The 60,948-nt window shown below is 40.8% G+C and overlaps 1 protein-coding gene across 3 annotated transcripts; it reads right to left on the bottom strand.

Moving 5' to 3' along the window:
• Positions 1-455: 455 nt before the first annotated feature.
• On the bottom strand, positions 456-24,782 carry HBP5 (SOUL heme-binding family protein). 3 transcript variants are annotated; one of them, XM_089148985.1, is made up of 8 exons: positions 24,258-24,782; positions 3,761-3,898; positions 3,505-3,573; positions 3,345-3,416; positions 2,459-2,541; positions 1,907-2,038; positions 1,344-1,557; positions 460-1,055 (listed from the first exon to the last, which is right to left on the bottom strand). In XM_089148985.1, exons 1-8 carry the CDS (start codon positions 24,681-24,683, stop codon positions 1,011-1,013), a joined length of 1,179 nt encoding a protein of 392 aa, XP_089005111.1. In that variant the 5' UTR covers positions 24,684-24,782; the 3' UTR covers positions 460-1,010. The 3 variants fall into 3 exon arrangements, with proteins under 3 accessions (XP_089005112.1, XP_089005111.1, XP_089005114.1); XM_089148988.1 differs by lacking the exon at positions 24,258-24,782 and adding an exon at positions 21,622-23,896; XM_089148986.1 differs by lacking the exon at positions 1,907-2,038 and having other exon boundaries at positions 456-1,055.
• Between the last annotated feature and the right edge of the window lie 36,166 nt (positions 24,783-60,948).

Here is a 60,948-nt window from a genome sequence, read left to right as displayed (position 1 = left end):
AGAGATAGACCTGTCTTTCCCCTCCATTTGTGCAAAGGCAACATACTTAATATCACTAAATGTGGAACAAGATTCCTGGTCTTCTTTGCTGGCTTCAAATAGGTCCTTTTTCTACAAAATTAGCTTACAAACATTCAATCGGCAGAAAGTTTGAAACTTTTCCATGTCAGAATGTAGATTGGTGGAAGGTTTTTTTTTGGAAGATCAATATACATCCCAAATCTAAACTATTTTTCTGGCGCCTGTTGTTACATGCAAGAATCCCAGTTAAAGAGCCCATTTCTGGATGGACAGTTGTTCCTGTTTGTAGAAACTCAGTGCCTTTGGGATTGAGAGTGGAGAACCTACATCAGAATAATCTAATGACTCTAGCTCTTTTTTCTATTCTTTGATAGTAATTTGGATAAAGCTATGTTAAGATGGCTAATTAAAATTACAATGTTAACATGTTATGCTATCGGGTTATTGAGAAATGCAGCTGTGATTTCGAATAAAGATCCTGACCCAAATACAGCGATGAATTATATCAATTGCTGGATCAAAAACCTCAATATCCAATCACCATGAGGTGGCTGGACCCTACAAACCATACCAACTTAGTAGGCCTAACCAAAGTTGCATTTGCAGGTCGGAACTTCAAAGAAGTGCAGGAGTCGATCACACAACAAAGAAAAGAGCAGGATGAATGTGGGAACTACACATACAGAATTCGCTTAAGTGTGTTGCTTTTGGAGATGCTGATGGAGGTGACTCAATAAATTAAAGCAACAATATTGGGAGTTCTAGAAGGCTTGCAGTTTGCAACACGAAATGCAAGTGCCATAATAAATATATGGTGCAATCAACCACAACTCCTAGATCTCATGACTGCACCCAATAATGGAACATGGCCGATGGGGCTGGCACCATATCTCATTCAACTGTTCTTCTCATCATGAACCATCAGAACATCTACGTAAGAGCTGGTCTGTATGAGGCAATCTTCAATGATGGCTATGCCAACATGTGCACTACTTCAATTGGTACTCTTCGAGCCATATCACCACTTCATTCCTCTTCAAGGAAAAGCGTCCATAAAACAGCAAGAAAAGAAAATTTTCAGAGAAAACTAAAAGAGAAGCAGATCAAGGGTTTCATTTTGTTCGCCATTACCTATATAACTGTGAGTGTTTCAAAACCGAAAAGTAGCAGTAAAAAAAACACCAAAATGAAGGAAAAGCACCAAAATGTGGTCCTTCAAATGATGAGATTATCATTTGAAGGACCACATAGAACTTACTCAGAGCTCCACCAAAATGAAGGAAAAAGTTATAAGAAATTGTAAGGGAAAGATTGTTGTGTACCATTATAAAGCTCCATGTGCGCCCTGGATCATTGTAACGAGCAAGTAAACACCCCATCTTAGGTTTGAGACCATCCCTAAGCAGTGCAGCACGCAGCGCATTTACTTTCTCTTGAACAAAGTCCTCAGTTGCTCTTCCATTAAACTTTGATACAGCAGCAATGCCTCCATCAACCTTTCTCAAGCTAACATCATCTTGAGTAGTGGTCGGCAAGCTGATAAATACATCATTCTCAGTAAAGAAAAAGTAACAGATATAACTTGAAAAAGCTGTCTTAAATCTATTTTTCTCATTGTGCTACCTATATACAATCTCCAACGTATGTCATTTAAAAAAAAACATAATAAAAAGTTAAAAACTATAACAGATATAACTTGAAAAAGCAGTCTTAAAATCTATTTCTCTCATTGTACTACCTGTATACAACCTCCAACACCTTTTTTTTTTTCTATTTACTGTCAATGGTTATGTGTTGATCAAGAATCACTTCTTGCTATCATTTCTTCTCTACATTCTTAGTAAATATTTTTGGTCTTGCACCACAGCAAATATTAGAACCATACCTGTTCAAATCTCTCTCCAATGGTAGAACCACTTGGATGGATATATTTGATAGCTCAGAATCATATGCCTGAGTGAAAACAGGAGTTGTCATTGGGATCTTCTCCGTAGAGGAATTCTTGCCAAACATATACCTAAAGAAATGCCAATTTAACTGTAAAGTCATTTCTGAGAAAAGAAAAACAAGATGGCATTTTGCCAGTTACATGGCAAGGAAATTAAGGATAACTGAGAAATTTTTTATATGGCAGCTTTGTAGGATGGCCTAGAGGATTCCAAATGTAGGCATAATTTCCACAAAATATCATACACCACATTGAGAAACAAATTATGCCTAGATCATCTTTATAGATGGCTAAATTCATGGAGGGTAAGCCATACAATGTAGTCCATGCCATCAAGGTAAACAAACTTCAGATGTGGCCTGTCGAGGGGATGGACCATATGTATAATGCTAATGCTTATGTTTCCTTCATTTTTCTTTTTCTTCTTTTTTTTTTTTTTTTTTTTTTTTAATAATGGTTGTGTGGTGGGGGGGATTAAAAGGGGCTCACCCAGTAACATTGCTAAAGCCAGCAGACCCAGAGAGCTTGTCTCCTTTTGTCTCTACAATGACAAATGGAGAGTATTTGCGTATCTGTAGTTGCATCGAAAAACTAGTCAGTTAAACATAACTCCACTATTAAAAATAGAGTAAATGTCATAACCAGAAGCATTATTTCTAAGAGAAACACCCCCCCCCCCCCCCCCCAAAAAAAAAAAAAAAAGGCTAATATGATGTTAAATTGGAATTCTTTTTCCAAGAGAGCAAGAATTTTATTTCATGGGGAAGAAAATAATGGATGGAGAGATGCCCATGTTGAAGAAACATGAAGCAACCAAAATGACAGAAAGCAAAACATAAGAAGCAAGCAGCCAGATCCCATTAGTATCAAAATATTTCAAGCCTTCATGATGTTGGAAACAAGAATTATGATAAAGGAATGGCAATAAGAAAAGGCTGAAGACTCAGTACTGGGAACCAATTTGGAAGGAAGGAAGCCAAAATCCTGATTTCCTTTTATTATTATTTTTTATTTTTTATGCAGACAACTCATATAAAACTGGGATTAATGGGACCTGATTTGACAAGATCAGGTTGATCAGATATTGTTGGCTAATTTTAGTGAGAAATAGAATGCCCCACCGGAATGCTGTGAAGCAATTAGCTGACCTGTCTGGGATATCTTTGAAAGCATCAGGATTGCAGATACTCAGAAGTCTATGTGAATTAGAGGTCTTAATCTCAGTATTATCTCTAATCAAAATTCCAGTGATCGAGGTCCAAATTTTAAGAATTAACTTCATGTAAAACTTTTTTAATGCAGATTGATAGAATACAAATTGATAAATACTTGCCACTTCTCTCCAGAATAAAAAAGAAAAAATTTACCAACCTACCTCATAATTTGCAGTTCTCTTGAGAATTTGATACTTTGGTGTTTCCAAATCTGGAGTCTTGTAAATACGTAGCTGCAAAGAAGTACAAACTAAAGATAAGAAGCATGGGCATGTGGCCACTGAAATCAATTTACCATGGTTTTCACGAATAGAAAATTACCTGTTGTATAACATCCCACAAGCCTTCTAAAGAAAAGTAATCATTATTATCTATGGAGTCCCAGATATCCTACAGATAAAATACATAATTTCTGACAATCAGTACTTAGTAAAATCTTGAGGTAATTCACCAAAAAGAAAAAAGAACTCTCCAAGTAAGAAAAGACAGAACACCCCCCCCCGGGTGGTGATTGTCTTGTATTTCTTTCTCTTTGCCCTTTCTTGCAACTTAATTGTGTCAATAAGAGTATGCTTACCACATGGCTGCAAAACTTTTGGGTCTCTGGGTTGATGCCCATGATGGAAGTTCCTGTGAAAACCAACTCTGGTTTCCAAGGTAAAAGCATGAACTTCATTACCATTGTCCATCTTGTTGTTACTTCATAAGGTCCTGTCTGTAACAACTCAGTCAATCAAAGATGAGAAACAATATATATATAAACAAACAGATGTAAAATGACCAGATTTGATGCCCGCTGATAGAAGAAATGTGTTATTCTAAAAGGGAAAAAATGAATAAGGCCACCAATCATGGCTCAGCACTGTTTGACTTCATCTCTCCTACATAGATTGATGTAGGCAGCTCACCATATGGCAGCACAGAAATTTTCCACCACCAAATAAATTGATGGTTTTATAGGATTTATGGACATTGGTAAAAAAAAAAAAAAGCATCTTTGAGGAAATGCAAAAATAATTGACCAAACAAAAGTGTGAAGAACTGCTAACAAGAACTAAGAAACTTGTTGACCCCCCCCCCCCCCCCCAAAAAAAAAAAAAAAAAAAAAAAAGAGAAGGTTCTCAGAACCCCCATGTCGCATTATTTGGTTTAGGAGATAGGAGATAACAGATTGCATCTAATTGTTCTCACCGGCAAGAAAGTAAAACAATGGGAAAAAAATAGAAGAAATGAATGCCAAAGCATAAGCGTAAACTAACTTTAAAGTCCGAACTCAGAAAAGGAAATGCTACATCAACCACGAACGGCAAGGAAACTTTTCTGAAATCCCATCCCCGTTTCATATTGTAGATCTTGACATAAAGGATGAACAAAGAAATTTATAAAATAAAAACTAAGGCTGGATGAAACAGGAGTACAGAACATGATATCCCTTGAAATCAATAGTAGAGACATGTCAGCATTGCTCTTACCAAGTACAAACTATTCCATCTGATTAAGATTCATGTATGAGAGGTCTCCAAGGAAGAGTATGAAGGCTAGTTGACATTTGTAGAGGAATCTAATGCAAAACTCAGTGGATATCTTTACGAATAAATGAATTGGCCAAAGTAACTGCCTAAGAGAAAGCTGTTAGTATATTTTCCCAAAGGTAAAAGAAGTTTATTCTAACATGACGGTGGTGGATGGTGGCTACAGAGTATAGACATCTGAAATTTAACAATTCAATAAAAATGCATGAGAGAACTGAGTCCAGATTCCGTTGACCTTATCTGATTGAATGTATTACATTCAAAGAAAAAATAATGTAACATAATTTTTGCCTACAAATAAATATAAAAAGGGAAGATTTATGTGAAAGAGATGGAATGTTAAACCAAAAAAAAATGAGAGGTTTTAGAGTCAATGTGTACACTAAATACTAGATCATTCTCATTATCAGGAAAACACTTTGTTTCTAGATTGCACAAGCAATAAGAGTCATTTAAAGTTGGAAGCTTTAGTACTACTGGAAAACAAAGTGGTAAGAAATTTAGTGAAATCTTGATATGATGGAGCAGATAAAGAGCAACCGAATGTTCCAGAACAAAGATACCAGCAAGAACAAGGAAAAGCAACTTCCTGGTTCTATTCCGGAACAAAATTCTAACAGTCTAATGTTGGCCTGATTCTTGATTATCCACAGACACAGAGAGAGACAAAAAGCAACTTCCTGAATCTATACCAGACACAATTTCTTATATTGTCTATTTCTGCATTCCTGATTATCCATGGGGAACAAACAGACCAAAAAAAAAAATACAGACAGATGGATAGATAAATAGATGCTCCACAGCAAAGATATCAATAAGAACGAGGAAAACAGCAACTTCCTGAATAGAGAAAATTCTGATATTGTCAAATGTTGCATCCCTAACTATGCACAAACACAGTGAAGCTCAAATCAAGCCTAACTTTGATGGATCCTTGCCCTTCAATAAACTTTATTTGAGGTCATATTTTGTACAAAGCATAAACCAAGCATGCATTACCTAACCACCTCTCCTAAGCTAATCCTAGGTCTGCACCTACCTCTTTTAGTCTGTCAACTCAATCAAATTGCACCCAATCCTGAGAAATCCAAAGGCCTCTATTGAACATAATCATGTTTTTTTATTTTTGAATACCATGAATTTATTGAATAGAGAATCCTCTAGGGAAAGAGACACCAGAAACATCTACCAGCAGAGCTGAACAAATAAAATTGGTGGTGGCATTGACTAATCCATAAAAAAGAAGTTTCTAGTTTTGCTACATGAGATGCTAGTCCATTAGCCATCATATTGTAATCCCGTAAGACATGCTTGAGTGCGACACAAGTGTAATTTTGAGAAGATTCTGCAGTCCTGAATAAGCATCTCTATTCTCCATGGAACTGAATTGTTCAGACCCATCAGAGTAGATATTACAGCCAAATGATCACTCTCAACAGAGATGTTTTTGTATCCTAGTTTTGAGGTGATTGAAAGGGCATATCTGATGGCTAATGCTTCAGCTACCAAGGCATATTGGAGACCACATAGTACAGCAGAACTGAAGATATGTTTCCCAGTATAATCCCTTGCTATTCCACTGAAACCCGCTATATCGGTTACCTAGAATAGAGCCATCGACATTTGAGTTTAATCACCTCACAGGAACTTCCCATCTAATAAGCCTGTGAGAGATTGTGTTCCTTCTAATAATTGTGGGAGAGTAGTAGTCCGAATGTATGCGTTGAGCAAGATGAATAACTTGATTAGATTGTTGAACTTGTCGCCCATGAATGCATCCCACATAATTAATCCAAATTTGTCAAAGGAGAGAGCACAGGAAGGATGCTTTTTCAAGATTTATAGATGACCTTGTACACTCCATGATGATGTAGAAGAGCTGCCATTGCACTGATGCTGTCATTTATAGTGGCCATATATTATGAAGCTGCTGAATGCTTTGGATTCAGTCTCACAGTAAGAAAATATGATCAGGAATTACTACATCTGAACCACGCAGGGTACAGTGAAAGGGAACCTGAATACCTCTCTGTTGAATTAGATCAGCAGATGGAAGTTTGTTATGAATGAATTTTCAGGGCTATAAGAAGTTGTCTTAGCTGTAGCCAAGTTGTACTAAGGCTGCTGCTTTCATTTTCTATTGCTAACCAATTGGCAGAGGCTATAGAAAACTCGCGATTAGCCTGCGTAACCAGATGAGCTTATCCTTTTGATGCTGGACTGGAAGACGAATACTACAAATTATCCTTACCAAATGTGGAGGCCACCACTGATTCAGCAAGTCAATTTTTGAAGCATGGTTCTGTTCATCAATAACATCTTTAACCTGAAAAGGTGCATCCTGAGAGAGGAATCATGTCAGCACTTGGAGGATGATTAAGGATCCAAAATTTCATCCATGGATTAGTAGAGGCTTCATCTCCACTTTGTACAAATAATCCTCTTTTTAACAGGGATCTTGAAGCAAGTATTTCCAACCCCAAGAAGCACTTGATGTAGATGCAGCTTTAAGAAAACCTGTATGTTTAGAATACTTATTCTTCATTATCCTACCTAAGAGTGAGCTAGAAGGATCCAGCCATTCCATGCAGTTCGGGCTAATGGAGCTAAATTCATACTTTCAGCTCACTTAATGTTCAACCCTTCACACCGCTTTGGTTGACATATGGTTTTCCACCTGGTGGTGTGCAGTACAAAATTTTCACCCTGGCTCCAGAAGAATTTGCAGCTGGCCGAGTCAAGTGATTGCAATACAGTCCTAGCCTCCTAGGAAGTCTGAAGCAGGACATATAATACATTAGTAACGTACTCAGGGTGGAATTTATCAGTGTAAGTTTCCCATCTGAACTTAACAGCTTCACTGTCCAAGATTCTAGCTTTTGATTCAACCTAAGTATCAGAGTGGAACAGTGGTTCTTTCTTAGCTTATCGCTGATATGAGGGATGCCTAAATAAATATCCAGCTCTGATGTTAGAACTTGGGTAATGTGGAAACGAGAGGAGACTTCCCTCTCAATTGCGTCAGGAGTACTTGGACTGTAATGGGCCCGGGTCTTTTGATAATTGATACAATTTCCCGAAAGTTAAGAATAATGATGAACACTATTATGAAAGACTCGTGCTTCAGTGGCATTAGCTTGGCCAAAAAGAATAAGATCATCAGCAAATGCCAAATGTGTAGTACTCTCCCCTTGTCTTGAGATTTTATTCCCTTTCGCTGTCATTTTTGCTTAGCCAGTCCTATGTGGGACAGTGGGAGGATAGAACTTCAGATATAGGACAAACAAATATGATGACAAGGATCACCTTGCCATAAACCTCTTGATGGAGAGAATGCTTCAATTCAGGACCCATTGAGTAACATTCATAATTGGTAGTTCGAACATAAAACTTAACTAGAGATATCCACTTGGTGGAAAAACTATATTCCTGTAAAGCCATCTCAAGAAAATCCCATTCTAATCCATCATATGCCTTGCTCATATCAAGTTTAACAAACATGAGACCTACATTCCTTTTCTTATGGCCTTTCAATTTATGAAGATTTTCATGACTATTAAGCATGGTATAAGTTTTACTCAGAACCACCAAAATCTGTCGGTTTTTGAAGAACACGAGAGGAAACCTGTGTGAAGTCAAAAAATTACCAGGTTGCAAACCTACAAAAGAACCTGTGAGATTTCACAAGTTTTGGCAGCTTTCATAAGGTTTCACCCTTTGAATTTTGACTGCCAAACCATTTTGTGGCTGGATTTTGTGATTTTAACCTCTATTTCACCCTAAATCAATAACTCATTTGTCAAAATTTGGGGGAAAATAATGAAAATTTGTTGAATACTGGGGGAAAAGTTCACGCGATGGGATATCTACATTATGTGGATGATTTCACCTATAGAAACACAGTGTCTCAGTTCATGGATAACTTCAGAGGCAAAATTTCATGGCCAGCTTTCAGTACTCAAAATACAATACAGATAAGGGATAACTTAAGTCTGGGACATTCTAGCTGCTAGTTGGTCATTGTATTTTGTTGACTTTTTGTATATGTAATCATTTGATGAGGATATCAGTTGACAATTTTGAGTCTACCAACGATGCCAGCATAGGGATCATCCCATGATAGCATCTATGTGGATCGATGGCGAGTTCGGAGGCTATCAAATTGCTAGAGTCCTATGATTTGACAAGAAGCATTGGCCATATGCACTTTTTCCTGAGTCCTAGTGGGTTGGGTATGGTTTGCTATTAATTTTTATTCAATTTGATATGTTTTGACTCCTTGTGGGTTCGGCATGGATTATTGTTGGTCCAATTATGGGTTATTTTGGGTTTGGGTTGATCCATGGGTATATCTAGCCCATGTGTTAAATTTTTTGTAATTATATTTTGGGCTTTCCAACTTTGCCCCTAAATATTAGATTTGGGTAGAGTCATTTAGGTTTTTCTTGGGAGTTCGGTTGTAGGGTTGGAATGAATTAAATTATTATTTTTTAATTAAAAGCATGTATTGGGAATCATTGGAGGAATGAGATGAATGAATCATTGAATGGAAAAGCTTCCCATGTTTCTATCTCTCTCACGGCGTCTTTCTCTTTTCTTTTCTTCTCACAATAAGTCTCTTCTTCTCTCCTTCTCTATTCCTTGTGTGAAACAAGTCCCCCACCCCTTTCTTTTTCTGTCAGGCAGTCTTCTTGTTGCCATTCTCTCCTTTCTTTGTCACTTTTCTTTTAAAAAAAAAAAGAAAAAGAAAAAGATAGAAAGGACTTCCCATTTATTTTCCTTCAACAATTTTAATAGTTCCTTGGTTTCCCCATCCATAGTTCTTTTCCCTTTTCCAGCTTCTTTGGTTCTCTTGTTACCTCTTGTTCTTTTCTGTTCTCCAGTTCCTTTGTTCCCTTCTTACCCATAATTTTTTTTCTTCCATTTTCCAGTTCCTTTGCTCCCTTCTTACCCCTTGTTCTGCGTAGAAAATCCCATCACTATGAATACCACGTATGCAATTCCAAGCAACCGCTTCATGGTCAATACGTGGAAATAGCAAGTGTTTAAATCACCTTGTTATATCCAATTAGCTCTAGATTTCTGTCTCCAATCTCCATAGAGCATCTCTTTGAGAAATCACCAACTTAAGATTAGCATTAAGTAGATTTTCTTGAGCATACCATGTATCCTCCCTATTACCAACAGGGACTTCATATTTTATGCCATTTTACTTCGAATAGTGTTTTCTTTAACAGTGAGTTTTCCAATTTCGTCACGGTTCCACAATTTGAGACTGATTTCAAGGCTCTGAGTTTACAAAAAAATGCGAAGGGGATCCTCGTATATGATGCTTCCACTTAGATTCAATAAGCTGTTGGAATGATGGCTCAAGAGTCCAAAAGGCCTCAAAACGAAAAGGTTTATGAAGTTATGAAGTTGTAACCATAAACCTTCAGTGTTGAGAATGAGAACCATAAGATCTGAGGCAGTCATTGTATAATGATGAACAAACGTAGCATAAAACATCTTCCTCCAACTCACATTGTAAAAGGAATCTATCCAGCCAAGCCTCAATTCAACTTGGATCTCTTTGTTAAATAGACCACGTGAAAGGGGGTTCCATATGTTCGTGTAGAGATCAGATCAGCAAGTTCAAGAAATCCTGTGAAAGAGCTAAACTGTCTAGGTTGAAGAGGAAGCCTCCTTTCTTACCTTCTATTCAATATGAATTCCAGTCTCCCCCCCCCCCCCCCCAAAAAAAAAAAAAAAAAAAAGAAACAGAAACAGCCAGAGTAAATCCACAAAAGAAGCAAGCTGAAAAAGGGTACACCATTGAGTTCTTCTTACAGTTAGGAAGTTAGGATAGGCACTCATGTTATCATGTAAACAGAAGACGCATTCTATTCAACTTGCTGAAATTGAACTAATATATGCATACACCGAGATGAACTACACAAAACATCAACCAAAATTGCAGCATTCTGAAACAAAAGAAGACCTCCAATGCCCAGAAGACACTCCAAAATCAAAACCAAAGACTTACAGCTTAACACTGACAATTGAAGACTTTACTCCAGATAGAAATAAAAGCTGCGACCGAACTAGATTGATTAAGACAGGAATCTCCATTTTTATCGATGGCCCAGCCTAACCCTCGACAATTGAGAGTTATGATTTTCATGTTTCCTCTAGTGGCTGAACCCAGCTAACACCTCTGCCTTAGATATAATGATTTCAGGAGAAGATAGATGAGGTTTCTTCCATGGGCTGCTGCCCATGTGGTCTTCCCCAAGATCATGAATCATCAGTTTCCTTGTGTAAATCACAAGGGGATGGGTTTGTGACTGCTCTCCCATCACTGACTTCCCTTTCGAAAGGCTTGCTCCAGATTGATGCGCGATAATATGAACTGGTGTTGAAGAAGAGAGACAATGGACTGCCAGTGTACCTTGGAGAGAAGTTGGGTTGAAGACAAAGTAAGTAGGCTTAGTAAGTAGGCTTAGAAGCAGTGGATCAAAACATCGATTTAAATTCAGAGCTGTGGATAGAGATACAGTTGCTGTGTGTAGCTTGTCATTCACTGGAGATATTGTATCACTGTTCAATGCACCAAGTGTTGAGGATACTGGTTGAACAGTGCGCTCTATATGCTGTAGCTGGGGAAGATGCAACTCAGCAGTACATGCTGGTTCTTGTCTTCTAGGGATAGGACAAAACAATGTACATTTCAGCAGTTGTAGGTGTATCTACTTCTTGTCGGGGAAGATCCAGATTATAGACAAGAGCCAACAAGTGGAAACCTTGTTCAACTTCCATTGGAAGCCTTTTAGAGTAGAGATCAGACACTGAAAGATCAGGCTTGTCAGAGGGAGGAGGAACCTCAATACAAGCAATGCCCAAGAATGCTTCATCATAAACCTTACAGACCTCCAGTAGTAAATTCTGTCTATGTGGGGAGATAACCATTTTGTGAAGGAGGGAAACTTCCAACATTCTCACCAGCATGAGAGGTAGCAGCCAGGAATCTTGGTTGAGACTAATGTGTCTGATGTGTACACAGTTGGAACATGTTCTCTCAGGCCAATGTTCATATGCCAGATTCACAACCGTGGCATGATGAGAGCCCACTTCTAAACTGACTGAGGACAGAGTTCATGATTGAGAGGGATGAGTAGCCTCACTGCTGAAGTGCTATTAGAGGCCACAGTCCCAAAAGGACATTCAATATCTAGACAGAAACCAGCTTCGGAGAATATCTCCAGCAAGATTTCAGGAATCATTGAACATCCAATGTAGATTAAGGACTAGTGACCATATCGCAATGTAGGAAAAGTGAACCTTATCTGCAGGCTGAGAAGGATCCCAAGGTTGCATTATCACCAAGTGTCCTCCGTAGATGCAAGGTTAGTGAGAACAGAACTACTTGCATGTCTCTGGCTTTTGAGAATCAACGATCTGCAGTGCCTTTAACTAGATGAATCTATTCAACCTTTACCCACCATTGAAGGCATGCATTGGAAACATATTTTGTATCTCATACAGATCAACAGGGATCTGGTCTGGAATCCGAAAAGCAGGTTATTTTTCACTGCACTCAACTTACTTTCAGAAATAGTTGCTGGGCTTACATGGGTTGCTGGTAAATCTAGCTTAGCAGCAAAATCTGGAGCAGGATCTGAGGCTTGAGGAGCAGAAATGGGAGAGCATGGAGCAGCAGAGGGAGTGAACATTGTTTCCATGGTAACTCTGAGTGTCTCTATCACAATGTACAGAACACAGAAGGAGAAATCCTCATTGGAATTGAAGAACCCTAACAGGCCGCTTACCAGGGTTGTGATTGATCACCATGCAAACTATTGATATATAAAGCCTTCCATTTCTCCAAAAAAATCTACCGACAAGCATCATTGCAAGAATCAATCGAGAAATGCCCACTGAACTGGATGACCAATGCCCAAAATGCAATAAGACAGTCCTCTGCAGCCGCCAGTAGTGCACAATTTACAGATCTCCCAGCAGAAGATGTAAGTAGTAGGGATAGAGGTAAGAATAACCCAAGATTTCCAATCCATCATATAAGCAAAAAATAAACAGACTTCCAACTCATAGCAGCTAAGAGAGAACAGATTAGGCCCTAGGACTCATCAAAATAACCAACCATAGCAGACAAATGACATCAAGCGAGAAGAGGAAGAATCCTACTTCAGTCCCGCGATGTACCTCCCGAGATGAGATTCAGATGAAGGAGAAAAATTCTGTAAACATAATAAACTCTGAGAGGGTCTAGCTCAAGGAAATCAGAAGCTCAGTAACTGTCAAGAATTTCTATACCGTACGCAGAAATCTTCAGCTGGATTGTGCTAATTAACATATCGTGTTACTTCAAACCATCTAGTGGCTTATTATGTACCCAAGCTACTCCAAAATTAGTTCTAAAATGATCATTCCTTACTTGACCTTCCTAGTTTCATTACTCATCTATCTCAACATCCGCTTCTCAATCACAATTAGTTTATTTATATGATGTTCTCAACTGCCCAACATGTTGCACCATGCATTATAGTCAATCATACGACTATCCTATCAAATTCTCTTTGAAATTTAAAGGAGTACATGGAACACACATACTTCAGGCACAATTTTCACTTCCTCTTTCCTATTTTAACTCTTTGTAAAATATAATCTTCTGTAGTAGCTTCTTTGCTTATGATCAGGCCTAGATACCAAAAAATAATTGTTTTGCCTAATCTCTTTGTCAATTGTTCCACCACTTTATTATACATCCTAGTCCAACCAAAGTTAGACGCCATATATCCTCTTCATTCTACTTATCTTAGAACATTTGATTCAAAGGCTGATATCCATAACTCCATCTTGGTGTTAATTTATGCCTTCCTCTCATTCACAAAAAATAATATCACAAGCAAAAAGCATCTACTAAGGAGCCTCATCTGGAAGTCTCTATGTAAATGAACATGGTTGTAACTCAATCATAATTCAGAATTCAACACCTAACGAGGAAAAATTTAAACAAAAATCCAATACACACACATGCACCAAAAAAATAAAAATTATTACACTTGGCACATGTCACTACTGACACATCAACAAGCCTATATAATATTCTATAGTAAATCTTGTTCGTTCAAAAGGAAAATAAAAAAATAAAACAAAATAATAAAGGAAAGAAAAACCCTCTACTTCTCACATTGTTGGATAGCATAAGTGTGAAATCCAGCCCAAACCTAACCTAGACACCCTATCTGTTTTGGGTGAAGAAGGGCTTGTTTGATGTTTGACCTTGAAGTTGGACCTTAAGTACAGTGTTGTTATCCTTGGGAAGGTCCTAGGAACTCAAGTCAGACCTCTCCCTTAGTGTAGATCCGAAGACCTGAAGTGAAGGAAGAAGTCTTTGTGGGCCATCTCAGTAGAAGACGTAGTGTTTGACCCGAAACCCATGGATATTGATGATGGTGTTCCCTTATGGAAACCTTACATGATTTGGAGTTGAACTGCTCATTGATGAAGGAGAGCCTGGTTGTTGAACCTAAAGCCTAGTTGGACATGGTTTGAAGGCATTCCTCCATGCTAGGTAAGTTGTTTGAGGAGTTGTGAGAAGCCCATCCAAAGATATTGAAGTTAGGCCCATCAAATCCCATTTCTGGAGTTGCTAACATGGTTGGTCGACTGATTGGTCGACTGGCCAGTCGACCAACAAGGGCAGTTTGGTCAGTTTGGTGAAATCCTTGTATTTTTAGGAGTTTTTATGCTATTTAAAGGGGGGAACTCCATGTTTTTCACTCACAATCAATTCTAAACCTCTGGAGAACATGGGAAGAACCCTATAACCTCTCCTCCAAAGCCAAGGAAGATCCTCAAGCATCCGTCTGAGTTTCTTCGTCTATTCTTCTTCAAAAAGGTTAGTAATCGATTCGTTTCTTCTTTGATTTATTCTCTCTTCTACTCTTTTGATCTTCTGATTATGAGAAAGGTATTACACTACTATAATGGCCTCTTCTCTGATTCTATTAGCCCTAGAGTGAATCCCCCAATTCACTCTATGATTTTGAAGCCATATGGCGATGATTCTTAAAATTGACTTTACCGAAGGTCTTAATTACTTCCTCTTTGTTTTCTACTGATCTTGGTGATTGTGGGAAAGGTCTCACATCAGTGCTACAACCTTTCCTTCTATCCCCATGATTCTTACGTTGATCCCCTCTTTCTCCTATCCTCTGTGAACCATATTGGGTTATTTTGAGAGTTGTTTATGGGAAACCAAAAGTAGGGTATTTTGGAAGAAACCGTTGGGTAACCCTCATGAGAGGGTAACCAAATTGGTCAAAACTAATGTTTCCGTTAATTTGGTGGATCCTCCCCAATGCCATTTTTGATTTTGAAATACTAATTCTATGTTTCCCTTACCCTCTGTGAACCTACCTTGGGTTATTTTTATGAGAGTTGATTTTGGGTAACCCTCATGAGAGGTAACCAAATTGGGGAATCCAAATCCACTTTTAATTTATTGGATCCTCCCCAACAACACCTTCTCGATTATGTATTTCTACTCTTGTTTTCCCTAGGGTGAATCTTTATTCTTCCTAGCCTTTCCATGAGAGCCATGGACTATATATGATGAAACCCTAATGTTATGGCTCAATCAAGATCCTATCTTTTGACCATGATTTGATGCTTTGACCTTCTTAGATAGTCTTAATATGTTCTAGGAAACTCCCTTTCGAATTTCGGAGCAATCGGACTTCAAACGAAGAAGTTATGATCAAATTAGGGTTTTATACCCCATTGGTCTACTGGTTGGTCTACTGACCCAATCAACTAACCAAGCTGCCAACCATATAGCAGCTTGTTTCTTCGTCCGATTCGATCCGTTTGACTTCTAATCTTCTAGGGCTTGTTCCTAATTATTATTATATGCTTGTTTAGGTTTTAATTGCTAGTCTTGGACCTCTTCCTCATTATTTTTCGGAATTCTACGAAGTTACTTAAGGTAAGGATGGTTGATCCCTAATAACCTAATATGCATGTCTTTGAATTAGATTACATGTTCATTACTACTGCTGTATTTAATTTCTTATAATTATATTGTTGTTGTAGTTCTTCAACTACAGTAGTACTTGTTCTTATAATTCAATTGTTATTTCAATTATGAATGATTACTTACTTATGTTGTATTATCAGTTGTGCTTGTGAATGACTGATTGGGAATGTGATTACCTAGGTTGTGATTTGGGAATGGAGAATGCCCTTTCGGCGTTCCTGCCTTTGGACACCAGTGTAGGTGGTATGGGACATTTTCCTATGGTGCCCCTTGGCGCTTTCCATAATTACTGGTTGACATACCTAAGGCATGTCTAGAAGTGTTTGGCTAGGATGTCCCTGTTATATCAGACCCGATAGGAAGGGAATTGAGACCAAGCAATGTGTGGTAGCAATGGGGATTTGTGGGCCCTCAGGATACCGGTGAGTTATATTCGTGAGAGGACATGAATCACATTGTGGATACTCGTAAGAGGCCATTTATTGGTACGGTTGCAAAAGTGGAACATAGACCCTGGAACTCAAGACCGGTAACCAACCCGTGAGATGAACACGGAACTTCCTGTTAACTTAATGTAACTGACCAATAAGGTTGATGAGTCCGTAGTCCGAGTTGGTTGTAGCCATAGGATACGCTGACTCTAAGAGTGAAGGATACCGAAAGGATGTAACTAAGTAGAAACTTGCATTTGGCTAAGCTCTACCTTGACATGCGCCAATACTTAGACCAATGGTGATGTGAGAGAGCGATGACCTAAACCTCAGCCATGGAATATCCAAGAGGGATGCAGGACCCAACTACCACCGGCAGACCCATAATACCGAGATGGTTGAGGGGGAGTGATTGAGACCTATCCAAAGAAGTATGGTGCTATGACTTAAAGCATGTCTGCCTATAGAGACCAGCATATATAGAGTTAGAAGCATATCTACATTTTCCGTTTCATATCATTTTGCATTATGTATGATTTGCTTTCAGGTGTTATTATGTTATTATGGATTGAACTGCCTTGCTGAGTTCTTTTGAACTCACTCCTTTTTGCAACATCTTTTGTTAAACTTTCCTGTAGGTACTACTACTGTTGACTATGATGATCAGTACTATGAAGACCAAGTTGATGATTCATATGGTACTCAAGGTACTGGTTATAGTGATTACATCAGTGAAGACTATCAGTACGAGACTGATACTTATAAGGAGTAGTTCGGCTTTAGCACTTGTGTGCCAGCAATGGGACATCGTCTCATTCTCTTTTTGATCTTTTATAGTTTCGTTGAGACCTTACTTGTTTGTTCCCCTTTTTTTATTTTTGGGAACCAGTTGTAATCTACCTTTTTTTATCTACTTTTCCGCTGTTACTGTGGAGTGAGTTTCTGCCTCATTCTACATTTGGATTTATTCTATTGGTATCATTTTTCCGCACTCTGATTGTATTCTTGATCTTTTGATTAACAAAGTTAACATTTGATTTAATCTTGTTCTTGATTATATTATTGTAAATATGGGAGGATGATTTCCTCATATACTAGATCTTCAGGACTGTGGATCACACACTCGGGTATTCCAGATAGGGTACCAGCTGGGTGGATGTGACAATAAGCACAAGTGCAAGTTCTAGTCTTGATTCAGAAGTTAAATGAAACTATTTACTTGTTCTACTGCATTTGTAAAATTGCAAGTATAGAATGAGGTTATACACTTTGTCACTATTATCCCACCCAAGCCACACCCTGATTATACCCTGTGAGATGGGTTTCTGTTTAGAGGTCACAAGCTATGCCTTCCTAGACTTCATTCAGAGACCATTTGATTTGGGAGTTGCATAATGTGGAGCCGCATGTCACTTTGGTTGAGATAAGACCATTCCACTAGCAGAGGACCAATTAAATTGGCCTAGTTTACAAAAAGATGTAGCACATATCATTCGCTAGTGCCACACGTGTCAAACAAAAGAACACTACAAGCAGAACACGGGTTTGTATACTCCTCTACCCATTCCCCACTCCCCATGGTAGACCTTAGCATGGATTTTGTGTTAGGCTTACCCAAGAGTTTAAGAGGCAATAATCGTATCTCTGTGGTAGTGGATCGTTTCTAAAAAATGGTCCACTCCATCCCATGCTCGAAGACATCTAATGCCTCTGTAGTGGCAAAGATATTCTTTCACGATATCTTTAAGTACTATGGCCTTCCCCTCACTACAGCGTCTAATAGAGATGTCAAGTTCATAGTCACTTTTGGCACACCTTTTAGTGCATGTTAGGCACCAAACTCCAATCCTCCACAGCATTCCATCCTCAGACCGAGGTCATTAATAGGAGTTTAGGTAATCTTCTTAGATGCCTTGTTAGTGAGACTGTGAGAGTCTAAATACCTGGGATCATACTTTGTCCCATGTTGAGTTTGCCTATAATACGTCTAAGAACCAGTCCACTAGTTTGTCTACTTTTGAGGTTTGCTAAGGTGTTCAACCTAAAGCCCCATAAAGCTCCATAGATCTTACGCCAGCCCTAGTAAATTTTAAGGTCAGTGAGTCTACCAAGTCCTTTGCAACGCGTACATGACTTATATGCAGAGATACAACAACGGATTGCTTTCAACAATAAGCAATATAAGTCTCGTGCAGATGTTTACTGAAGGCTAAAGGAGTTCAAAGAAGATGGCTTAGTTACAATTCAAATCCGCTCAGCTAGATTTGTGAGAAGGAAAAGTGAGCAAGCTTCATACTCATAGGGCAGGCCCATTAAAAGTGACTAAGAGGATCGGCGCAAGTGCACATATGATTGATTTTCCATCCAATAAGGGGATAAGTAACATCTTCAATGTTGAGGACCTCACTCCTTACCATAACCAACACAGTATCCCTTCACCATATCCACCTGCATTGGGAGATTCCCTTTTGATATTGACTAGCAATACCCTTCTGCCCACATTACACCTTCCCCTCTATTACCCCAATTTACCACCTTACCTGAGGAGATTGAGGATGTGCTAGATAAGAGTCATATCCACCATCGATGGAGGACAGCATAAGTTTCTTATCAGATGGCATGGACGACCAGCGAGCGATGACTCCTAGATCACACATGAGGAGTTCCAATGACTAGACACCGACTTCTTAGAGCACTACCAGAGCTTTCATTCACTAGAGGTGAATTCTTCGTACATGCAAAGGATTGATGGGGAAATCACACGTTCATCCATTACTTGTTATTACCAAAGCAGAGACAACAAAACTTTTCAATTTGGATCGGCGAGGCGTATGGAGATATCTACTAAAAAGGGTCATCTAGACCCTTAAGATTATGGTACACACCATATCTTTTTTCTTTTGTTGCATTAGTATTAGTATATCTTAAGATTATTTATTGTAAGTGTAACTTAGGGAGTTCCTTTTTCTTATCTCGGGTGTTATGAGATTTTATTCAGTTGGTATTATTTTAGGGAAGTTCCTTTTTTCTTGTTTCTTTTTTATTCACTGAGGTTATTTTGGGAAAGCTCCTACTTTATTACTAACCAAAAGCCAAAGATCAAGGGATGAAAAAAATCAGAAGAAGAAAGACGATTTCAGCTCTCTCCCTCTCTCCCCCTGATGGAAACGCCTCTTCCCCTCTCTCAACAAGTATGCTTTGATGTATCCTGGGTTAAACCATCCCCCAAAATGGGCCCAAGCCCAACCGTGAGTCAAGGAGGCCGAATCCATCCCAAGGGTAGAATGGTCAATACCTACCCCTAAATCTAGCTATAATGAAGACAAAAATCCAGTAAATTAGTTTATTTAGAAGTCTTGGGAGTCAAGCCACGTTGAAAGTGTCTAGTTTGTTTGTAATTTCATTGCTTAGGTCTTAAGTTATCTAATTAGCATGTGTTTAATTAGATGACTTCAAGTGTTTAAGTGAGATCTCAAATCCAAGGGCTGAGATCACGTAGTAATTAGATTATCTTTTGATAAGTGTGTCAGAGTCCAAGTTAAGTTGTGATAGGACCCTAATAGTCAGGATATCCCAGTATAAGTCAGTCCTTTGTTTCAAGCAATAGATAGCCTTTCTATTGTAAGTTAGTTTCAGTCTTGATTAACAAATTGATTAGAGTTCGAGAATTTGGCTTTGTGAATGTTGTGGGATTTCCCTTGGAACCCTGCAGCTAGGATAGAGTGCTCTTGTTTCAATTTTGAGATTCCTTCATCATCATCTTCAAGCTCATCTGCAGAATTCCAGCAAGCATACCTCAATTCAAGTAAGTTAAGACAACACACCCCAATCCCCTTAAGTTAAGACAACACACCCCAATCCCCTTCAGTTGGAGCCATTCCCCAACCCAAACCCTAACCACAGTAGCTCTTTCCCCCCCCCCCCCCACCTTTCTTCTTCCCCACGTTTTCAGTCCTAGCCCCACTAGGATTCCCTCAAACCGAGCCCCAAAACCCATCATTCTAGCCTCCCAAAAGTCGCCTAAGCCCATAGAACCTAGTTTTAATCTTAAAAACCCGAAAGCAGCCCCAATTCTGGTGTTCAGAATTTCTGCACTTCATCTTCTTCATTGAGAAGAGTGGCAGAATTTTTTAAGTTTCCAAGAAAACCCTAACCTTTTCAAACTTAAGCCCCTTTCTTTGAAGTTTTAAAATTCAGCAAAATTCAGAGCTGTTTCACCAAACCCAGCAGCCTTCTAAACCCTAAACCCTTGGCCAAAGCCTCCAGAAGCCTTAGTTGAGTGTTGGTTCCATTCTAGAAGATCCTGTATCTAACCCAAAACTTGTGGTTACATCAATGGTATCAGAGCTACAAGAACCAATAGTAAGCAGCAACATGGATGACTTCTATTGCAGCACCCCCTCAATATCGTTTCCACAAAGCAAGAAGAAGAAGACTGGAAGAGGAGTTGCCCTTCTACACTAGAGTCCAATAGGGTATGCACAAAGTATTGATAATGGTTGATAGTGATAGTAGCTCCAATGTGGTGTATGAAGAATTTGTAAAGAGGGCTGATATTAAAACTGGGAGGCATCCCCAACCCCATTGAGTTTCCCTTGTAAATAGTGAGAGAAGTCACTCATAGGTGTCTAGTTCCCATCAGTCTCCATTCTTTACTCAGAGGAGATATGGTGTGACGTAGTATCCATGGGACTGTTTGACATTATTTTAGGGAGACTATAGTTGTATAATAACAATGTAACTATCATGGGGAGGAAAAATAAGTGTAAGTTCAAGCACAAAGGCTCTATAGGAATATTTTCTGCAATTCCTTCCGTTTTCCTTCTTGTTCTCCTCCTTTGTTCCCCCACACTTCTACTGCAGCCACCCTTTTTCTGCCAATAGTTCTGCTTTCTTACTTTCTCTCCCCCTTAGTTATGTCTGGTGTTCTTCTCAGTTCTTTTACCTTCCATAAGACTTTACCCCAGTGGAATAAAGCATATAAGTTGTTGCTGAATTTTTTTCAATTACCGTGAATGCAATGCCCTATTCTCCCCTCCCCTTGACTAGTTGTGTGGAGTGACTAAGTTTGATTCGATTTGTTCATCTTGAGCCTTTGTTTAGACTTTGCATGTCATTTATATTTCTCTTCTGCTGAATTGAATTCCTATTATGTGCTGTGCAAACCCCACCCCAAACCCTACCTAGTGTCCTAGCTAGCCTTGGGGATCCTGTTTCATTGCAGAATACCCTAGTTCCTAGGGCTGTCCTACATCATGGGTTCACACGGGTATCTGGTAAATCTAGCTTAGCAGCAAACTCTAGCAAGATCTGTGGCTTGAGGAGCAGCAGAGGAAGGGAGCACCGTTTCATGGTAACTCTGCACGTCTCTAACACAAAGTATGGAACACAGGAGAAATACTCACAAGAATTGGAACTCTAACTGGTCGCTTACCAGGGGTTGTGATAGATCACCATGCAAACCATCGATATATAAAGCCTCCCATTTCTCCCAAAGTCCACCCAACAAGTGCCATTGCAAGAATCAAATTGAGAAATGCCCACTGCACTAGACCAGTGTCCAAGATGGAAAAGGACTCATTTGCAGCCGCCTGTAGCACACGATATACACCTCTCCCCGTGGAAGAGACATGTATGTAGGAAAAGAGGTAATAATCACAAAAGATTTCCAATCCATCATATAAGCAAAAAACTAAACAGACCTCAACTCAATAGCAGCTAAGAGAGAACAGATTATTAAGAGACAAAATAAGGACCCTATGCCTTATCAAAATATCCAACCAAGCAGATAAACGGCATCAAGAGAGAAGAGGAAGAATTCTTACCTCAGTCCTGCAATGTACCTTCCAAGATGAGATTCAGATGAAGGAGAAAAATCCATAGCCATAATAAACTCTGACAGGGTCTAGCTCATGGATATCAGAAACTCAGTAACTCAGTCTAAAATTTCTACACTGTCACCAGAAATCTTCAGCCAGAGTATGCTAATTAACATGATCATGTTTACTTCAAACAATCTAGTGGCTTATTATGTACCCGAGCTACCCCAAAACTAGTTCTGATCACTCCTTTACCTTCCCTAGTTTCATCACTCATCTATCTCAACATCTGCATCTCCATCATAATAAGCCACTAGATTGTTTACTTCAAACAATCTAATGGCTTATTATGTACCCAAGCTACACCAAAATTAGTTCTGATCACACCTTTACCTTCCCTAGTTTCATCACTCATCTATCTCAACATCTACATCTCCATCACATTTAGTTTATTTATATGATGTTCTCAACTGCCCAACATGGCACCATGCATTATAGTCAATCATATGACTATCCTATCAAATTCTCTCTGAAATTTTGAAGGGTAAAATTTTCACTTCCACTATCCTATTTTAACTCTTTGTGAAATATAATCCTATATAATACCTTCTTTGTTTATGATTGTGCCTAGATGCCAAAAAATAATTGCTTTGCCTAATCTCTCTGTCAATTGTTCCACCACTTTATTATCCATCCTAGTCTAACCATAGTTAGATGCCATATATCCGTCTTCATTCTACTTATCTTAAAACTTTTGATTCCAAGGCTGATCTCCATAACTACATCTTGGTGTTAGTTTATGCCTTCCTCTCATTCACAAAAAAACAATATCCCTAATAAAAAGCATCCACTAAGGAACCTAATTTGAATGTCTCTATTTTAAGAAACCTTAACTTAACTGTTAGGTTTTTTATTATAATCTATATTAAGTTTCAAAATTAGTTTTTGCATTTCTTTTATTTTAATTGTTTTGTTATTGTGTGGGACCCATGAGGTAAGGGTGGTAATGAGGCATCTATGAGTAAAGGAGGCCCTTCATGACCTTGGTTATGAAGCTCTTCATGACATTGATTATGGGGTGTAAGGTGGTTATGATATCAATTGCAATTGACATGAGAATCTTAAAGGTCTTAATCATGATGATGAGGTGGCATACTTGTAGGGTGGAATTTACTATAATTCTAACTATTGACCTTCAATTCTTATTGCAACTTCATGACCATTCATGGCCATTACCAAGAGTGCGGTTAAGGTTATTGAATGGATTAAATCCAATTCATACAAAAGAGGTGAATATGAAAATTAATTCTCCATTTAGTGGGGAGGTTAGGTCAAGGTGGTTTATTCCCATTAGTGGAGAAGGGACAAGTCCATTGATTCTCCCCCTTGTGAGGAGGTGAGTCATTGTGATTCAATGACCCAATTCATTGCCTTGAGAATCTCAAGGGGTGTAAGGTGGTTTGGGCCTATATAAACTCAACCCCTTCCTTGTATGTGGTGTGTAATAGAGACACTTCTCACACTTGTATTATTTGTTGCTTATTGTTTTAAAAGTCTCTTCCTTTGAGTTTGTCTTAGTGTTGTGCTATAGCTTTTGGCTCCTTGAAGGGACTAGAAGAACTACATCATCTTCTAGTTGGAGGTTGTTTTATCTTGGAGGTGATGGTGCGAAGAACCATTGTTAGTAGGTTGCATCAATTACCTTAAAGACAGCACTCAAGGTGTGACTCAACCTCATTCGTTGGTGGTTCGTTCGATTGCAACATCAAGCTCTCCAGATTGGCTAAGGATCCTCATCTTTCAATTGTATTGCAATTCCATTATTGTGTTTTTTAGAATTTGTAATACAATAACCCAATTGTAATTGAATATTCACCACCCAACCCCTCCCCCTCCCCCAAAAAAAAAAAAAAAAAAAAAAAAAGAAAAGAAAACATTATTACACTTGGGCACGTCACACATGACACATTAACAAGCCTAGTTAACTTTCTATAGTTAATCTTGTTAATTCAAAATAAAAATAAAAATAAAAAATCCCTACTTTCATGTTGTTCGATAGCATAAGCGAAGTACAAGTTCCAGTCTTGATTCTGAAGTTTTTATTAAACTGTTTACCCAATAACGTTATACACTTTTTCTCTGTTATCGCCTCTTAACCATCTCCTTTCATTTGAAGACAACAAAAGATCGAGCTAAAGTGAAGAAGAAGTAAAAGAAGTAAAAACAAACCACACAGAAGGGAAATTCGCACCTGTTTTACGCTGTGCAATTGAAAATTCGGTCGGAAAAGCATCTTCAATAGCGAAATGTTGAAGAGATAACCATCAATTGTATCATGTTTGGTGATAGGGTCACGGAATCTGACACCCTCGTCATACATGGTTCGATCGATTCCTTGATCATCAAAGAGATGCGGCAGATCATCGTACAAGAACTCTACGACTCGATTGATGTCAATGGGAGTAGATTTTGGTGGGATTTGTTCCACTAAGCTCAGTTTGAGTGCCCACTGCAGGTTCTTGTTCTTCCGACGACTACAAAAAGCTGTGTTTCCATGTATGGAACTTGTGAACCTCCGAAGAGAAATCTGGGGAGGTTTTCGGGTGGTTAAATGCCAGAAACTCAGTTGGAAACCAGAAGCTGGTCTGAGAAGTGGGTCTGACAGATGAGTGGCCATTGTTCGAAGTTTTCCGTTCAGGATTGTTTTGTCTAGCTTTTCTGGTTTGGGGTAGGGGGCGGAGCTTCAGTTCTTCGACTCGAGAGCCAAACCAATATGAATGGCGGGTATTTGTTTCAACTTTCAAAAGAGATTGAAGGGAAGGGTGGAGCCAAAAGCCACATGATTAGAAGATCAGATAATTTCAATTTAATTATTACCGTTTGATGAGGACATCGATAGATCAATGGTTCTCATTGCTGTCTTCTACTATTTCCTCTATTATTTTATCATTTTAGAATAATTAGCTTTATGGGATGGGGATTTTTATTTGCAGCAGCCAGTGCTGCCAATGGTGATGATCACGCCATGTAATCAAAATAAGATCGAATGGTTGATAATGCATCCAAAATCTGCTCAGCCCTTAGATCACTGATGAATAACCTGCAAAAACAAACGTCAGATGTGGTCCGATCGCTGTGATCAAGAGTCCACCTCCAAAGGCTAAGTCAGTTGATGAACTTAATCACAAACGGCTCTGCTTGAGCACAGAGCTAAAGAATGAATAACAAGAATACGATTCAGATTGTATGTGTCCTTCTACCTTGTAAGTAGGTGATGAATATAGAGTGTACCTTCGAATTTCCTTCGTTGGATGTATTTGAGCCTTCTTCGGATAGTTGTCAAATCTTAACGGATAGATCCGTTGATTAATAGATTCCTACTAGGTTGGACTAGTAGATGACTCCTTTGATAATACGATTGTTATATGGTAGTTATCCATATAATAGCGATAAGTGACAGCCGCCAAATGCTGCTACCCGTCTCTTTGTCGATTAGCCTATTCCGATCGTAGCGGATTAGGACGTGCTTGTGACTGAGTTAGTTTTCTTCCTCCGTAAGCTATCTCCTGGACCCGACTCGCTTGGAAGCGAGTCGATTCATTTTGTCCTGACCAAGGTCGAGGGTCGAACCAAGATTGAACCAGGTTCGTTATATTTTCTCCATATCACGAGCCCCCCAGACCAAGCGTTCGGACGATCCCGAGGGCTTGGTTTTGAACTGGGTATCTTGTCGAACAATATTTTTGTATAATCCCCAACCCATTAAATGTCATATCACATTTAATGCGGTTGTATCGTTTTTTCCTTGAGCATTGTGAGTATTTTCACTTTTTTGTGGGGGTGACGCCACGCGTCCTCCATAGCCGAAACTATTGTTGCTCACGAAATCAAAATGACGGTTTCTGAACACCTGTTTTTGATTCGTGAGTTCAAACTTTCGAACCGTCTCCAAATCTCGATCGTTGATATTGAGTCCATCTCGATCGTACACGACCTCGAACACTCGTGCAAGTGCTTAAAAGCGGTTCGTTGTCTTCGTAGGTTTCATTCTCTTTGTCTGGAATTTTGAAACCTCATCGTCTTCTTCGCGCTCTAATGATCTTCTCACTCTCGAGCATTCTGCCTCAGTGATTCAGTAAGTCTACTGACTCTTTTGCGATATTTACTTTCGTCTCCAGGTTTCTTTTTCTTGCTAGAAACCACAATCAGACTTTTTTAGTAATGGAGGGCAGTAGGGTTTCTTCAAAAATTCCACTGGACTTAGCGCCGGTAAGGGCGATACTGGTGATGAGGCCTTTGCCTCCGTCCCCTCTGAGCAGTTGGATAGCGACAAGTGTAAAACCCAGCCCTAACCTTGACCCGGAAACCTTGTTATTTGTAGATCCAGTGACCTGAAGTAAAGTAAGAAGTCAGCTTTGGGCCATCCCAGTGGAGGACTTGGTGTCTGGCTTTGAATCCATGAGAGTTGATGATGATGTTCTATTTATGGAAACTGAATCTTGATGAAGATCGGATTAGTTGATGGACTTGGAGTGCTCTCTATCATGGTTTGAAGGCATTTCTACCTATTAGGTAAGTCACTTGGTGTGTGTGCAAAACCCCTTTAGGATTGGATTTGATCTAGGTCTTCAATTCCCTGTTTAGGAGTTGCTGAACTGATTGGTCGACTGATTGGTCGACCGATTGGTCGACTGGACTAGTCGACCAATCCACTCGACCAATGGGTGCTATCTTTGGCAATTAGGTCTTGCTTGCTCTATTTAAGTCCAATCTCGAGTCTACTTCGTATTTTCTGCCTCCAAACTCTTTGGAACGAACCAAAGACCTCTGCAAGTCATCTCCCTTGCATCCTTGGTGTTTTTCTTGACGGATCTTCGTCAAAACTCTTCCTTTTGCATCAAAGGTATGTCTACACTCTCTTCTTCTCCTCCATCTCTGTTTTTCTTTCCTTTTTGAGTTGAGACAGTAGAGGAGATGCTGCATTCTCTGTTGCAAACATCTCTGGACTTGTCTCTCATGATCTTCCTAAGGATTAATGGCTAATGCAATGATCTTAACCATGATCATTGCAAGCTTTTGAAGGAATCATGATCAAATCATGATCTTGTCTTTGTTTATCTTTTGATTTGAATTCTGATCTCCTTAGATCTACTATATTGATCATGTTAGTAGTCAATTGCTGTGTTTTCTTTTCATGATCCATGATCTATCAATCTCTAGTTGTTTCTCTTCTACCATACCATGCTTTCTTCATGAATCATGATAGTTACATATATGGTAGGTTTTGTTTCCTTATTTAGGTTTATGCTCTTAGGTCTATTTTCTTGAAGATCTAAGTATGCCTTTCATGATACCTTTACCTGAATCAATGATTCATTCTCCTATTGTTCTTGTCTTTGATTTCTATCTTGAATTCTTCAAGAACCATGATTGATCTAATTATGGTAACTTTTTGTTTCCTAATTTGTATCTTGATGACTTAATTTGATTAGTGTTTTGAGATCCCCTATATGTTAGGATACTACTAATGTAGTTTACCCCTTGATTAGTACCCTTTTGAACCACCAAATTCGGATTCTATATCCTAAAACTCTGATTTTATAGGCTACTGTCTGCATTGGTCGTTGATTGGTCGATGGACCACTAGACCAATCTAATCGACCAATGAGTACAGCAACTCCAGAATTGGTCTGTGTTGGATGTTTTGGTATCTTTTATGTTAGGGATCTTTCCTAATATGTTGTATACACTTGTTTAGGACCTTCTTCTCAAGTTGTCAAGATCTTACTTGATTCCTTAGGATTCCTTTGCAAGTTATAAAAGGTAAGGATGGTTACTTCTTTAACAACATAAATTGCATATCTTAGTTTCTATATATGAATCTTGTTAATTTATTTCTTTAAATAGATTCTTATAATGTTATACTATTGTGGTACTGTCTTGATATCAGTAACATTACTTATTTATATTGAATTGACTCATGTATGATTTACTTACCAGTTATATACAAATTGATTGTAATTATTGATTTCTTTCCATATATGAAGTTACCATGTATGTGATGTTATGAATTGATGCTTGTGTATGCTTAAGTATGGTTTGGAAAGGAGAGGTGTCCTTTTGACACTTCTGTCCTTGGACAACTACGGGAATATTATGGGATGTTTCCGGAGATGCCCTCTGGACACCTTCCTAAACTATTGGATGACATATTTAGGACTGTCTAGCAGTGTTTGGCTAGGATGTCCCGTTATGTCAGACCCTAATCGGAGGGGTATTGAGACCGAACGACCCGTAGTAGCAATGGGGATTCATAGGCGCTCAAGACCGGTAACCAACCCGTGAGAGGACAGGAATCACATTGTGGGGGCCATTTATTGGTAGGGTTGCATATGGATAGACTTGGGCTCACGGGCGCTCAAGACCGGTAACCAACCCGTGAGGGGACGTGAGAGCTTCCCGTTTACCATATGTAGATAACTAGTAGGGTTGATGAGTCCGTAGTCAGGGACTATGAGGACTCTAGTGTGAAGGATACCGGAAAGGATCGTCAGGGATGAGGAATGGACGTATCTGGATCTGACTTGATGTAACTAAGTAGAAGACTTGCATTTGGCTAGGCTTTACCTTGACATGCGCCGGTACTTAGACCAATGGTGATGTGAGAGAGTGGTGACCTATACCCCCAGCCATGGAATGTCCCGAGGGATGCCGGACCCATTACCAACTGATGATGAGAGATTGAGACCTTCCTAAAGAAGTACGGTCCTATGACTTAAAGCATGTCTGCCAATAGAGACCAGCATATGTAGAGTTAGATTCTTACATTCATTGTTTGTTTCATACCATATTGCATTTATGTTTGTTCTGAAATCCTGCCATTTATGTTATTATGGATTTAATTGCCTTACTGAGTTTCTTTGAAACTCATTCCTTTATTGTACAATGTTTGTTAGACTATTCTACAGGTTCTGAATATCATGACGGCCCGTATGAAGAAGCACAAGGAGAAGAGGCATATCTCCAGGAAGGTGATTGCGGTTACAACAATTACACTGAAGATCCCGCGAGTGGTTATGCTCCGTACGATGCTTAGTCCGACCATAGAGTGGAAGCGCCCTTGTGCGGTTTATGAGATTTATACCTATAGGGATATTGTCTATAAGATTGAGAACAATTTAGTTACCTATTGTACCTGCTATTGGGATTAGATTCTATCTTGCTTATTCTCTTTTAGAACTACTTTTCCGCTGGTTGTAGAGTGGGATTTCGCCTCACTTTATTTATCTGATTTAGACACTCTGATTATATCTAGTACTCTGATTTATATATGATTCATCCTTTCCTTATTTGGATCTATGGTTTATCTTCCGCACTTTTATTATTATTGTTCATGATTATGTTATTGTTTATGTGGGAGGTTGATTACTCGATACCTGATCTTTGGGCTGTGGATCACACTCTCGGGTACGCCAGATAGGGTACCGGCTGGGAGGATGTGACAACAAGATTACCCTAACTGCTCTCTGGCGTGACTTCGTAGAAGTTAGCCAACAGAGAAAAGCAGAAGAAAATGCTGAGGCTTCTTCTGCCCTTCCTGAGTCTGGACCATCCAGGACTATGAAGGTGACTGCTGAATCCTCTGGGCAGTCCAAACAACCTATCAAGTCCTCTAATGGACCTGGTTCTGTTGCTTCCTCCTTTACCGAGGAGAACCTTCCGCTAGCCATCCAACGCTTCGACTTTCCTTCCTCGTACCATCTTAGGGCCCCTTCTGATGAAAGGGTTGATTCGATCCTTCCTGGCGAATTTTCCCTGTATATAGATACTCTAGAAAGCGGAGTTCGCTTTCCCTTCTTCAATACTTTGTTTTCTCCTGTTCTAAATCATTGGGACATTTGTCCCGGAATGCTTCTTCCCAATAGCTGGCGTCTCATCGTCGGCTTCTTGGGTTTATGTTTTGAACTCGGCATCATACCTTCTCTTCCTCTTTTTGTACATTTTCATGTTCTTTCTCTTTCCCATCCTCCTAGCTGGGTTGTGCTTTCCAAGCGCAACAAAGTTGAGCTTGACTGGTCGGGCAGCATTCTTGCCAGGGTAACCTGCCCTTCCAATCACAAAGGGTGGCACAAGCGGTATTTTTTCTACCGAGTGCCTCAATCAGACCTTAACTTCCCGACCACTTGGAAACTGTATACTTCATACTCTGAGGGCAACCGGGTCCCTCAACTATCCAAAGAAGACAGAGCTGCTGTCAGGAAGATCAAGTCAATTCCGTGGTATCAAGAGATACATGGATATGAGATGGAATATATGGAAAACAGAGCTTCAATACTAGGGGCTAGCTCAACGTGAGCTTTCTAACTGCCACGTTTCATTTTCTTGAATGTATTGCGAACTTTTTCAACTTTCTGACTTTCGTCTTTCTTTGCAGTGCCTCCCAATGAATCCAGACAACCTTCGGGTGAAGGCTGCCAAGGCCGTTGTGACTGCAGAGCAACAGTCTCCTCAAGCATTGACTGCAGAATAGGTGGCTTCTATGCCTCCTTCAGACCCTTCTTATAAGGGTATTAGAAACCTGAAGCCAGTGGTTGAGGCTTCGAGGAGAGGGAAGAAACCGATGGTAGAAGAGGTCGAGGCCTCCTCTCCCATTCGAACCAAAAGGAAGCATGACTCGGTCGATGCTTCTGGCCCGAAGAAATCCAAAAAGAATAAGGATTCTGAGGAGATCTTCGTCCCTCAGTGGTCGTTGACGGAGACAGACCGAGTCACGCAGGACCACGAGAAGGCTGCCGAGTGGAGCTCGCTCGGCCTTATGCCTGCCGATCGGCAGGCCTTCGAAACCCTACAAGACGGCACTCTGGTTGGTCTTTCCACGAGGTATTACTTTTCTTGAGTTTTTCACTACTTGCTTTGTAATCTCTCCTGGGATTTTTGATAATTCTCCTGCTTTTCCAGGAATGCTGTGTTGAGCTTCTACCAACACATGGAGGCATTAAGCCGAGTTGGTCGTAGCGGCTCCTTGCTACAGACCTGTGAAAAAAATTTGGCGAAGGCCAATTCTGAGGTTGACCGGTTGAAGAAAGCAGCCAAAGAGTCAAAGGAGGAAAATGACAAGGCCATCAATTCTTTGAGGAAAGAACTTGACTTGTCGGTCAGTCGTGCTGCTGCTGCCGAACGCAAAGCCAAGAAGCAAAAAAATATTGCTATCGCGTGCGCTGGGAGCCTCGAGTATCAAGCCAAAGATAACGAACGCTTGAAGAAGATGACAATTCCTAGCAAGCCCGAACATCTTTCACAAGATCTTTGAAGGGACTGCATTCGGAAGTATCTGAACAACGTTCCTTTCACTGACCTAATGGGTTCATTCAACCTTCAAGGTTATCGAGAGGGGCAGAATGATGTTTGGAAAAAGATTCTTGAATCTAACCCTTCCTTTGACACAACTCCCTTTCGTAGCGTGTGTCATAAGGAAATCTTCGAGAAGCTCGAACTGCCTTTCCCCGATTGGGTTTGGGAAGAAGAGGACCCCATTTCAGTAGATCCAGATATCGAGAAGTATCTTGTTGATTCGCCGCCTCTTCCCGAAGAACCTCAAAAGCCTGCCTTAGACAAAGATTCTTCGGTCGAAAATGTTAAAGACCAATAGGAAGTATCTTCTTCTTCTTCTTCTTCTTCTTCTTCTTCTTTTTGTGTGTGTGTGTGTGTGTGTGTAAGGGTTGGCCCCCCCACGGCTTCTATAATGAAATAGAAATTTGCCTCCTTTTTCTCGAACTCTTCCAATGATTGCCATAATACTTTCTCATATCGTATCCAAGGATTTGTCTATTCCCTCACGCAAGAGATATTTAAGAATGAGATAAGTTATCATGTAGATAAACTTGTACCTTAATTGAAGATAACGCTAGGGACATCAGAGAGATGCGTTCGGGAGTGTTAATTTGATTCTTCCGAACCTTTTATGACACTTGACAACTTTATCTCCCGATTGCTCTTTCTTTATGACGAAGCCCAAACGTTTCCTCGTATTCGCGTACAAGTTGCTCTTCCCAAGGAATTGGAAATACTCTCTTATTTAATACTGGTGCGACGGTTGGTATTTGGCAGTATCCTCGTATCAGGTGCACACTGTTCCACGTGCAAACTTAGGTCAGCCTTCAAGTTTCGAATTTGAAGCGCCGTTATCTCCTGACCGTTGATCCTGCATTTTCAGAATTTGAAACATCGCTTCCATCCTATCCCTTGATTAACTTGGGTTTTCAACCATCGCATCACTCCTTGAGGCTATTTAAGTTTCTCAAGGGTGCTTCATCCTTATCCTCGCTATCTGCAAGTTATTCTTTGTCTGCTAAATTTGCAAAGTAGTATTTTGTCTTCCTTTGCTGTCTATGTACTCTTGTCCTCCAACAATATCTTCGATCATAACCTGAACAAGTAAGTTTTCTCCTATGTTATTCAGTTTTATCACGAACTTCTCTTCTTCTCCCCGAGTAATTTCCATAGTATTCATACTTGGGGTTTACTCATTATGGAAGTTCCTTGTTGGGCATTCGTTGCTTCATTTATTCGACAGAAATCTAGGGTTTTCCCTTTTCTACTATATTTTGTTGAATTTCTCGTACTGACGATGCTTGCCTTTTATTTGCAGTGCCTCCAAGAATAATATTAGGGCGAAATCTTGTGAGAAGACTGCTCCAGTGCTAACGAAGGTTGTTCCCTCTAAGGTGATTGCCATTGGTGAATCTTCTAAACGTGGGGAGATTGCTGTTGGTGAATCTTTAGATCAGATTCCCATAGCTTTTGCTGATGCTTCTCCCACGCTTCCTTTGCCTAGAGAGACCGTTCGGTCTTCTAAGGAGGATGTGGCCCCCTCCGTCGTTGTTCGCATTGCTGAAACCCCTGCTGGTACTACACCGGAATCCTCTTCCATGATGAAGACCCTTCGGGATTCTAAGGAAGATGTGGTCCCTACAGTCGTTGTTCAGGCCTCCGAACATGACTCTAGTGCTTGTTTCGCATCCTCCTCCAATCCTTCCAAGGAGGTTTTCCAAGAGGCCGAGGATTTTGCCTCTAGGAAGCGCCCTCGGTTGGCGGATGATGTGTTCCATCCTTCCTGGTCATTGAAGAGATCTGACTTGGTAACAGGCGATTTTGACAAGGCACTAGAATGGTGCACTGTTGTTCAAATGCCTACCGAGAGCAGAGCCTTCTCTACGGTCCCAGATAGGGAATTTATGAAATCCCTGGTGATGTAAGTTTTTCTTCATTACCTTTCATTCTGAAGATTTTTCTTTTGCTCTTGACTAACCCTTAAGTTGTTGCAGGAGTCTTACTGGTAATTTCCACAATCAAGTGGAAGCAACCTTTAGACTCAGTAGACTGAGTAATGAGCTTTCCAGGCTTCGGGAAGAATCCAGAGCCAAAGATGTTGAGATTGCTCATCTTGGAAACCAAGCTTGGGAGATTGCCCGAGAGAAGAATTCTGAGAATGAGCGTCTTCATTCGGATTTGGATGGTGCTAGGGAGAAGATCCAGCAGCTGGAGCGGGAAGTTGGAAAGCTTTCAGCAGGGGCGAAAGGGTCTGGAGCTGTATCAATGCCCCAAAGGCAAGCTGTTACCCTTTTGCCCAAGTCCCTTCCAACTGATGTTCGCAGGGCTTGCATCTTCAAATATTTACAGAGTAAGCCTTTTGTTGACATGCTGAACACTTATAACTTGCAGGCATATCGGGATGGTGAGAACGAGGTATGGGAATCGATACTAAGGAGAAATCCTTATTTCAACACGACTCCCCACCAAGCCAATTGTTGTGAAACCCAGCCCTAACCTTGAACCAGAAACCTTGTTGTTTGTAGGTCCGACAACCCGAAGTAAGGCAATAAGTCAACTATGGGCCATCTTAGTGGAAGACTTGGTGTTTGGCTTAGAATCCATGAGTGTTGATGACAATGTTCCATTTATGGAAATTGCACCCTGATGAAGAAGGAATTAGTTGATGGAATTGTAGTACTCTCTGACTTGGTTCGAAGGCATTTCTATCTACTAGGTAAGCCACTTGGTGTGTGTGCAAAACCCCTTCATGTTTGGATTTGATCTGAGCCTTCATTTCCCTGTTTTGGACTTGCTGTCCTGCTTGGTCGACTGCTTGGTCGAGCGAGCTCGACCAATCAATCGACCAATGGGGTAGAATTAGGTCTTGGCTTCTCTATTTAAGCCCAACTTCGAGTCTAATTCGTCTTTTGTGCCTTCAAACTCTTTGGAACGAACCAGAGCTCTCCTTAAGTCATCCCCTCTGCATCCTTGGTGATTTTATTGACAGATCTTCATCAAATCTCTTGCATTTACACAAAAAGGTATGTGATCATCCTCTTCTATGCTTCATCTTTGATTCTCCATTGTTTTTCTTTCCTTTTCTGTTTGAGGATACTAGAGATGATGTTGCATCTCTGTTGCAACCATCACTCTACTCATCTTCTCTCTTTTCCTAAGGATTTAAAGCTTGATGGATGATCTTCATCAAGATCATCACTCGCTTTTGAAGAAAAACCATGTATTCATTTTCTTTACTTTTTAGATTCAATGTTCTTCAGTCTTAGATCTATTTTTCTAGAAGATCTATGCATGCTTTTCATAAATCCTTTATCAGATTTGTAATCCATCATCCTATAGTTTCTCGTCCATGATTTTGCTATGATTTCTTCAAGAACCATGATTGATCTAATTATGGTAAGTTTTTGTTTCCTAATTTGTAACTTGAAGACTTTATATTATTAGGGTTTTGAAGTCCTCTATAGACCAACATACTATCCTTGCATATTCCCTCTTGTTTGAAGTCCTTTTAAATCACCAAATTTGGATTTTTAATCATAAATCTCTGATTTTATCAGTCACTGTCTCTGTTGGTTGACTGCTTGGTCGACTGAGGTAGTAGACCAATCAATCGACCAATGAGGACAGCAACCTCATATTTGGTCTGTTTTGGATGATTTGATCTCTTTCCTTCTAGGTATCTTTCCTAATATGTTATATATACTTGTTTAGGACTTTCTTTCCAAGTTTAGACAAGATCTTCTTTGATCCCCAAGAATCCTTTGCGAAGTAATTAAGGTAAGGATAGTTATTTCCTTAATTACATAGATTGCATGATTTAGTTTCCATACTTGAATCGCTTTGATTTACTTCTATAAATAGATTCTTATATTGGTTGAATATTGATGCAACTACTTTGATTACAGTAGCATTGTCACATCCACCCAGCCGGTACCCTATCTGGCATACCCGGGATGTGATCCACAGCCCCGAAGATCCATAGTTCAGGGACCACATAATCCACATCGACGATAATACAATCATGAACAGATAATAATCATAAACTAACAATGAATGATCATGGAATTCAGAAATAAGGAGTCAGACATAATCAGAGTGCGGAAATAAATATCAAATCAGATAGATTAAGAAGGCAGTGGGCGGAATCCACTCCTTCACCAAACGGAAGTGAGGTCAAAATTTAGTTAAGTACACGTCTCAAGTTATAAAGGTAAGTTAAAATTATTACAATTCTTCTAAGTATACTGTCACAAAAGAAGGGGTAACTACTCATAAGTCTCCTCCATAATAAATATATCTTCTTCAAAGTTGAGGACCATGGAGACCCAACATGACTGCTCCCATACAACTCCGGGGCTAACCCTGGTACGCCTGGTAATCTTCTTCGGTATGGTCACCGAAGTCTTCAACGTAGCCAGACCTCCGGATGGTAGTATGAGGTATCCGGGTCCGCCTCGGGGAGGGTGCCATCGAGTAATCACCCGTAGAATAGCCTAACAAAATATTGCAACAGAAAGGAATGAGTTCAAAAGAACTCAGCAAGGAAGTTATCCCACCACACATAAACCACAAGATAATCATAAAATGATGCAGATGATATGAGGCATATAATGCATTATGACTTTATTCTAAGTATGCTGGTCATCTATGGTAGACATGCTTTAAGTCATAGCACCATACTTCTTTAGGTAGTCTCGGTCACTCATCACCGGGGGGAATTGGGTCCCTGCATCCCTCTCGGACAAATCCATGGTTGGGGTTTCGGTCACCGCTCTCTCACATCACCGTTTGGTCTAAGTATTGGCGCATGTCAGGGTATAGCCTAGCCCAATGCAAGTCATCTACTTAATCATATCATGCCAGTTCCAGATACTTCCATTCCTCCCCTCTCGGGATCCTTTCCGGTATCCTTCACACTAGAGTCACGGATATTACTCACCGGACTCATCAACCCTATTGGTCATCTACAAATGGTAAACGGGAAGCTCTCACGTCCCTCTCACGGATCATTTCACCGGTCTTGAGTGCCCGTGAGCCCAAGTCTAGCCATTTGTAACCCTACCAATAAATGGCCCCTTTCGGGTAACCGTAATGCAATTTATGTCCTCTCACGGAGTGGATACCGGTCTTGAGCACCCACAAATCCACACTACTACCACGGGTTGTTCGGTCTCAATGCCCTTCCGAATCGGGTCTGATATGATAGGGACATCCTAGCCATACATCTAGACAAAATCCTATGCATGTCATTCAATAACCCGGGAAAGCGTCAATGGACACCTTTGGAGAACATCCCATACTATTCCCTCCGATGTCCAAAGACAGAAGCACCAGTAGGGTACCCCTCAATCCCAAGTTATACTTAAGCAATCACATGCCCAAGTTCATCATATCAGTTCACAAGATACAACGTCATAATAAACATTCGATTCATGACATTAACATAAGTCATCATATATTGAAATTGATAAACATGATAAAACATTGAAGTAATATAATGTAAACACAAAGCTACTGTTAAAAGACATATGTAGCAAGTCTAACATGATAAGAATATGAAATAGAAACTATATTTACTAGGTTAGGAATACCAAGTCAAGATTTCCATATCCTAGGTAATTACATCGATAACTATCCTTACCTTGAATCGGAGAAGAGAATGGTCCAAGATCACAAGCAGTGGCCCAAATAGTCTTAAAGTCCTAAACAAGCATATATGAAAGGTTAGAGAAGAAATCAGAACAATCGGAGATCAAACGAATCAGAACTGGGCAAAAGTTGCTGACAGCAACTCTATTGGTCGATACATTTGGTCGATAGTATCGACCAATAGTATCGACCAAATCAATTCCAGGACAACAAGCTGGCTTTTCGGATTCTTGCCCAGATTTGGTCTTCCGGGTCTCGGATTGACATGAAACTTGGAGGATAGTCTAGGCACAACATGGGGACACTAATTATCAAGAAACTTTCATAATCCAATGGTCCATTCGGAAATCCCCAAATTGACATATTAAGGTTAAGAGTTGTAGATTATAGCATTGGCTATAACTCAATGCAAATTAGGGGAAAACATGGGGGATTAGGTAGGGAATCGTTTAGAAGTAACATGGAGCACATATGCAAGGTATAGATTAGGTAAATCACGAGCTTCATCTCAGTTTTGGTAAATAAAGCAAGTTGGTAAGCAATAAATCATGGAAATGTGTAGTCAATGATCATGAGGTGAATCAATCATAGTCATATCGGTGAAAACATCATTGTATGGGGTTTAGAAGGTTCATGGCAAGGTGTATGCAAGGTTGCAGCACCTTGACCATGGTCCCAACAGTAAAATAGAGAAAAGATGAGTGAGAAAGTGATTAGGAGAGAGAGTCATACCTTTAAAGTGGAACAAGAAGGTAGGAATAAGTGGTTGGCAATGATTGATGAAGAAGATGCTTCACCATTACCAAGGAGGAGTTCTTGGGAGGCTCTCTCACGTTCCCAGAAGTTAAAGACTCGAGAATAGGGCTCCAGTCTCGAGGAATAAATAAATAGAAAAGAATATTCTAAGAATCTTTAAATCTGGGCTCAGCAGACTTGTTGGTCGATACCTTTGGTCGATGGTATCGACCAATAGTATCGACCAAAACAAACTCTGCAGAATTTTTACAGAATAGTTCAGCAACTTTAGGTGCGGACTTGGAGGGCTATACAAGGTCAAATTGCATGGGGTTTTCTCCTACAGTTCACTCAAGAGGTCTATTTTCAGGGAGTACCTTCGGATTATGCACAAGAGTCCGTTTGCTATTTCAATTGTCTCGCTCTTCATCAGTGCGCAGATTCTAACTTAACACTGGTAAGGTGCTCAAGGAAGGAGCAGCATCATCAATGTCCATAAACTGGAATCCTGACATTACGTCATCAACCAGTAGGGCCCATAAGTCCCTCCTACCACCACTTCGGGTCTTTGGACCTACAAACATAACAATGACCGGGTCGGGTCAAGGTTAGGTAAAAGCTGGATTTTACAAGCATTACTTGTTTATGCTAATTAGTTCATGTATGATTTACTTACCAATTATATACAAGTTGGATGTTGTTATTGATTTCTTTCCATATAAGAAATTACTATATATGTGATATGATTGGTTTATGGTTGTGAATGATTAGGTATGGTTTGGAAAGGGGAGGTGTCCTTTTGACACTTCTGTCCTTGGACACCTACGGGAATATTATGGGATGTTTCTAGAGATGCCCTTTGGACACCTTCCTAAACTGTTGGTTGACATATCTAGGGCTGTCTAGTAGTGTTTGGCTAGGATGTCCCGTTATGTTAGACCCTAATCAGAGGGGTATTGAGACCGAACGACCGTGGTAGAAATGGGGATTCATGGGCGCTCAAGACCGGTAACCAACCTGTGAGGGGACGTGAGAGCTTCTCGTTTACCATATGTGGATAACCTATAGGGTTGATGAGTCCGTAGTCAGGGACTATGAGGACTCTAGTGTGAAGGATATCGGAAAGGATCGCCAGAGGTGAGGAATGGACGTATTTGGATCTGAGTTGATGTAACTAAGTAGAGACTTGCATTTGGCTAGGCTTTGACCTTGACATGCGCCAGTACTTTGACCAATGGTGATGTGAGAGAGCGGTGACCTAAACCCCATCCATGGAATGTCCCGAGGGATGCCGGACCCACTACCAAAAGGCGTTGTGTGATGAGACCTTCCTAAAGAAGTACGGTGCTATGACTTATAGCATGTCTACCGATAGAAACCAGCATACATAGAGTTAGAATTATAATGCATCATATGTTTTATATCATATTGCATCTTACCTTGCTTTGAAAACCTGCTATTTATGTCATTATGGATTAACTGCCTTACTGGGTTTCTTTTGAAACTCATTCCTTTTGTGCTATGTATTGTTAGATTTTGTTGGTAATACATCAAAAGTAATTCAATTCAATTAATTGATGGGGGAAAGATTCCTTACCTGGATTCGCTTTCCCTTACTTGAAGTATTCGCAGCGGAAGTCTAGATCCACGTTCTCGTTCCACCACCAAAGATTTACCGGTGAGATTCCACAATCACTGGGAAAGGGAATTATATCCACAACCCAAATGCCGTGGATTAATGGAATGAAGATCAAAAACTAGGAAAGAAAAATTTCTAAGCCTGCGATTCTAAGAGAGAGGGAGAGAGAGATGGAGCCGCCGTTTCTCAGAGATTCGCTCGTGCGAATGAATCACTCAGTTACTTACTCACTAATGCGGTGGTTACCAAAATATATAACCCTATTTTGTAACCGCCCTAATAGTGAGTTTCCAATATTGCCCTTGGGCATTTAATAAATTCCAACAGCTCCCACTTGCACAAGGGCAAGTGTTAATCTTTCAATGTGTCCCAGACACACTTGTATATCCCAGATATACACATTCAATCTCTCTGCTATGTATCCCAGATACATAGACCTCTTGTGTCCCAGACACACATGCATATCCCAGATATACATATATATTGATCTCTTCACTATGTATCCCAGATACATAGACCACCTGTGTCCCAGACACTATTATCCACAAGTCATACTGGCAAAATGGGTTGTGCGACCGGTGATATACCTGCACGCGTGAGCCCCAAACTAGAAACCTTCCCAGAAGGCCAAAATGGCACATCACTCATAGAAACAAATCAAATAAGCATTAGTATAACACAGTGTCCTAGGTTTATTCAAACTCACCAGACTAAAGGTATCTCGATCCCTCTGAGAGATCACCTTCTTGTCCTTAAAATGTTCACTACTGTAACACATACGGTTGGCGCGCCAGCAAACACTTTTAGGGTGCAGTTGAATCAAACCTTTCCTTTCGCCCCAGACCATCACTACACTTAGGATTGACTCCTTTCCCGGTAGTGCCCCTTTAGGTCGAATCAATCATGACCATAGGTAACACCCCAAAGTAGCCACATCAACCCTTCGTTTCATGATGTCGTCGAAAGTCACTAAGAACACTAATGGACCATAAGGTCCAGGACTCACACAATGAGAGGAGCGAGGGATCCATCCTCTTATTTCCAATGATCGCTAAGCACACATAGTATGATATATGTGCTATGGTGGAGCATTCTATATACAATAGAACGTATGTCCATCTCAACACCATACAGGTCTTAGTCCAGTCGCAACCCCTTGCGCCTAACCCGAGTTTCTTTATTGTCTCCACCCTAGCGCCACATAAAGTACTCGCACCTGGCTCCTATAGGCAACATGAATAGTGGGAACATTCATGTCGATTCTCTTCACAATAGAGAAACTCATCTTGATTCCAAATCAAGGCGACATCATGATTATGAATTGACCTACACAAAGTCATTCACAATCCGTCTCATCTCTGCTCGCCTCCAAGGCGCCAGAGGCGAATGCTCGTGTGAGTGAGCCATTCTCTTGCCTATTGACATATGTTGTTTTATGCTAGAAGAAACACAATCACACAGAAAGTGAATAAAAAAAATGCTGGAATGAACTCATATTATTCATTAATAAGAAAGTCTCAGTACAAAAATAAGTCACAATCTACGCAAGCCCAAGGATTTTACATGAGAAATAAAAACATCCTTGGCTATAGGTTTGGTAAGAGGGTCAGCTACCATCAAACTAGTAGATATGTGCTTAAGTACAACTTTCTTTCTTGATGTAATGTCTCTAACAAAGTGATATCTCAACTGTATATGTTTGGTCTTCCCATGATACTTGGGGTCCTTGACATAGCTAAGAGCTACCGTACTATCACAGTAGACAAGGGCAGCCTCTTTGGATGTCATCACAATCCCAGTATGTCGAAGGAATCTCCTCAACCAAACAGCCTCTTGAACCGCAGCTGAGCATGCCACATACTCTGCTTCCATGGTCGAGAGGGATATACAAGCCTGCTTCTTGCTACACCACGAAATGGCCCCGCCATTCAGCAAGAAAGCATATCCAGAGGTTGATTTGCGCTCATCGATGTCTCCAGCCCAGTCGGCATCACTATAGCCAACTAACCGCAAATCCGATCCTTGGTAACACAACATGTAGTTACTCGTTCCTCTGAGATATCTCAATATCCTCTTGACTGCTTTCCAGTGCTCTATGCCTAGGTTTGATTGGTACCGACTAACCAAACCCACTGCATAACAAATATCCGGCCTAGTACACATCATAGCGTACATAAGGCTACCCTTTGCACTTGGAATATGGAACTCTTTCCATCTTGGTTTTCTCCTCTGGAGTCTTAGGACCCATATCAAGGCTCAAATGCAAACCCTTCTCCTTTGGAGTATCAATTGGTTTGCGGTTGTGCATCAGTATCTCGTCAAGACATTGTCAATATAGGTCTCTTGAGATAAACCCGGTAATCTCTTTTGCCTATTTCTGACAATCTTGACACCAAGCACATAGCTTGCTTCACCCATGTCCTTCATATCAAATACGGAGGACAACCATTTCTTAATGGTTTCCAATAGCTCCTTGCTATTGCTAGCCATAAGTATGTCATCTACGTATAGTGTCAAAATGACATAATTATTATCAGATCTCTTGGTGTAAACACAGTGGTCTTCCTCAAGCATGGAAAAACCATTTTCCATCATAGCTTGGTGGAAGCGCACATTCCATTGTCTAGATGCTTGCTTTAAGCCATATATGGACTTCTTAAGCTTGCACACTTTGCGCTCAAGTCCATGTGCTTCAAAGCCTTGAGGTTGATCCATATAGATCTCTTCCTCAAGTTCTCCATTGAGAAAAGCAGTTTTTACACCCATACGATAAAGCTCCAAGTCCAAGCGAGCAACAATGGCTAGTATGAGGCGAATTGAGGCAAACCTAACCACAGGGGAAAAAGTTTCCTCTTAATCAACGCCCTCTCGTTGGGTGTAGCCCTTAGCCACTAAACGAGCCTTGAATCTCTCAATAGATCCATCCGCCTTTCTTTTGATCTTGAGAACCCACTTGTTCCCAATCGCCTTTCGGCCTGGCGGCAAGTCAACCAAGTCCCAGACATGATTAACTTTCATCGACTCCAACTCTTCCTTTATTGCTTTTAACCATTCCTTTGAGCTTGACCCCGCAAGAGCTTCCTTCACGCTCTTTGGTTCATGCTCATGGACTGAAATCATCTCACAGTCGATCTCTTCAGGAGTTACCATGTAGGCTTCATCCTCTATGTCGAAACGTCGACGAGGAACTAGCCCGCGCCCACTACGGCGCAAGTGCATGTCAGATTGCTCACCGTCTAAGGTAGCTATCACATCTGCACTCCCACTCCCACTAGGATCTTCTGGATGAACCCCAGGTTCATTATCCAGAATCTGAATCCCTGGAGTGACAAGACCACTATCTTGTATCTCAAAGAATTTCGATGATTCTTTGTTAACTCCTGAAAGAGATGGAAAATCATTCTCCAAGAATGTTGCATCCCTAGACTCAAGTTCCGTTCTCCTCTCACTCTCATCTATTCCAATGAAGACATGGCCCTTTGAGGGTTGGGAATATCTCACAAAGATACACTTTCTTCCTCTGGGTCCAAGCTTTCCATATTGGTGAGAAGTAGAGTGAACATATGCTTGCACATCCCCATGCGCGCAAGTAACTCAAATCTGGCTTCCTTCCGGTCCACAACTCATATGGTGTGGAAGGAACCGATTTGGTTGGAACTCTGTTGAGGATATAGGCCGCAGTCAGCAAAGCATCTCCCCAATAAGAGATGGGTAGATTTGCATGCGCCATCATGGATCTCACCATGTCTAGCAAGGTTCTATTCCTCCTCTCGGCAACCCCATTTCTTTGTGGAGTCCCTGGAATAGTAAGTTGTCTAGATATCCCCTTTTCATCACATAACCCTTTGAACATATCGGAGAGATAATCTCTACCTCTATCCGTTCTAAGAGTTTTAATCCTTTTATCTAACCGATTCTCAACCAAGCTCATGAATTTCTTAAAACATTCCAGAGCTTCGACTTATGAGAAATTAGATAAATGTGACCATACCTTGTATAGTCATCTATGAATGTGATGAAATATGATTGTCCTTTTCTAGTATGCACATTCATGGGTCCACACACATCTGAATGGATAAGTTCTAAAGGAAGAGAGGCTCTCAAAGCCTTTTTAAATGGTTTTCTAGTTGCTTTTCCTGCTAGACATGACTCACAGGTTGGCAAATCAGATAGTGAACCTTGGCCTAAGAGACCTTCTCTTGCCAACTTTGTTCATCCTATCTAAGCCAATATGTCCTAGTCTAGCATGCCACAAATTAGAATCAATACACACGGTATTTTGGCAAACAAAAGCATTACTAGAATTAAATGAATAATCAATTGTATCCAATACAATGAAACCATTATCAAGAAAACCATAACCATAAACTGTATCACCCAGATACAAAACCAAAGAATTGTTTTCAAATACAACTCTAAAACCATGTCTTAAAAGATAAATAACAGAAACAAGATTTCGCCGAATGTCCGGAGCATACTGACACATCATGGAGTAACAGCGTCCGGCCACCTCGCAAAACTAATTTGCATGTGCCTATGCCATGAACCTCCACGCTTGAGCTGTTCCCCATCGTTATCCTTTTGCTTCCTCTTGGAATACGACGGTATTCCGGGAAGCTCGAGCGTTCCCTTGTTATGTGTTCTGTCGCATGCTTTGAATCAACAATCCACAAAGGATTTAGTTCAGCAAGCATAGTAGAACTTGTTACATAACAAGATGAGCTATAACACACAGTACATACCTCTTGCTCAGTGCAATCAGGAGCAAAATGACCAGGCTTTCGGCACTTGAAGCAAATCAAAGCTGATTTCTTCTTGCCAGCACTAGTCCCCCTTGAACGCTTGGGCCCACTCTTGTTTTTGTTCCCACCCTGGTTACTTTGCTGGACCGCTGAGGTTGAGCTTTCTCTCTCTTGCGCTTGAAGCCTGCACCCTTACTAGTGCTAGCTTCAGCAGCAAATACATCGATTTGAGGGGTATCGGCCAACATCCGATCCTCATCAAGCTCAAGGTGCTTGGCAGCTTGATCGAAAGTCTTGACCTCATCAGTATGAGTCAAGAAGATCTTCATATGCTCCCAAGTCTTTGGCAATGACCTGATGATTGCGAAGACTTGCTCATCATCAGTCTTCTGGCGCCCACATGCGCTCAACTCACTGATCATGTTAGACATGATGATTATATGCTGCCTCATGGTGTGACCCTGGCGCATCTTATAACCGTCAAAAGTGAGTCCGAGCTGGCGGCCTCTTGTGGTGGAAGTCCCTCCATACTTGGAACTTCTGACCTCCCCCACAAAGACTTTGCAGTCCTATGCTTCTCATAACGAAGCATCAGGTCATCCCTCATGGAACTCAGGATTGTAATCCTGGCTACCCGGTCTTTCCTCTTCCAAGCATTGTATATATCAAGGTCCCTGCGATGCTGTGCAGTGGTACCTTCCTCAAGTGGGTTCATGGTCTGGTTTATGGTCTCCAGCATATCCTGCTCTTCCAGGAGATATTGCACCTTTCGGTGCCAGAGGTCATAATTCCTCTCATTCAGCTTATCTCCTTTAGTGAGGTCAGCAACAATGCTCTTGGTAGCAGCCATTTTTTCTAGAGATATTACATACAAGAATGAGTTCAATAAATCTAGCATAAAACACAACTCATGCAACAAAAATCACACTAGCATAGTCAACCTATGGGATAAGCACTTAAACCAAAAGAGATGCTAAAAAAACATTCAATCAAATTCTCATGCAAACCAACATAGACTTATACACTAGCTTCATTCTGTGCAAGAAACATGATTGATAGACCCATAAATAAAAAAATAGTTTTATTAAAATAAAACATGCAATCATGTTAAAGCTATGAGGTGGTTCACACAGAACACTTCTACCTCATTAGCTCCCACTAAGCCCCAATAGGCCCTCAATGCCCAAACATCACACAGATTGTCGGGCCATTGGTGTCCAGTAAGTTAGAAACACATTCTGAACTGGATAGACCAATATCCAAAAAAATCCATCTCCCAGACGGAATTCCATCTGCCTTTTATGCCCAGACGGATGACCGTCTCCCAGACGGAAATTCCATCTGGGTCACTGTGACCACTCTGATAATAGACGGACGACCGTCTGGTCCACAGTGACCAAAAAACGGCGATTTTTCAATTTTTCTTGAACGAAATTTTTTCAAAAAAAAACGGTAAAACACGTTTTTTCACTCAAAAAAAAATCCAAAAACACATGAAAAAATCCAACAATAAATTTTTAAACAAAAAAAATTATCATCATGGATTATCAATTCATGCAAATCTTCATTAGGGAAATTCACAAGGATCTCCCACTCGGATCCGAATCAAAATTAAAGGTTTCCAAAAACCCTATCAATACTCCCATGGGTTTCGTATTAAACCCTTGATCCTCCCATTGGATCCATACAATAAAATTAAACAATGGGGAGGAACAATAAACGTGGGAACCAATGGCTCTGATGCCAATGTTGGTAATACATCAAAAGTAATTCAATTCAATTAATTGATGGGGGAAAGATTCCTTACCTGGATTCGCTTTCCCTTACTTGAAGTATTCGCAGCGGAAGTCTAGATCCACGTTCTCGTTCCACCACCAAAGATTTACCGGTGAGATTCCACAATCACTGGGAAAGGGAATTATATCCACAACCCAAATGCCGTGGATTAATGGAATGAAGATCAAAAACTAGGAAAGAAAAATTTCTAAGCCTGCGATTCTAAGAGAGAGGGAGAGAGAGATGGAGCCGCCGTTTCTCAGAGATTCGCTCGTGCGAATGAATCACTCAGTTACTTACTCACTAATGCGGTGGTTACCAAAATATATAACCCTATTTTGTAACCGCCCTAATAGTGAGTTTCCAATATTGCCCTTGGGCATTTAATTTATTAATCAAATTAATAAATTCCAACAGATTTCTCTACAGGTTCTGAGTATCATGACTGCTCGTATGAAGAAGCGCAAGGAGAAGAGACATATCTCCAGGAAGGTGATTGCGGTTATGACAATTACACTGAAGATTCCGTGGGTGGTTATGCTGCGCATGATGCTTAGTCCGACCATAGAGTGGAAGCGCCCTTGAGCCATTTTTGAGATTTATACTTATAGAGATGTCGTCTATAAGATTGAGAACAATTTAGTTACTCATTGTACTTGCTACTGGGATTAGTTTACACCCTTTTTCCTTTTCTTTTTGGAACTACTTTTCCTCTTTTTGTAGGTTGTTTTTCCCCCCTCTTTTTTTTTTTTTTTTTTTTTTTTTTTTTTTTTTTTTTTCGTACTCTGATAATATATGATTTATTCCTTCCTTATTTGGATCTCTCATTTATACTTTGCACATTGATTATTTATGATTCATGATTATGTTATTGTCTATGTGGGAGGTTGATTACCTTGATACTTGATCTTCAGGGTTATGGATCACACACTCGGGTATGCCAGGTAGGGTACCGGCTGTGTGAAACCCAGCCCTAACCTTGACCCGGAAACCCCTGTTGTTTGTAGGTCGACGACCAGAAGTAAGGCAAGAATTCAGCTTTGGGCCATTTCAGTAGAAGACTTGGTGGCTAGCTTAGAATCCATGAGTGTTGATGTCAGTGTTCCATTTATGGAAACTGCTCCCTGATGAAGATGGAATTAGTTGATAGACTTGGTGTGCTCTCTGTCATGGTTCGAAGGCATTTCTACCTCCTAGGTAAGTAACTTGGTGTGTGTGCAAACCCCTTTATGTTTGGATTTGATCTGAGCCTTCATTTCCCTGTTTTGGAATTGTTAATTAGGTCTTTGCTTGCTCTATTTAAGTCCAATCTCGAGTCTACTTCGTATTTTCTGCCTCCAAACTCTTTGGAACGTACCAAAGCCCTCTGCAAGTCATCTCCCTTGCGTCCTTGGTGATTATCTTGACAGATCTTCGTCAAAACTCGTGCTTTTACACAAATAGGTATGTGATCATCCTCTTCTATGTTTCATCTTTGATTCTTCGTTACTTTTCTTTCCTTTTCTGATTGAGGACAGTAGTAGTGATGTTGTATCTCTGTTGCAACTATCACTATACTCTTTCCCTCTCTTTTCCTAAGGATCTAAAGCTTGGTGGATGATCTTCATCAAGATCATCACTCACTTTTGAAGGAAAACATGTATTCATTCACTTTCCTTATTTAGATTCATGTTCTTTAGTCTTAGATCTATTTTCTTGAAGATCTATGCATGCTTTTCATGATTTCTTATTCACAATCAGTTATCCATCATCCTATTGTTCTTGTCCATGATTTTTACTATGAATTCTTCAAGAACCATGATTGATCTAATTATGGTAACTTTTGTTTCCTCATTTGTAACTTGAAGACTTGCATTTGGCTAGGCTTTGACCCTGACATGCGCCGGTACTTAGACCAATGGTGATGTGAGAGAGTGGTGACTTAACCCCCCGCCATGGAATGTCCCAAGGGATGCCGGACCCACTACCAAAAGGCATTGTGTGATGAGACCTTCCTAAAGAAGTACGGTGCTATGACTTAAAGCATGTCTGCCAATAGAGACCAGCATACATAGAGTTAGAATCATTTTGCATCATGTGTTTCATATCATATAGCATTTTACTTTGCTTTGAAATCCTGCCATTTATGTTGTTATGGATTAACTGCCTTATTGAGTTTCTTTGAAACTCATTCCTTTTGTGCAATGTTTTGTTAGATTTCTCTACAAGTTCTGAGTATCATGACTGCTCGTATGAAGAAGTGCAAGGAGAAGAGGCATATCTCCAGGAAGGTGATTGCGGTTACGACAATTACACTGAAGATTCCGCAGGTGGTTATGCTGCGTACGATGCTTAGTCCGACCATAGAGTGGAAGCGCCCTTGCGCCATTTTTGAGATTTATACTTATAGAGATGTAGTTTATAAGATTGAGAACAATTTAGTTACTTATTGTACCTGTTATTGGGATTAGTTTTCATTCCTTTCCCTTTTCTTTTAGTACTACTTTCCGCTAGTTGTAGAGTGGGATTCCGCCTCACTTTACATATTGATTTAGACATTCTGATTGTCTTTCGTACTCTGATGATATATGATTTAATCTTTCCTTATTTGGATCTTTTGTTTATCTTTTGCACATTGATTAGTATTGTTCATGATTATGTTATTGTCTATGTGGGCAGTTGATTACCTCGATACTTGGTCTTCGGGGCTGTGGATCACACACTCGGGTATGCCAGGTAGGGTACCGACTGAGTGGATGTGACAGAGTGGTATCAGAGCCCAAAGTTCAAGGAAATCATGACCACAGAAAACAATAACGGAACATTCCTGAGTTATAGATCTGAAATGACTCCTCTACTCTTAGTAGTGAATAATAGAAAACTTGGATTATAAACTTAACCAATGAAGCATAACTGAATATTTCTGAATAACTTACCATAATTATACTTAAACAAATGTCACTTAATGCAATAAAAGAAAAGTGCATAATACACAATAATTAAGTGAAACAAAGTGAACTTCATTAATTTCAAAAGTTTTTACAACGATTACATCAGATAATGCATAAATGGAAATCCTAATGTATAGTCTATCTAGGTGATCTCCTCTGATCTCTAAAAGCTCTGAAGTCCTCTGCTAGCTGAGTCACCTGATGCTCTATCCTATCCTGTCGTGACTCCATCCTCTCATACATCTGCTTCTGTTTGACCTCCATCCTCTCCAGCATGGAAGTTATTGATCTCATCTGTGCACCAAGATTTGAAGTCTCTGGAACTGCATGAGACGGGCCACCTATCTCAAAGTGTGATGAAGGAGGAATCTCGTGATGCCCCGGCTCAGCCTCGTGCATCTCTGTATCATCTCCGGCCTGATCATCACTATCAGGACGGACATCCTTTCCTCCATCCTCTAACTCCTCCTCCTCCTTTGTCTCCTCCTCCTCCTCACCCTCTGGACCAGAAGATCTCATTGTTTGTTTCAACTTCCTTTGTCGAATAGTCCTAGTCCCGATCGTGTACCCCAGTGAACCAACATCCACTGGTGTATCGTCGAAACTAACTCCAAAGTGCCGGAAGATCAAAGTCAGTAGCCTCCCATAGCAAAGGTTCCGCATACTAAGCCGAAGAACTAGATCCAGCATGACCTGCTGAATGATGTAGGAAAGGTCTATCTTGAAGCCCATGTAGATGCGGTAGATGACCAAGGCCTCCATCACTATGACCCGATGGTGATGTTCAGCCTTCGGCATAATGTTTCAGCCGGAAATGCGACCGATAATCCGTGCCGAATCTGTCATCCGCCTGCTGTTCCACGAAGTGTGGCATTGGCGATCATCCCATAGTGTAGTGCATATCTCGTGCAGCTCGTACGGCATCAAGTAGCTGTCTATCCCTGCTCTCACAGGTATCCACACGCACTGCCATGGGTAGTAAGGAACCCACAAGATCTCAGCCAATGATCTCGTGGAGAAACGGATCCGTGTCTGAAGGACCCTGCTCCTGAGGACTAGCCAAAGAGGATGTCCTAAACCTCTAGACTCCTCTATAGATGTAAGGTTGCTAAAGAACAACCTCACTAGCTCCAGATATACCGGCAAATCCTCGGTGAAGAGATGTGTCCACTACATAGTGTCAAATCTCTGCCGAATCCTGAAAACCCTGAGCTGTCGAAGGTGAAGTAGATGTCCTAGCTCGATACTGCAGTAACTGAAGTAGGCCTCGTACAAGAACTCGGCCTGTGGAGTATCGAATCTCTCTGGTCGCCGAACCTCTTGTCTAGGCTCTGAAGGAACCTGATCTCTACCTCTGAGTGCCCCTACGATATGACCTCGACCTTGTCCTTGCCCTCCTCTTGGCATAGTGTATGTCTGTGGAAGAAACAAAAGACATTGCTTGTTAGTGCCATTTCAAGATTTCAACCAAAAGGGTATTTTCGTAATTTTTCGAAAAATTTCAAATTTGGGGAAAATTTGATTTGAAGATACTAGCATGTGCACAATACTTGGAATTTCATGATCATAAAGTTTATTTGAAGGAAATCGACCGAAAACTTGGTTAAAAGTTGAAAATTCAGCAAGAAGAATTTGGGGATTTTTGCAAACTAGGTCAAAATTGGATTTTTGAAAAAGTTGGAATTGGTTAAATCAAACTATATGGACATATCTACAATATCATCTTGAGCATGTAGCATTTGATTTCGTGCAAAAACTCCAAGCGGTTTGTGAGAAATTGAAAATTTTCTAAAGTTAACGATTTCGGTACGAAAACGTTGTGAAAGTGCTAGAATGTGTTAGAACTTGTTGTCTATGAATGTCATTGTGTTTAAAACCTAGGGAATATGTTTCTAAGTATTCCTAAGCATGATTTCTAACATTGGATACAAGCAAAACATGGATTTTGTTGAAATGCAAACATAAGAAGATGAAAATGAAAGAAGGAATGAGAGATTTACCTTGTATGTGATGAATGTGTGATGATGTGTTGTTGTTGAAGCACTAAAACACCTCAAGAACACTTGAATGAACCTTAGAAGACTTTCCCCAGAGCTCTCTCATGTTTTGGAATGGTTAGAATGAAGTTAGAATGAGAAAATGAGGCTTAAAATGCGAATTTTCGTATTCTGTGAGCATTGGTCGACTCATTGGTCGACTGGGCCAGTTGACCAATCAATCGACCAATGGACATAGTGACCTCATTTTCTACTGAATTTTTGGAAAATGTGATTTTTGTCCTATGGATTATTGTTTGATGACTAAATGGATGTATTTAAGCATGATTTAAATTTTCAAATCATTTGGACATGTGGAATGTGATGAAACTTTGAAATTCGGTGTTTTTGATGTTTTCAGTTTTTGCAGAATGGTTACTTTGAGAAGTGGACGTGGAGGATCCAGTAGCAATGGTGGTCATGATGAGATACCTCATGGAAGTGGTGAGATACCCAATGGGGGTCATGATCAGTAGACCAACAATGACAATCAGGGTACCCATGACATACCCGGTGCCCCGAATGTTGGAAGCTTTCGTGATATTGCCAATATCATGGGAAATATGATGCAGCAGCAAGCAGCCCAGTTTAACCAGATGCTGACGGGTTTCATGACTCTGCATAATGAGACTCGTGCTGGTGCTAATGTGAACCCTTATGCCGCAGTTCTGAATGCGGGAGGTTTAGCTGGAACTCCTCATACTCGTCTGATGGAGAGTTTCTTGAAACTGCAAGTGCCCACTTTCACTAGAGTTACCAAGGACCCCTTGTTCCCTAACAAGTGGCTTCGTGAGTTAGAGAAGGCTTTTCGACATCTGCAATGTTCTGAAGTCCAAAAGATTCTGTTTGCTGAACAGAAGTTGCAACATGAAGCCGACGCTTGGTGGACCTCCACTCGGCCTGTTTTGGAAGGTTTGCATGCGGGTGTTGTAACTTGGGAGTTGTTCAAGGAAGCTTTCTGCATGAACTATTTTCCTGAGGCAGTGAAAGATGCGAAGGAAGCTGAGTTTATGGTTCTTACGCAGGGATCCTTGTCTGTGTTGGAGTACCAACAGAAGTTTGAGGAGCTTCATTTCTTTGCTCTTGATTCTCTGAAGCTTGACCTCGCCAAGGCCAAGAAATTCTTTAAAGGACTACACCCTGCCATCAAAGCTTACCTCACTGTCTAGCCTATAGTGAGCTATGCCCAAGTGGTATAGAACTCGAAGAAGTTGGAAGAAACTGAGAAGGAGAATGCACGTGTGCAAAGGCCTTGGCAGCCTAGAAACCCTGGATTGCTGGATTGTAATGATCGGTGTTTTGTGAGACCTACACCCTACCCCACTCCTGCTTTTCAGCTTAGGAGTGTAGGTCAGAGCCTTGGCTTTCAGCAGCCCGGCCAGTTTAGACAGTATGGCGGGAATCGACCACCAGTGAATGCTAATGCTAGGCCTGTGAATGCGAATCCTAGGCCATTGGTTCAGAAGCCCCCTGTTGCAGGTACTCCAGTGGGACCTAGCAATCCTGTTTGCTTTTTCTGTAAGCAAGCTGGTCATTTTGCTCGTGCCTGTCCGAAGCGACCTGCCCAGCAGTCTGCTCCTGTGGTGAAGAATGCCCCTGCTCCTCCCTTTGGTAGAGTGTTCAGTTTTTCCAGTACTGAGCAAGAAGCAAGCCATGACGTGATTACAGGTACATTGTTAGTCGCTTCTATTCCTGCATTTGTCTTATTTGATACGGGTGCATCTCATTCATTCATGTCATCTGCATTCATCAAGAAGACTGACCTAATCCCTGAGAAATTGTCTAGTTGTTTATTGATTAGTAGACCTACTGGTCCTATTGTGAAACTAGATAAAGGGTTAGTTAAATGTCTTGTGTTGATTGGTGAGAAGAACTTGGAAGCCAATTTGGTACTTCTCGACATGAAAGATTTTGATGTCCTTTTGGGAATTGATTGGTTAACAGCCCACAAAGCTGTGTTTCTTTGTTCCTCAGGGAAGATTCAGTTCCATAATTGTGGAAGTCCGGTCTTTGAATTTCAAGGTGAGAAAAGAAAGGTTTGTAAGAAGATATTGTCTGCACTGATGCAAGTCTATGCCCTAGTGGATGATGCTTCATCTGAAGGCAAGAGTAAAGTGGAGAAAAGAGTTGACGAAGTCAAAATTGTCTGTGACTTTGTTGATGTCTTCCCTGATGATCTATTGGGAGTGCCTCCAGATAGGGATGTTGAGTTTTCTATTGATCTCATCCCTGGTGCCGCTCCGGTATCTAAGGCTCCGTATAGGATGGCTCCTACTGAGTTGAAGGAGTTACAAAACCATTTGAATGAGCTCATTGATAGAGGTTTCGTACAACCTAGTGTGTCACCTTGGGGAGCTTCGGTTTTGTTTGTCAAGAAGAAGGATGGTAGTATGCGTCTGTGCATCGACTACCGAGAGTTGAATAAGCTGACCATCAAGAATAGATACCCGCTGCCCAGAATTGATGATCTTTTCGATCAGTTGAAGGGTGCAGCTATGTTCTTGAAGATTGACTTGAGATCTTGATATCACCAGTTGAAAGTGAAGCCAAGTGATGTCTTCAAGACAGCCTTCCGAACAAGGTATGGTCACTATGCCTTTCGGTTTGACTAATGCTCCTGCAGTGTTCATGGACCTCATGAACAGAGTATTTCATGATGTGCTTGATAAGTTTGTGATTGTCTTCATCGACGACATCCTGATCTATTCGAAGAATGAAGAAGAGCATGCGAGCCATTTAAGTTTCACTTTGCAAAGACTACGAGAAAAGAAACTATACGCCAAGTTTAGCAAGTGTGATTTCTGGCTCAGGAGAGTAGTATTCCTCGGCCATGTGGTTTCAGCTGAAGGTATTCATGTCGATCCTGAAAAAGTCCAAGCAGTGGCTGATTGGGAAAGACCAAAGACGGTTACGAAAATAAGAAGTTTCCTTGGATTGGCGGGTTACTACAGAAGATTTATTGAGAACTTTTCTAGGTTGGCTGCTCCCATGACTAAGCTGACCAGGAGAGAAGAGAAGTTTGTTTGGTTTGACGCCTGTGAGAAGAATTTCCAAGAGTTGAAGGATAGATTGACAAGTGCCCCGGTTTGACTATACCTGATAGTTCCGGCTGTAAAACCCAGCCCTAACCTTGACCCGAAAACCTTGTTATTTGTAGGTCCGATGACCCGGAGTAAAGTAAGAAGTCAGCTTTGGGCCATCCCAGTAGAGGACTTGGTGTTTGGCTTTGAATCCATGAAAGTTGATGATAAAGTTCTATTTATGGAAACTGAATCTTGATGAAGATCGGATTAGTTGATGGACTTGGAGTGCTCTCTATCTTGGTTTGAAGGCATTTCTACCTATTAGGTAAGTCACTTGACTTGTGTGCAAAACCCCTTTAGGATTGGATTTGATCTGGGCCTTCAATTCCCTGTTTTGGATTTGCTGTCAGCATTGGTCGACTGATTGGTCAACTGGGCCAGTCGACCAATCCACTCGACCAATGAGTGCTGTCTTTGGCAATTAGGTTTTTCTTGCTCTATTTAAGTCCAATCTCGAGTCCACTTCGTATTTGCTGCCTCCAAACTCTTTGGAACGAACCAAAGACCTCTGCAAGTCATCTCCCTTGCATCCTTGGTGTTTTCTTGACGGATCTTCGTCGAAACTCTTCCTTTTGCATCAAAAGGTATGTCTACTCTCTCTTCTTCTCCTCCATCTTTGTTTTTCTTTCCTTTTTGAGTTGAGACAGTTGAGGAGATGCTGCAATCTCTATTGCAAACATCTCTGGACTTGTTCTCATGATCATCCTAAGGATTTGAGGCTAGAACAATGATCTTAACCATGATCATTGCAAGCTTTTGAAGGAATCATGATCAAACCATGATCGAATCTTGTTAAACTTCTGATTTGAATTCTGATCTCCTTGGATCTTCTATTTTGATCATGTTAGTAGTTAATTACTGTGTTTCCTTTTCATAATCCATGATCTATCAATCTCTAGTTGTTCTCTTCTACCATACTATGTGTTCTTCATGAATCATGGTAGTTACATATATGGTAGGTTTTATTTCCTTATTTAGATTTATGCTTCTAAGCCTATTTCCTTGAAGATCTAAGTATGTGTTCATGATACCTTTACTTGAAGCAATGATCCATCCTCCTATTGTTCTTGTCTTTGATTTCTATTTCGAATTCATCAAGATCCATGGTTGATTTAATAATGGTAACTTTTTGTTTCCTAATTTGGATCTTGATGGCTTGATTGGATTAGTGTTTTGAGGTCCCCTATATGTTAGAATACTACTGATGTAGTTTACCCCTTGATTAGTACCCTTTTGAACCACCAAATTCGGATTTAATCTTAAAACTCTGTTTTTTTGGCTACTGTCTGCATTGGTCGACTGATTGGTCGACTGGACCAGTCGACCAATCCACTCGACCAATGAGTTCACCAGCTCCAGAATTGGTCTGTGTTGGATGTTTTGGTATCTTTTCTGTTAGGGATCTTTCCTAATATGTTGTATATACTTGTTTAGGACCTTCTTCTCAAGTTTGCCAAGATCTTACTTGACTTCTTAGGATTCCTTTGCGAGTTATAAAAGGTAAGGATGGTTATTTCCTTAATTACATAGATAGCATGAATCTAGTTTCTATATTTGAATATCATGGATATGTTTCCTAAATTAGATTCTTACAATGATATACTACTGTTGTATAACTTTGATTACAGTAGCATTGCTTATTCATATTAAATTAATTCCTGTATGATTTACTTACCAATTATATACAAGTGATTGTAATTATTGATTTCTTTCCATATATGAAGTTACCATATATGTGATGATATGAATTGATGCATGTGTATGCTTAAGTATGGTTTGGAAAGGAGAGGTGTCCTTTTGACACTTCTGTCCTTGGACTACTACGGGAATATTATGGGATGTTTCCGGAGATGCCCTCTGGACACCTTCCTAAACTGTTGGATGACATATCTAGGATTGTCTAGTAGTGTTTGGCTAGGATGTCCTGTTATGTCGGACCCTAATCGGAGGGGTATTGAGACCGAACGACCCGTGGTAGCAATGGGGATTCATGGGCGCTCAAGACCGGTAACCAACCCGTGAGAGGACAGGAATCACATTGTGGGGGCCATTTATTGGTAGGGTTGCATATGGTTAGACTTGGGCTCACGGGCGCTTAAGACCGGTAACCAACCCGTGAGAGGACGTGAGAGCTTCCCGTTTACCATATGTGGATGATCAATAGGGTTGATGAGTCCGTAGTCAGGGACTATGAGGACTCTAGTGTGAAGGATACCGGAAAGGATCGTCGGGGACGAGGAATGGACGTATCTGGATCCGACTTGATGTAACTAAGTAGAAGACTTGCATTTGGCTAGGTTTTACCCCGACATGCGCCAGTACTTATACCAAATGGTTGTGAGAGAGTGTGTTGACTTAACCCCCGCCATGGTTTGTCCTGAGGGATGAAGGACCCATTACCAATCGGCTGCTCAAGACCGGTAAAATGATCCGTGAGAGAATCCAAGATATCTTAAATGGTTGAGGATGTGAGCGGACCTTCCTAAAGAAGTACGGTGCTATGACTTAAAGCGTGTCTGCCAATAGAGACCAGCATACATAGAGTTAGATTCATTCATTCATTGCTTGTCTCATGTCATATTGCATTTATGTTTGTTATGGAATCCTGCCATTTATGTTATTATGGATTTTAACTGCCTTACTGAGTTTCTTTGAAACTCATTCCTTTATTGTACAATGTTTGTTAGACTATCCTGCAGGTACTGAGTACTATGACGGTCCCTATGAAGAAGCGCAAGGCGAAGAGGCATATCTCCAGGAAGGTGATTGTGGTTACCACAATTACACTAAAGATCCCGCGAGTGGTTATGCTCCCTACGATGCTTAGTCCGACCATTGAGTGGAAGCGTCCTTGTGCTATTTATGAGATTTACACTTATAAGGATGTTGTCTATAAAGTGGAGAACAATTTAGTTACCCATTGTACTTGCTACTGGGATTAGATTTTTGTCTAGTTTATTATCTTTTAGAGCTACTTTTCCGCTGGTTGTAAAGTGGGATTTTTGCCTCACTTTACTTATCTGTTTGATACTCTGATTATATCTATCATTCTGATTCATTTATGATTCATTTTTTTCTTTATTTGATCTATGGTTTATCTTCCGCACTTTTATTATGATTGTTCATGATTATGTTATTGTTTATGTGCGAGGCTGATCACTCGATACCTGATCTTCGGGCTGTGGATCACACTCTCGGGTATGCCAGATAGGGTACCGGCAGGGAGGACGTGACTGATTGGTATCAGAGCCCAAGGTTCGAGGAGATCCTAACCACAAAAGACAATAACTGAACATTCCTGAGTCATTGATCTGAAATGACCCTTCTACTCTTAGAAGTGAATAATAGAACACTGAATTAGAAACTTAACCTTTGAGGCATAACAGAACATTTCAGAATAACATACCATAATTATACTTGAACAAATGTCACTAATGCAAGGAAAAGAAAGGTGCATAATATACAATAATTAAGTGAAACAAAATGAACTTCATTAATTTCAAAAGTTTTTACAACGATTACATCTGAAATGCATAAATGGAAATCCTAGGGTACAGTCTATCTAGGTGATCTTCTCCGATCTCTCGTATGCTCGAACTCCTCCGCTAGCCGAGTCACCCGATGCTCTATCCTATCATGTCGTGACTCCATCCTCTCGTACATCTGCTCCTGTCCGACCTCCATCCTCTCTAGCATGGAAGTCATCGATCTCATCCGTGCTCCAAGATCTGAAGTCTCCGGAACCGCATGTGAAGGGCCACCTGCCTCGAAGTGTGATGAAGGAAACTCGTGATGCACAGGCTCAGCCTCGTGCATATCTGCATCATCTTCGGCCTGATCATCACTATCAGGACCGATATCCTCTCCTCCATCCTCTAACCCCCCGATCCTCATCCTCGATTCATCATCATCCTCACCCTCCGGACCAGGAGATCTCTCGACGCGCTGTAGTCTCATCGACGAATGGTCCGAGTCCCAATAGAGTATCCCCGTGAACCGGTGTCCACCGGTGTATCCTCGAAACTCACCCCGAAATGCCCGAAGATCAAAGTCGGTAGCCTCCCATAGCAAAGGTTCCGCATGCTAGGCCGCAGAACTAAGTCCGGCATGACCTGCTGAATGATGTAGGAGAGATCGATCTCGAAGCCCATGTAGATGTGGTAGATGACTAAGGCCTCCATCACTGTGACCCGATGGTGATGTCCGGCTTTCGGCATAATGTTTCGGCCGACTATGCGACCGATAATCCGTGTAGAGTCCGTCATCCGTCCGCTGGTCCACGGAGTGAAGCATCGACGGCTATCCCATAGCGTAGAGCATATCTCGCGTAGCTCGTACGGCATCGGATGGCTGTCCAGATCTGCTCCCGCAGGTATCCACACACACCGCTGTGGATAGTAAGGAACCTGCAAGATCTCAGCCGGTGTCCAAGTAGAGAAGCGGATCGAGTCCGGAAGACCCCGCTCCCGAGGACAAGTCTAAGCGGATGTCCTTGGCCTCGAGCCTCCTATGTGTAGGTAAGGTTGCTGAAGAACAACCTCACTAGTTCCGGGTATACCGGCAGATCCTCGGTGAAGAGATGAGTCCACTACAATGTGTCGAATCTCTGCTGAATCCTAAAGGCTCTGAGCTGGCGTAAGTGAAGTAGACGTCCCATCTCGATATTGCAAGAATCGAAGTAGGCCTCGTACAGAACTCGGCCCGAGGTGTGTCAAACATGTCTGGTCTCCTAACCTCCCGTCTAGGCTCTCGAAGGAACCCGACCTCTGCCCCTAAGAGCACCTACAATGCGACCACGACCTCTACCTCGTCCTCGCCCTCCCCTCTGCATAGTGGATATCTGTGAAAGAGACAAGAGACAATTCTAGTTAGTGCTACCTCAAGATTTGAGCCAAAAGGGTATTTTCGTAATTTTTCGGAAAATTTCAAATTTGGGGGAAATTTGATTTGAACATACTAGCATGTGCGCAATACTTGGAATTTCATGTCTATGAAGTTTGTTTGATGAAAATCGATCGAAAACCTGGATTAAAGCGAAAAATTCAGCAAGAAGGAAATTTGGGGATTTTGCCATTTAGGTCAAAATTGGATTATTGAAAAGTTGAAATTGGTTTAATCAAATTGTATGGACCTATCTACAATGTCATCTTGAGCATGTAGCATTTGATCTCGTGCGAAAATTTCAAGCGGTTTGAGAGAAAACAAGATTTTTCTAAAGATATCGATTTCGGTATAAAAACATTGTGAGATGAACACCAATATGTTAAAACTTGTTGTCTATGCATGGCATTGTGTTTAAAACCTAGGGAATATGTTTCTAAGCATTCCTAAGCATGATTTCTAGCATTGGATAGAAGCAAAGCATGGTTTTGATTGAAATGCAAGCATGAGAAGATGAAAATGGAAGAAAGAATAAGAGATTTACCTTGTTTGTGATGATTGTGTGTTGTGGTGTTGTTGTTGAAGCACCAAATCACCTCAACAACACTTGTGAGAACTCTTGGAGACTTTCCCTAGAGCTCTCTCACCTTTGGAAGAAGTTAGAATGAGGTTGGAATGTGAAAATGAGGCTTATAATGCGAATTTTCGCATTCTGTTCGCATTGGTCGACTCATTGGTCGACCGGGTCGATCGACCAATCACTCGACCAATGGTCACAGAGACCTCATTTGCTGTTGAATTTTTGGAAAATGTGATTTTTGCCTTATGGATTATTGTTTGATGACTATATGGATATATTTGAGCATGATTTAAGTTTTCAAATCATTTGGACTTGTGGTTTATGTTGAAACTTCGAAATTCGGTATTTTGATGTTCTCGGTTTTGAGAATGGTTACTCTGAGAAGTGGGCGTGGTGAATCCAGTGGTCAAGGAGGTGGTGAGATACCTCAAGGAGGTGGTGAGATACCTCATGGAGGTGGTGAGATACCTAATGTTGATCGGGGTACCCATGAGATACCCGGTGCCCCGAATGTTGGAAGTTTCCGAGATATTGCCAATATTATGGGCAATATGATGCAGCGAACAAGCAGCTCGGTTCAACCAGATGTTGGTGGGTTTCATGACTCGCATAATGAGACCCGGGCTGGTGCTAATGTGAATCCTCATGCCGCTGATCCTGAATGCGGGAGGTTTAGCTGGAACTCCTCATACTGCTTTGATGGAGAGTTTTACGAAGATGCAAGTACCCACTTTCACTTGGAGTTACCAAGGACCCCTTGTTTCCTAACAAGTGGCTTCGTGAGTTGGAGAAGGCTTTCCGACATCCTGCAATGCTCGGAAGCTCGGAAGATTCTGTTTCTTTGAACAGAGGTTACAACAAGAAGGCGATGCATGGTGGATCTCCACTCGGCTGTTTTGGAAGGTTTGCATGCGGGAGTTGTAACTTGGGAGCTGTTTAAAGAGGCTTTTTGTATGAACTACTTTCCCGAGGCGGTAAAAGATGCGAAGGAAGCTGAGTTCATGATTCTTACTCAAGGATCTCTGTCGTGTTGGAGTACCAACGAAGTTCGAGGAGCTTCATTTCTTTGCTCCAGATTCTCTGAAGGATGACCTCGCCAAAGCAAAGAAGTTCTTCAAAGGACTGCGCCCTGCCATTAAAGCTTACCTCACGAGTCCGGCCTATAGTGAGCTATGCTCAAGTGGTGCGAGAACTCGAAGAAGTTGGAAGAAACAGAGAAGGAAAGTGCACGTGTGCAAAAGCCCCTGGCGATCAAGGAATTCTGGTTTGGTGGATCGTAATGACCGTCGTTTTGTGAGACCTACACCCTACCCCACTCCTACCTTTCGGGCTAAGAGTGTAGGTCGGAACACGGGTTTCAGCAGCCCGGCCAGTTTAGACGGTATGGCGGAAACCGACCACCCAGCAAGTGCAAGTGCAAGTGCAAGGCCTTTTTTTCGAAGCCCTCTGTTGTAGCCACCCCTGTTGGATCCAGCAATCCTGTTTGCTTCTACCGCAAGCAAGCTGGTCATTTCGCTCGTGCATGCTGTCCGAAAAGCGGCCCTTGACACTCTGCCCCGGT

This window comes from Hakea prostrata, chromosome 3 (assembly GCF_041222555.1).
Source record: "Hakea prostrata isolate BN-2017 chromosome 3, UWA_Hpros_2, whole genome shotgun sequence".
Classification (NCBI taxonomy): Eukaryota; Viridiplantae; Streptophyta; class Magnoliopsida; order Proteales; family Proteaceae; genus Hakea; species Hakea prostrata.
This window is presented reverse-complemented; position numbering and strand designations above follow the sequence as displayed.

Coding starts and splice junctions, on each gene's coding strand:
- HBP5 (XM_089148985.1), bottom strand. CDS start 24,683: ATGGCCACTCATCTGTCAGACCCACTTCTCAGACCAGCTTCTGGTTTC. Junction 3,574..3,760: donor AAAAGTTTTGCAGCCATGTG/GTAAGCATACTC, acceptor TTTTATCTGTAG/GATATCTGGGACTCCATAGA. Junction 1,056..1,343: donor GCACATGGAGCTTTATAATG/GTACACAACAAT, acceptor TTTTCCTTGAAG/AGGAATGAAGTGGTGATATG.